The following is a 72,089-nucleotide window of genomic DNA, read 5'->3' as shown; positions in this document are numbered from 1 at the left end:
TGTGGACAATATTGTTCATCATCCTATGATCTTAGATATTCCAAGATATCATCGTATCTTTCATTATAAATATCCTCCATATTTCTGAAGATAGTTTCATAATTATTCTTATCTGAAATTATTAATCTCTTCGTGCTATCAGTGTTACATCATATAGAAACTGTTAGTTTCTATATTCTGTAAACTTTCGAGCTTAAAATATGAATGTTATGGAAGTAATGTTGGGAATTGATGCATGAGTTAGTATAATATAATGACACTTGATCAACGTGATTATATTACAGTAAGTCATGCTGAGTTTCTAAATGGAACATGATGATTCACAGATTATAACGTCATCATATGTCATGTTACATAACTCTTTCATTCTGATTAACTTCTGAACATATCAAGAAAATATATTTTTGATAGTTCTATTCTCAGTGATTCTAGTAATTTGACAAATCAAATCGTGCTATTAAGTTCTTTCTCGTTTAGAACATTAAGTTCATTTGAAACTCCATACTTACAAATTCTGGACCGTTGCTCACTTTACTAGAGGTCGAGAGGATAATAAAAGGGCAAAGAGATCCAAAATATAAGGGAAAATATAAAGCTCAATAACAACACAGAGGTTACGAACCATGGATATTAATATGAATAGCAATATAAGGATATAGTAGAATTAAGAATAGTATCACCCCAAAGTAGTAATAGAAGTAAACAGATTTTTCTGTTGGAAAGATTGAAAGGAGGGATGACAGAAATGATAGTTAGAAAAATATCGAGGATTAGAAATGGATTAAGCATTTTCACAATCTTTTGAATGTATGAACTAAGAAAGAAAGTATAGGAATGGTGAGAATAATGGAACGGAAGAGCTTAATTTATAATGGAAACATCAGACAGAGTAATCAAGGCAGATCATCGTATTTAATTATGAAGATCTTAATTTTCTTATTCGCCGAAGAATCAAATCTTTTAGATCTCAAAGATTTTCTTTAAATCCCTTGAATTCCGGAATTCAATCATGACTACGTCATCGGTTAAGTCGAATCTTCATTTACTCATTTCACTCTTTTGCGATAGCTTCACTCGTATTCTTAGAATAATCGAATTATTTTATTATTATTATTCAATGATGATAAACCTCTAATTATCAACTCATATTGGTCATGAAAACATTTTTATTGTAAGCCATGACCACCTCACTCAAATTTCGGGATGAAATTTCTTTAACGGGTAGGTACTGTGATGACCCGGAAAATTCCGACCAAATTTAAACCTAATCTTATTATGATTTCGACACGATAAGAAAAGTTTGTAATATTGAGTCTCAAAAGTTTTGGAAACCATATTCATGTAATCAATAACCCTTGGCTATTCCCGAAGATTCACGAACAATTGTTTGTAAATGAATATATATATATATATATATATATATATATATATATATATATATATATATATATATATATATATATAAATGTAAATACATACAATGATTTGAAATTATAAATTATAATCATTAGAATTAAATATGGAAAATAATGTATAAGATAAAAATTTTGTAACTTAAAATGAATCTATAAATATATATATAAATATATATATATATATATATATATATATATATATATATATATATATATATATATATATATATATATATATATATATATATATATATATATATATATATATATATATATTTATATATATATTTATATATTCAAAAACATAAATATTATTATTATTATATATATATATATTGTAATAAATAAGTATTAAAGAATTCAATATATTATAATCAGTAAATATGATATAATTAATAAATTGTATTATATCAAATTTAATTACAAGATTGAACGTAATTTTTATAATAATATTATTATCAATACTTTCATTATTATTATTTGTAAAATTTGATATGTATAACTTGTAATTTTGAATATATATAATATATCAAATATAAAGAATTTCGAACATAATTGTCAACATTAATAAAGTATTAAATGTATAAGGTTAAACTTTGAGTTTAACTATTTTAATATATATACATTCATCTAAGTAATAAAACTTGACATTTAAAAACATAATTATATATATAGCAATTGAATATATGTATGATTTCTATACATAAACATTATTATATGTATATGGTGTATATATATATATATATATATATATAATGTATAAATATTAAGTATTCAATATATGATATCATAGAATATATATAATATATATAATATAAATAGTAAACACGATATAATTAACAAAATATAATATTACTATAGTAAATTTAATTACATGTTTTAAATATAAGTGTTATATTGTTATTATTATTATTATTACTTTTATTATTATTATTATTAATATTTACATTAATAATAATATTAGAATAAGTATTATTAAATATATAAACATAAAATTTGATACGTGTAATTTATTATATTACTATCAGTATTACTAACAATATTAATATTATTAATATCATTATTTTTATTACTGAGATTATTAAAATTATTATAAGTATTATTATTGTTATTAAGATACAAACTTATTATTAGTATCATTAAGGTTATTATAATTATTAATATTAATATTAACATTATTATTAATAAATATCATTATTTTTATTATTTATATAACTATTAGTATTCTGTTTATAATAAAATATTATTAATATTAATTTTTTTCTTTATAATAATTATATATGATTAAAAGAGTACCACAGATTTCGATTTTTGTTTCTTGTATCTATCCATCTGTTCTAATTTTGTTTCCTATCTGATCTCCAATCTAAATCGAATCTCAAATACGACCAAATTCAGTTAGGAACCTTTATCTGGTTTTATATATTTTATACTTTTATTTTTTTTCTTCTGTATATGATTGAGTCAACCTGTCGACTTCAATTCAGCTACAAAACAATTTTGAACGAATCTGGTTACAGTAAATGAGCTCCATTATACTCAATAAAAATCAGTGTATCAATTAAACGAGAGAAATCAAATTAAAAATCACAGAAAAAGGAACACGCTCTCTGTTCTTGAGTCAAATTAGCAATACCTCAATTTCTAACGAAAAATTAAAATGTGTAAATGCAATCTCGTTAGGAATTGTTTACTTAATCAAACTGCAAATTCCTAAACTCCAACTCTTCCTAACGAATCCAAATTTTCAAGTCAAAGTTCTGATTTTAAAAAGTCAAATTACGTTCTTCAATTAAATTCGAGTTATCTGTTTTAATTCAGATCCAATTGAGGATTTGGGAAGTTTACATGAATGAATCCTAACCTATTTCATGTTATAAGTACAGTCTAAAACACTCACGATTTTGAAATCAATTTTTTTTTTAAAAACCGTAACAGCAGTACGCTGTTCTTCTTCTTAATATTTTATTTATTTATTTTAATTGCTTAATTTAATAAAAGTGAACATCACTGATTATTGTTAAGTCCTAATTTGAAATTATAAAACACGTTCAAGTTGGAATTGAAGCTCTAGTCGACTGAATTATATGAAGAAGAAGGGGCACTATAAGAAAAGAGTTATAAAAAATTCGGGGTATATAAAAACAGAAAAATTGGGATGGTTCAATGGTCTTGGATGTTGTCAGGTTAGCTAGAGGTCTCGGGTTCGAGTCCTGGCTTGGACGAATTATTATCTTTTTGAGACTCCAAGGTAGTAATCAATTTTATTATTACTTTTATTATTATTATTATTATTATTATTATTATTATTATTATTATTATTATTATTATTATTATTATTATTATTATTATTATTATTATTATTATTATTATTATTATTATTATTATTATTATTATTATTATTAATATTATTATTATTATTATTGTTATTATTATTATTATTATTATTATTATTATTATTATTATTATTATTATTATTATTATTATTATTATTATTATTATTATTATTATTATTATTATTATTATGATTGTTATTCTTATTGTTATGTTGTATTAATTATGGTTATTAATTCAAGTATTAGTGTTATTATTATTATTAGCATTATTAGTTAGAAATTATTAGTATTAACATTATTATTATTATTATTGTTAATATCATTGTTAATATTAGTTATTATTATTATTATCATTATTACCAATAAGAGTTATCATTTAATATTACTAACACAATTAAAAATTACAATTTATGAATACTATTATTATCATTATCACTAGTATTATTATTAAGTAATAATATTATTAATATTATCATTTGTATTGTTATAAGTAATATTAATATTATTAGTCGTACGATTTTAGTATTATTATAAATATTACGATTATGATTAACATTAGAAATATTATTATAAAAATAATACGATTTATTAGTACTTTTATAAATATTAGTATTATTATCATTTTATATAGTAGAACTATTATAATTAACATAAGTATATTATTAACGTCATTATCTTTATTTTTATCTTTACTAATATTAACTTAGTATAATTAGAACGACGGTTTTGATAAACAAATGAAATATATATACATAAATATATTTAACACATACAACATAACAAAGTATTTTTTACATATATAAAACGAATATATGAAACCTAAATATTTTATTAATATAAAAATGATATAATTAATAAGTTATGTATATATAAACTTATTCGATTACGATTATGAGTATTGATAAATATACCAATGCTATAGGTTCGTAAATCCGAGGCCAACCCTACACTTGTTCAATGTCGTCATATGTATTTTTACTACAAAATACAGTATTGTGAGTTTTCATTTGCTCCCTTTTTAAATGCTTTTGCAATATTTATTTTTGGGACTGAGAATACATGCGCTTTTATAAATGTTTGACGAAATAGACACAAGTAATTGAAACTACATTCTATGGTTGAATGATCGAAGCTGAATATGCCCCTTTTGCTTGGTAACCTAAGAATTAGTAAACCGATCTACTAATTGACGCGAATCCTAAAGATAGATCTATGGGCCCGACGAACCCCATCCAAAGTACCGGATACTTTAGTACTTCGATGTTGTTTTATATCATGTTCGAAGGATTTCCCGGAATGATAGGGGATATTCTTATATGCATCTTGTTAATGTCGGTTACCAGGTGTTCAATCCATATGAATGATTTTTGTCTCTATGCATGGGACGTATATTATGAAATTCTTGTGGTCTATTAAAATTATGAAATGATTGTTTATGATAAACTAATGAACTCACTAACCTTTTGGTTGACACTTTAAAGCATGTTTTTTCTCAGGTATGAAAGAAATCTTTCGCTGCGCATTTGCTCCTCTTAGAGATATTACTTGGAGTCATTCATGACATATTTCAAAAGACGTTGCATTCGAGTCATTGAATTCATCAAGATTATTATTAAATCAATTATGGTTAGATATATTATGAAATGGTATGCATTTCGTTAATTTTCGATGTAATGAAAGATTGTCTTTTCAAAAACGAATGCAATGTTTGTAAAATGTATCATATAGAGGTCAAGTACCGCGCGATGTAATCAACTGTTGTAAATCGTTTATAATCGATATGGACTTCGTCCGGATGGATTAGGACGGGTCGCTTCAAAAAACACCTACAAACACTTTCATTCTTCAATTTTCTTCATCTAAGTGATCTCTCTCAAGTTCTATCTTCAAGTTCTAAGTGTTCTTCATAAATTCTACAAGTTCTAGTTTCATAAAATCTAGAATACTTCCAAGTTTACTAGCTCACTTCCAATCTTGTAAAATGATCATCCAACCTCAAGAAATCCTTATTGTTTACAGTGAGATATCATTCTAAATCAAGGTAATACTCATATACCAACTTTGATTCAATTCCTATAACTATAACTATCTTAATTCGAGTGATAATCTTACTTGAACTTGTTTTCGTGTCATGATTCCGCTTCAAGAACTTTCAGGCCATCCAAAATCCTTTGAAGCTAGATCATTTCTTGTCACTTCCAGTAGGTTTATCTACTAAACTTGAGGTATTAATGATGTTCATAGCATCATTCGATTCATATATATAAAACTGCCTTATTCGAAGGTTTAAACTTGAAATCACTAGAACATAGTTTAGTTAATTCTAAACTTGTTCGCAAACAAAAGTTAATCCTTCTAACTTGACTTTTAAAATCAAATAAACACATGTTCTATATCTATATTATATTCTAACTTAATGTTTTAAAACCGGGAAAAACGAAAAACACCGTAAAACCGGATATACAGCGTCGTAGTAACACCGCGGGCTGTTTTGGGTTAGTTAATTAAAAACTATGATAAACTTTGATTTAAAAGTTGTTCTTATGGGAAAATTATTTTTCTTATGAACATGAAACTATATCCAAAAATCATGGTTAAACTCAAAGTAGAAGTATGTTTTCCAAAATGGTCATCTAGACGTCGTTCTTTCGACTGAAAATGACTATCTTTACAAAAACGACTTGTAACCTGTATTTCTGACTATAAACTTATACTTTTTCTGTTTATATTCATAAACTTAAGTTCAATATGAAACCATAGCAACTTGAAACACTCAAAACCGATTTAAAACGAAGAAGTTATGGGTAAAACAAGATTGGATAATTTTTCTTGTTGTAGCTACGTGAAAATTGGTAACAAATCTATATTAATCACATCCTAGCTAACTTATATTGTATTACATGTATTCTAATATATTATGTAATCTTGGGATACCATAGACACGTATGCAAATGTTTTGACATATCATATCGACCCATGTATATATATTATTTGGAACAACCATAGACACTCTATATGCAGTAATGTTGGAGTTAGCTATACAGGGTTGAGGTTGATTCCAAAAATATATATACTTTGAGTTGTGATCTAGCCTGAGATGTGTATACATTGGGTCGTGGATTGATCCAAGATAATATATCGATTTATTTCTGTACATCTAACTATGGACAACTAGTTGTAGGTTACTAACGAGGACAACTGACTTAATAAACTTAAAACATTAAAACGTATTAAAAATGTTGTAAATATATTTTGAACATACTTTGATATATATTTGTACATATTTGTTATAGGTTCGTGAATCGACCAGTGGCCAAGTCTTACTTCCCGACGAAGTAAAAATATGTGAAAATGAGTTATAGTCCCACTTTTAAAATCTATTATTTTTTTTGGGATAAGAATACATGCGATTTTATAAATGTTTTACAAAATAGACACAAGTAATCGAAAATACTTTCTATGTTGGATTATCGAACTGAATATGCCCCTTTTTAGCTTGGTAGCCTAAGAATTAGGGAAATGGCCCCTAATTGACGCGAATCCTAAAGATAGATCTATTTGGCCCAACAAGCCTCATCCGAGTTACGGATGCTTTAGTACTTCGATTTATCATATCCGATGAGAGTCCCGGAATGATGGGGATATTCTATATGCATCTTGTTAAGGTCGGTTACCAGGTGTTCAACATATGAATGATTTTTATCTCTATGCAGTTTGCAAAATTCCTGATATGAGATGTGTTATAAAAATGAAATCTTGTGGTCTATTATTATGATTTGATAATATGTAGGATAAACCTATAACTCACCAACATTTTTGTTGACGTTTTAAGCATGTTTATTCTCAGGTGATTATTAAGAGCTTCCGCTGTTGCATACTAAATTAAGGACAAGATTTGGAGTCCATGCTTGTATAATATTGTTTAAAAACTACATTCGAAGACTTATGTTGATGTGTAATATTATTGTAAACCATTATGTAATGGTCGTGTGAAAAATACTATATTTTAGATTATCATTATTTGATAATCGTCATAATATTTTAAAGGTTATGGTTTGTTCTAAAATCGAATGCAGTCTTTGAAAAATGTCTCATATAGAGGTCAAAACCTCGTAACGAAATCAATTAATATGGAACGTTTATAATCAATATGAACGGGACATTTCACTTGAACTAATGACGAATTCCATTTCGTACGATTGAATAAAAGATTTTTCGATTGAAATGATTTCTGGCTATCGGATAGTATTCTAATTACATAGAATATCTAAATATATAGAGCAAAAGATTTCGTAGATTACGGAGGAATTTACGGAATATGTCAAGCAAAGTTTACAGTGATAGATACGTTAAGATATGATTTAGCAGATACGATAAGATATGAATTTTGTCCATACACTATTCATGCAATTAATGCAGTAAGATGTGTCTAGACTTAAGAATGATAAACAGGTAATTTCCTACAGATGATAAGTTGATGATTTTTGACACAAAATGATAAGCAAAACTTTTGACATGCAGACACGGTCGAAGTCTAGACTCACTAATGCATCCTAACGACTTATCAGTTAGACACACTAATGCAGACCTGGTTCGCTAAGACCACCGCTCTGATACCAACTGAAAGGACCCGTTCATGTACATTATAAACGATTCTCAATAGTTGATTACATCGCGAGATATTTGACCTCTATACGATAAAATTTTCAGACATTGCATTCGTTTTTAAAAGATAAACTTTCTTTACATCGAAAATTGACAGGCATGCATACCATTTCATAATATCCAACTATAAATGACCTAATCTGTCATTTACTTAATAATAATCTCTATTGAACTCAACGACTTGAATGCAATGTCTTTTGAAATATGCCATGAATGACTCCAAGTAATATCTTTAAAATGAGCAAATGCACAGCGAAAGATTTCTTTAACACCTGAGAATAAACATGCTTTAAAGTGTCAACCAAAAGGTTGGTGAGTTCATTAGTTTATCATAAACAATTCATTTTTATCATTTTAATAAACCACAAGAATTTCATTTCCAGTTCTCATAAATATACGTCTCATGCATAGAGACAAAAATCATTCATATGGATTGAACACTTGGTAACCGACATTAACAAGATACATATAAGAATATCCCCTATCATTCCGGGAAATCCTTCGGACATGATAAAACAACATCGAAGTACTAAAGCATCCGGTACTTTGGATGGGGTTCGTTAGGCCTAATCAAGGTTGGAAAACTCAGATCTCGGGGAGATCTCGTTTGGACATTTTTTAGGAGATCTCGGTATCTCGGAAAAATCTCGGGGAGATCTCGAAAGTTGACTTACGTTGACTTTTTAGTTTTTTAATATAAATATAAATATATTGATAAATATATGTATATTTATATAAACTTTTACGTGATTTTAAAAGAAAATTCGATAAAATCGGAGAAATTACTAGATTATGCGAGAAAATCCGAAAAATGAGCGAGAAAATTCGAAAAATGAGCGAGAAAATCGGAGAAATCATGGCTTTGACCAAGTTTGACCCCGTTGACCAAGAAATCTCGGGAGATGGACATCTCGTCTCGGCCACCTTTCAAAAATGAGATCTCGGGGAGATCTCGAGGTGAAATAAGGAGATTTACAACACTGGGCCCAATAGATCTATCTTTAGGATTCACGTCAATTAGGCGTGCACTAATTCTCAAAATTAGTGATGTTCCCTAATTCTTAGGCTACCAAGCAAAAAAGGGCATATTCGGCTTCGATCATTCAACCATATAATGTAGTTTCGATTACTTGTGTCTATTTCGTAAAACATTGATAAAAATTGCGCATGTATTCTCAGCCCAAAAATATAAAGGGTAAAAAGGCAAATGAAACTCATCATACTGTATTTTGTAGTAAAAATACATATAACGTCATTGAACAAGTGCAAGGTTGGCCTCGGATTCACAAACCTAAATTAAGTATATATATTTATATGTTGGTCAATATTGGTCTAACAATTTAAGTCAGGTCATAGTGTACCACAATCCTAATGCTCGAAACTAATACTCAATAGTCAATAAAAGTCAATTTGACCCAAAATGATTTCCAAAATCCATACATGATTAACATATAACTTGAATATCGTCGTTTTATATTTTTAAATATTTTTAAATATTTTTAAAAGATTTTAATAGAGTAAATAATATAATTCATTTATTATTAAAATTTATATATAAAAATATGCTTTTATAAATCTTAAGTAATAAAATTTATAAAGTTCATTTAATATAATATGATAGGTAGTATTAACGTAATTATGTTACACGTAGTAAAATATCTTTGTATTACATATTTATTTGATAAAATAACATTGATAATAATAATAAGCAAAACTGGTATTATTTTGAAATAATAATTTTTATTATTCTATTAATAAAAATATCAATATTTATATTTACTAAAAGTGATATTATGAATAAACGATAATTCTAATTATGATAACTTTAATATTTACGATACTTTTTAATATTATCTTTAAAACAATAATTCTATTTAAAATGGTAATAATAATGATATTTTATAATAACAATGACATTTCTATTAAAATGATAATTTTTGTTAAAATGATAGTTTTAATACTAACGATACTTTTAATAATAATAGTAATGATAAAATAATAATAACGATAATTTTATCTAAATCAATATCTTATAATATTTTAATTTTATCATGATACTCTTACTTATTATTTCATAATCATTTCGTTTAATAGTTTTTAATCATCTTTTATACCGTGTTCATAATAATGATAATAATATAATCAAAATAATTAGGTGTTACAAATATTTGTTTTAATTACACTAATATTAATAATGATAGTTACTATAACATTATTAACGATAATACAAATAATTATCTTAATGATAATATAATAATAATAATAATAATAATAACAATAACAATAACCATTTTTAAATAATGATATATATATATATATATATATATATATATATATATATATATTAATAATGATAATAATAATAATAATAATACTAATAATAATAATAATAATAATTGGATAATAATAATAATACTAATTATAACTTTAACGATAATAACGATAGTAATAATAGAAAATAACAATTTTAATGATAAATCCCTTTTATTGATAAAGATAATAATAATGATAATAATAAGATAAAACTAGAACGACGATAAAAACGACGATAGTAATACTAATCATTTTAACAATAATACTAAAATTCAGTTGACTATAATTTCTAATCTATTCATCGAAACCATTCGACATCTAAAGGAAAAGTTCTTAATTTTTCGCTAGCTTTCCAACGACATGCATATCTTATACCTTATCTCAATCGCAGGTGTAACTAATTCGAGATTCAACATAACCTAACTAAGGGCAATATCAAAAGTACAAGCATGCATAATCCTAAATACTCGAGCACTAGTCAGGGATACACTATTGATATGTAAAAATTAATTTACGAGTACTCACGTATCAATATCGAGATTCAATATTGCAGGAAAGGTACGTAGACGCAACGGAGATGACAAACACTAAGTTGACCTTACGAGTATACCCATGATCCATACCAATCACCACCACAGCTATAATCCATAATTTCCTTAACCCTATCCCGCTCATAAAACCCATGTTGCAATAGCTCGCGCGTACCCCTTGTCGTAGTATTTTATGTATATAATACATAATATTAACAATAATAATACTACTAATATGATTAATAATAATAATCTTAATAATAATAATAATAATAATAATAATAATAATAATAATAATAATAATAATAATAATAATAATAATAATAATAATAATAAGTATATAGATAGAGATAGAGTACGAGATAGATAGATAGAGAAATGGAATGAAAATGGAACCAGTCGATGAGCTTTATGCATTTCACCTCACCAAACCCCCCATGCGATCGCATGGGGGTTGTGTGTGTATTTCATGCGACCGTATGGTCACTTTTTACAGCTCATATGCACTCAAAAATGTTGCGGACACTCGTTTATAATTATTTAATATATATTAATTATAAATAATTATTTAATCTATAATTAATTATATATTATATTATATTTATGCTCATGGTAAAAATATAATTTTTACTAAAATGACTCGTATGTTGTCACTCGACTCATGTACCTCTTTCGGTTTTTCGAGCGCACTTTCGTACGTTTAGGAAATTAGTCTTTGACGTTACGTGACGTGTACCCTTAATAACAATTTGACTTATTCATCAATAAATTACCTTATGAAAATGTAACTTTGTAAAATTGAGTGTTGTGGTCATTTGCTTCTATAAATCAGGGACTCGTTGTTTGTCAAAATATTTTATTTTAAATCAGGACGTTTTATGACTAAGTTAATATATATATATATATATATATATATATATATATATATATATATATATATATATATATATATATATATATATATATATATATATATATATATATATTATTTAAAATTTGTAAATTTGTACATAATATATATGTTCGAATTATTTATCTAATGATATAATATTTAGTCTTTCAAAACCACTTATATTTCAAAGTTCGTTTTATATAAATTAACTCCTTTTAAATATTAGTAGTTATTCTACCAAACAATGTTTTTAATATGAAAAACTATATGGTTGATTTATCAAGGGACACTAGATAATCAAAGTAAAGTACACTTTTGAAATTTAAACGGAAATGATTACTAACTTTTGACTAAATCTCGTTAATGACATTTTTGTAAATCACTTTTACCAAATATTCCGGATGCCGTTAAAAAGAAAAGGTTTTCTAATTCAAAGTGGACCTCTTAACAGAGACTCGTAATCGTAATTTAATGTATCTAATAATTCAATCATTTAATATTATCTTTTAATTCCATCGATAATTATTTTAAATATATTTTAAAATAACAACGTTCATGTAAAATATTATACGTCTAATACTTGTTAATGTTTTCAAGTTATAATATATGCACATATACATATATAATCAGATTTGCTCATATAATGGTTCGTGAATCATAGAAACTTGGTCGAGGTTTAAATGAATGTATGAACACAGTTTAAAAAAAAAATCTTTGAGATTCAACTTACAACTTTGCTTATCGTGACTGGAATATATAAAGATTAAAGTTTAAATTTGGTCAGAAATTTCCGGGTTATCACAGGATCTGTTAGGATGGTGGTTGTGGTGTTGTTTGTGTTGAACCCCGTTGATTCTAGATGCCTGGCGGCTGCTGGCGACTTCCTAGGATAATTGGCGAATGATGGCAGCCTGAGATGGTTACTCGCGATCGCTGGTGGTCCTTGGTAGTTGTAGGTGGCTGCACTTGGTGGTTGATGGCTGTTGCTAGTGTTGGTACCAGTGATGGCTGTTTGCCGCTAAAAGGCTACTAGAGGTTGCGGGGTTGTAAATGTCCTAGAAAATCTGGTGAAAATGGCCTGGTTTCTTTACGGTTTGAACCTGCTTTGGTTATAGATCGGTTGCTACTTGTTTGGTTCTTTCATTCCATTTAACTTGTCGTCGAGTCTTTAGTAGGCTTGGTGTTGTTGCCGGCGTAGTTGACTTGGTTGACTTAAGAAAATAGGCCTCGGGTTAGGTGTTCTTGGGTTTCCACGTGAATGATTTGAATTTGGGGTTTCTGAGAAGTGAAGTTGCGGGTCGGATACGGAGTCATGGTTATGTATATGTTTTAGGCTTTAGGTTTGGTGGATTGGTTGTTTGCATTTTCAGTTGGAATTTTAATAGCGCTCGCTCGGTATTTCAATGTTATCGTTCATACTGTTTAGGACGAATTGAGCGAGTGTCAATGAGTTTGGCCGTTTGTGACCAACTATTTTCAGATCGGCATAATCTGTTCAATGTTGTTCCACATTCTAAGGATCGAGTTTCTAAATCTTGGCAGAGTGTGGTGGAGTCTGCATGACATTACGTCAGGTGCCCCCTTATACCTGCTAGTGTAAGGTTCAACTCCGGTGATGGTGTGATCACTTTGTGCTTAGGGTGCCCGTGAGATACCCTTGGAAGCAGCGAAGATTACAATAGTGATCGACGGGCGATAGTAATTCGATGATTGCGAAGGCGAAGTTTAAGAGCATTGCGGTAAATACTTCTCATTAAGTGACGGATGAGCGAATCTTGTTGCTCTTAAGTGATAGATGGGTAAAGATGACCTGTGAGCCGGTGACGGACTTAATGTTCGGTTAGACCGAAGGTTCTGATGAGGTGTTGATATTGCGGTCGATGCAATTATTGTGCCGGATTGGTCACTCTCCTCCATGAGAGTGAGCAATTGTTGATAAAGGTTCGTTGAGTGGAAGGTCAGGTGATCTCGACTGAGAAGCACGACTGGTTAAGCATAGTGGCATATGTCTAGGCTTAGAGGCGTATGTAAAACTTGGGTGGAGTTCGCTTTGCGAACGATGAAGGGCGGTTAGTTGTAATTTGTGGTATGAAGGTGCGATGTCGTCGCGTGTACGACATCTCTAGTGATTATGTATGACGGCTCTGAGAGCCTAACGTGAATTTGCGGTGATATGGTATTTATGATCAATGGTGAGAATGATCATGTGTGTTGTGAAAGGGTAATTCCGCGGGATGTTATCATCTTGGCGGTGAGAAAGTGGAGCTGAATTCCGAGTGGGGGAGTTTTTACTGCCGCCCGAGGAAGCTCCGGTGGTGTTATGTATAGAGGAGTGTCGGAGTGTACTGTGTTAGGCCTCAATATGGGTTCTGTTTCCCTGTCGAGGTAGAGTGACGGGTTGTTGAGGTCGACTCAAGATCGTGCGTTACAATTGTGAGTTACGATTTCGGAATGTTATGTGTAGAGTTTGTGATGATGGGATCGAATGTATTGTAAGACTTCTTATGTAAGGTGGTCGTGTAGTACCAAAGTGCAGTATGAGACCAAGTGTGAAGTTTGAGATCACGGATGTGAGAGGATGAAGCTGTCATTGCGGGTGCTCTCATAGTGAAAATTTGGGTTATCGTGAAACTCGGATAATATTATTGAAGGGGTACGAGTTCGATATCGCGAAGGATACTGTATTTTCCCTGTCGGAAAACGTGATCGTGGAAATTGTCAGTGGATTATTCCACTTTATGGACGATTATGAGGCGGAGAGTATCGGTTCCAATTGTCTCACATCGAGACACGCGGAAGTTGTTTGTTTGTGAGAGTGTGTTCCCTAGTAAGGCGACCCGTTAGCTGAATTGAAATGTCGAGGCCATCCTTAACGGACGATCTAGGCAAGAGGATTCGCCAGGCGTTGGTGGATATTTTTGTGGGTCGCTTGACGATTTGCGAATTATTGTGGTGATAATTCATTATTGGCGGGATTCTTGTACACGAATAGTTTCCATGCTAGTACTAGGAAGTCGTATTGTATGGATGTGTTGTAGGGTTTACAGGAGAAACCCTGTGTCGAGTGTTGATGTTTCATCTAACTCGTGGTATATAATTGTCGTCCTGGATTAATCCAGAGACTGATGGTATCGATTGATTGGAAAGTTTGTGTCCCTAGTGTGATTATTTGTTGTTACCGAAATTTCTTCGTCGAAGGAATAACCAGGAGGTGAAGACGGGGGAAGTTGGTCTTGATTCAGAGAACATTCATGATTGGCTTGTTTACGAGTTGTTGAAGTACGGAGTTTTGACGCGGCGTGAATCCTTCTCGATTTGGATTAATGCAAGACTTGGTTCACGACGTAGTGAATTTAGTAGATCGCGTTGGGTGATATAGTTTTGGATGTAGTTTGTTGCGAGTTGTATCCGAGAGAATTTGAAGGGATATATGGTGTTTTCCATATTTCCTAAGTGGGCATTTTGGACGTTGAGCGTATGAAATACCGCTGGTTGCGGTAATGCACTCTAGTGTTTATTAGCGTGTGGTGAGATATTCGGGTTAATGAAAATCGTTATGGACATCGAGTTTGGATGTGTGTCAGAGGACCATAGAGTGTCGGTCTGGTTGCTTAAGTGACGTAGATCACGGGGATGTGATCCAGTCTAAGTGGGGGAGAGTTGTAAGATCTTGAATTTTGTGCATCAGAAAATGTTCCTGAAAGTGTCAGTAAATGTGTGCATCAGAAACTGCCACTAAAAGTCAACCTAACACTTATGCATTTTCAGAATTTACATCAGAATCAGGATCAGTCAAATTCATTCCCTGAACTTCTGAATCAGAAAAAGCTGGTTGATTTCCTTTTCAGTTATAGTGCGCGTCGCGTACTTATATGCGCGGCGCGCAAAATGAGCTGACAGCATGCCTTCGTTATTTTAAGGGTTTTAAGAGGGTGTTTTGGTCTTTTCACTTTAAGGTCGGGTTTTATACCCCAAAACTGTTCCCAACCTCATTGTTATCCTCTTTTCTACCAACCAAACCCTGGAGAGAAAGAGATGAGTTTCTAGAGAGAGGAAGCTTGAGTTGGTGATGAAGATAGTGATTTTTGCCCAAATTGGAAGCAAGTTTTGGTTCTCCTTGGTGTTTCTTGTTACTAGCTCGGTTTTGGAGTTGAGGTAAACCCTAGATTCGATTTAATTACTTTGATTTTGATTTGGGGTTAGGGTTTGTGCTAGTTAGGGTTATAAACCCCATTTCTCATGAAATTGAGGGTTTTATTGTATGTATTGTGTAAGTAAACCCGATTATTGTGGGTTTAGGGTTTGATGACGAATTTGGAAGTATTTGTCATGGATTTGGGTGTTAGTCACTAATTTGTAAGTGTATTGGTGGTTTTAATGTTCTTAAGAACAAGTTTGCTAGTCAAAATGGGTGTTGACTTAGTTTAGTGTCAAAATGAGTTTTGAGTCAAGTTTTGGTGAATCGAGTATGTAAATACTTGATTTAGGTGTTAATTGGTGTTTTGGAAATATAATCACTTGACGTTAGTGATTATGGGCATTTTTGTGACTTTTGTCAAAATGGGTAAATTGAATTGGGTCAAATTTGATGATGACACTAGTTTTGGTCAAATGAATATTTAAACACTTGTGTTAAGTATTCAATGGCGTTTTAAAAGTAATCGCTCATGGAAAGTGATTTGAGTCAAAGTGGTATTTTAACATAAGTCAAATGTGGTCAAGTGCAATATGGGTCAATATTGCACATGTTGTAGTTTTGGTGTAAATGGCATTTGAAATGATTACGACCTAAGTAGTAATTTAGTGTTAAGACCTAGGTTGGTCTAATTGGTGTCAAGTATAATTTAGGTAAAATTGTACTTTGTAGTGTGAGTTTGAATTACCACCCGAAGTGGTAATTGGTTTGGTCCATTAGGTGTCAAATGGGCGGGTTTTGGTGAGCAAGGTGTGATCCCTCAACTAAGGGATGTTTGTGTTGGATTCTCTTTTAGAGAATGTATATTTATGTGTATATTGTGCCTATGTGTGATATAGGTAGTTACTTGCTCGAAATTGAGGACGGAGATCATGTTGTACATGACTTGTGCGGGCATTCTAAGGTGAGTGGAATAATTATACGTGTATGTATATAATGTATTTATTTGTGTAGGATGCGATGTGGGATTAAAGTTCGGGCGTGCGATACCACATTGTGTTGGCATGGGATGAGGGTTTAAAGTTTGGGCATTCGATACCTCATTATCATGCGTGGCATGTGATATGGGTTTAAAGTTCGGGCGTGCGATACCATATAATTATGTGTGTGGGCGTGAAATGTGGGTTTAAAGTTCGAGCGTTCGATACCACATTTTACGTGACGGGTGGGTTTAAAGTTCGGGCATTCGATACCACCCAGGGGTTAGTGATACAGTGCGTATGTACACTAATGGATGTTGTGAACACCGATGGTCATTCGCGAGTACCATTCCCTTATGCTATTGGTTAACCACGGTTGTGTGAGTTTTGTATTTAGCATATTAAATCGTGAGCTATATGCTATTGGCTATGCTAGCTTATTGTGGATTGTGGATATCTAGTTTATGCATTGTGATTGCATGGTTGTTGAATTGCTAGCACGTATGCGGTATTTGTGTAAGTGTTTGCAAGTAAGTAGATTATATATGTATATGTATAATTATTGCATTCACTAAGCTTTATGCTTACTCCTCTCGTTGTTTACCTTTTTACAGATATTGTGATTATGAAGCTAGCTAGTTGTTAGACTAGATGCGTAGTAGCGCTTGGGCTTGATGGGCTAGCTTTTGGATATTGGACGTGGATTGGGGATTTGGTGGTCCTCGGGATTATGCTCTTGGCATCAGGTTGGGTTATAGAGTCCTAACTCATCTAAATGTGTAATTGGGTCAAATTAGTCACGTCTTGTATTCTTGGGTCATTGGAAACCTGAGGGTCGAATACTCTTTTGTCATATAAAGCCCATTTGCGTATTGTTTGAAATAGTTAAACTTGGGTTGGATTGAAAATGGTATGTCATGTTTAAAATGGGATGAATATGTTTTCCAGCTTTAAAGCACGTCGCGCTTTGGCCTGCACGCCGCGCAAATGGCTTGTTGCTGGTGATCTGCTTAGTTGTCAACATCTAAAATTGTTTTAAACTTTAGCGCGCGCCGCACAACAATATGTGCGCCGCGCATATGGTCAGACAGGAAACAATTTATTAAAAAATGTATGTTTTCTCGTGTTACGTTTTGGGGTCGTTACAAGTGGTATCAGAGCATAGTATAAGGGAATTAGGTGACCTTGGAATAGGTGCCTAGTCTTAGACTTATTGACGGTTGTGCATTATTTGCAGGACTTGTAGGAATACGGGTCAGATTGACATTTGTTAGTGTCTTAGAGTAGATGACTAACTAGGACTTGTGTTTGTCCAATGTGGGATTATGTGGGGCCTTATTTCGTGTGTAAATTAGTGCCTTAGATAGCTAGTGCCTAATAAAGTAGGCGAACCTGGACGTTGCTTTAGTGATAGTCACCTAGGTTGTAGGTTAACTTGTTGTTGTAGTCCACATGTATATATATATTATTATACTATATATAGTGTACGATGTGTTAGTGATGAGTCCAGTGGTGGGGCTTGGGTACTCGGGGGTTTTGTGTGGTTCATTCTAACGACGGGACTTCGCTTGTTCGAAGGTACTGGTAGTATTGTGTTCTGTATTGTGTGAATGTTGCGTCAGTCCGAGTAAAGTACTTTGCGTGACCATGTGGATATGGTAAGGTACGCAATTGTAATAGTGACTGATCACCATTATTACAACTGTGTATCTTGACACCAAGCATGACATGACGAGTACCTAACGGAGGAAACGTGGCATGGTTGGGGTAGATTCGGGACGAATTAGGAATCTTGTATTGGTTCCTAGGATATAGTGGTCTCGGGTGATGTGCTTGTTGTCACATCGGGTTCATTGTGAGTCGGGAAGTGTTACGGTGGTTTCGATTAGCTAAGGTGAGTGAGCAAACTCACGAGTTTGGTGCTTGCTTAGTCACCCTAAGTAGTGGGTGCACTATTGAGATTGTCATTGGTTGTAGTTACATATCGTAACTAGGATGACCAACTTATGTGTGCATGCATGTGTGATGAGGAATTATTTTCTGTAATGGGATTCAATAAGTCTAATGATTGTAGATTGGGTTTACACTCATTAGAGTGTGTGGTTAGAGAACCGTGTAACGATTCTAGTTGTGAGTCGCCTTAAAATTTGTGAATCGGGGAGTCTTCGGGTCGTTAAACTCATGGGAGTGGGACCCTATGACGATGATTGCGTTAGTGTGTTAGCGTGTTGTGGATTACAGGGTAACATTCCTAACGGAATATCCCTTGTAGTAATGGTTGTGTCGATGTGCGGAAGGGTGTAAGACTTGTTGTTTCCAAGCATCTCTTTAGTGTTAGATGAAAGGTTTGTCGGGTAGGTATGACTTCGGGTCATTAATGTGGAGAGATGGGTAACATCGGGCGTATGGAACTCAAGGACCGAGTTTCTAAATCTCGGCAGAGTGCGGTGGAAGTCTGCATAACACTGCGTCAGGTGCCCCCTTATACCTGCTACTGTAAGGTTCAACTCTGGTGATGGTGTGATCACTTTGTGCTTAGGGTGCCCGTGAGATACCCTTGGAAACAGCGGAGATTACAATAGTGATCGACGAGCTATAGTAATTCGACGATTGCAAAAGTTGAAGTTTAAGAGCATTGCGGTAAATACTTCTCATGAAGTGACGGATGAGCGAATCTTGTTACTCTTAAGTGATAAATGGGTAAAGATGACCTGTGAGCCGGTGACGGACTTAATATTCGGTTAGACCGAAGGTTATGATGAGGTGTTGATATTGCGGTTGACAAAATTATTGTGTTGGATTGGTCACTCTCCTCCATGAGAGTTAGAAATTGTTGATAAAGGTTCGTTGGGTAGAAGGTCAAGTGATCTCGACTGAGAAGCACGACTGGTTAAGCAGAGTGGCATATGTCTAGGCTTAGAGGCGTATGTAAGACTTGGGTGGAGTTCGCTTTGCAAACGATGAAGGGCAGTTAGTTGTAATTTGTGGTATGAAGGTGCGATGCCATCGCGTGTACGACATCTCTAGTGATTGTGTATGACGGCTTTGAGAGCCTAACCTGAATTTGCGGTGATATGGTGTTTGTGATCAATGGTGAGAATGATCATGTGTGTTGTGAAAGGGTAATTTCGCGGGATGTTATCATCTTGGCGGTGAGAATGTGGAGCTGAATTCCGAGTGGGGGAGTTTTTACTGCCGCTCGAGGAAGCTCCGGTGGTGTTACGTATAGACTAGTGTCAGAGTGTAATGTGTTAGGCCTCATTATAGGTTCGGATTCCCTGACGAGGTAGAGTGACGGGTTGTTGAGGTCGACTCGAGATCGTGCGTTACAATTGTGAGTTAAGATTTCAGAATGTTATGTGTAGAGTTTGTGATGATGGGATTGAATGTAGTGTAAGAATTCTTATGTAAGGTGGGCGTGTAGTACCAAAGTGCGGTATGAAACCAAGTGTGAAGTTTGAGATCACGAAAGTGAGAGGATGAAGCTGTCATTGCGGGTGCTCTGATAGTGTGAAAGGACTCGTTCATATACATTATAAACGATTCATAATAGTTGATTACATCGCGAGGTACTTAACCTCTATATGATACGTTTTACAAACATTGCATTCGTTTTTAAAAGACAAACTTTCTTTACATCAAAAATTGACGGCATGCATACCATTTCATATTACATCCAACTATAATTGACTTAATATTAATCTTGATGAACTCAACGACTCGAATGCAACATCTTTCAAAGTATGTCATGAATGACTCCAAGTAATATCCTTAAAATGAGCTAATGCACAGCGGAAAATTTCTTTAATACCTGAGAATAAACATGCTTTAAAGTGTCAACCAAAAGGTTGGTGAGTTCATTAGTTTATCATAATCAATCATTTCCGTAATAGTAATAGACCACAAGATTTCATATACATAAACGTTTTAATAAAAATATTCTAAGTGGTTGAGCACTTGGTAACCATACTTAACATTTAATCAACGTCGCATATTCCCTTTATTATGAAATCTCACTACACTGTACCAAGTGTAGTCACTGAAAACGAAGTACTATGAAACCGTTGAATACTAGTCGTCCAGTCCGGTTGGGGTTGTCAGGCCCGATAGATCTATCAACAGGATTCGCGTTTACAATACCGCATGTAAATGGTAGTTACCAAGCTATTAGGGAAAAATATGCAAAGTGGTACAACTCAACGTAGAATATGTTTTTAGTACTTGTGTCCATTTCGTAAAACAGTTATAAAACAGTGCATGTATTCTCAGCCCAAAAATATATATAAAAAGGAAACTCACTTTTGCCTTGAAGGTATTTAACACGACTTGGTCTTCGATAGATATCACGAACCTAACCATATATATAATATATCAATATATTTTCTTTTCAAGTAATCGTTATATATATATATATATATATATATATATATATATATATATATATATATATATATATATATATATATATATATATATATATATATATATATATATATATATATATATATATATATATATATATATATATATATATATATATATATATATGTACTTATAATACTTTTAATGTTTTCTTAGTCCATAGTTAGCAGTCCGATGTTAGTGGTCCACAATTAGTTGCTCAATAAAATAAATAAAGACCCCATCGTATTCGTATTGATCAGAATTAATCTCGACCCATGGTACCATGTTGTCAAATGACGTGTTGCGTACATAAAGTACCGTGTTGTCAAATGACGGGTTGCGTACAATCATGAGGTCTTATGATTAATCTTCTCGTGTTGTTTACGGGTGGTCCTGAAGTATATAAAATCAAATCATAAGTAATTATATATATAAAATATTATATTAATTAGAAAAGATATGATTAATTTACTTTTTCTCCAAATATTTTCGTAGCTAAACTAGCTTCGGATACCCAATCTTGTTTTAGTCGTAGTTTCTTCATTACAACTCTGTTTTTGTTGGTTCAACTTGCCACTTCCTTGGATCGAGTCAAATTTTAAGAATATGAACTGAAAATACCTTAGTTTGTATTCGAAATCACAGGTTATAGGTCAAACTTTGATGAAACTTATGAAAGTGATCATTTTCCATCATAAAAACAACATTTAATGATCATTTTTCTAAAAATACTTACACTTTGAGTTAAACCATGAAATTTTTATGTGTTAACATATTCATAAGAAATATCATTTTTCCAGAACATGAACTTCCAATTCAAAGTTCAAGAAGGTTTTTAATTATCCAACCCAAAACAGCCCCCGGTTGCACTCCGACGATGTAGATTCAGTTTTTAAGATGTTCTTTGTAAAACCAAGTTATATCTTGTTAAGTTAGCATATCATTATGATATATTACAGGTCTTGAAGTGTTTTAAAAGTTAAGTTAGAAGGATCTATTTAGTTTGCAAACAAGTTTGAAATCATTCAAACTATGTTCTTGTTGTTAAAATTTTACAACATAAAATAAGATAGCTATATAAATATGAATCGAATAAAATTATGAACAAGGTTACTACCTCAAGTTACTTGGACAAAGTTACTGTAAGAGATAAGAAAAATCTTGGAATCAAAGAGTGGTAGAGTTAGATCAAAAGGTTGGAAGTATACTTCTTCAAATGGGTGGTTATTTTGATATGTTCTTGAAAGAGTTTTCTTAGGGTGTTTAAGGCTTGTAATTGAAGCTAAATGATGGGGAAAATGCTTGGAGATGATCAAGTATGAAGTTAGGAGTATTTTGAGAGAGAAATGAGGGTGTAGGTATGAGAAAATGGAGTGAAGAAATGGTGTTCATTCATAAAAACTTTTTTAGTTTATAAAGAAAGAAAAGGATTCCTAATTTTGTTTTCTTACTAATAATTCATGCTACTTGACAAATCCTAGTTACCTCATATCTAGGGCAGTAATAATGTTGATTAGGATGTTGATTTGATGTGTATATACCAATAGTAAATACGTATAGAAGCTGGGTATGATACGGGTACATATACCCTAGATATACGTATAGAAATCTTGAGGAAACGGAACGAGGATTCAAATATAGCTATCTTTTGTAAATATACTTATATTATTTTATGTATAAAAGCCCTTTAAAAGTGATTAAATACATATCTATACGATACATGTATAAACATTATAAGTTTTAAGTCATAGAACGTTACGTATAGTTATCGTTTTGAAAACTTAAGTTAGTAGTTTCAAAATATACTTATAACTCATTATCATTAGTACACAATGAGATGTTAAACCATCCTTAAATCATGTTAAATATATATAAATACATATATATACATAAACGTATAATTATCGTATGTTATATAGTTCGTGATATCATCGGTCAAATTGGACGGTCAAACGTTGTGTAAAACTCTTTTCAAAAACACAAGTCTCAATAATTTGGATTGCTTATCATGTTGGTAAGGTTTAATTTATGTAAATATTAATCTCATAGGTATAAAATGATCGGAAAAATCCGGGTCGTTACAGTACCTACCCGTTAAATAAATTTCGTCCCGAAATCTGATCGAGATCGTCATGGCTAACCATAAAAATGTTTTCATGATGAATATGAGTTGATAAATAGAGTTTTATAATCATTGAGTAATATAGATAAAACAATTTGATTACGCGAAGAGTATAAGTGAAACTATCACAAAAGAGTGAAATGAATAAATGCATATTCGTTTTAACCAGTGACGTAGTCACGGTTGATTTTCAGATTTAGAGGAAATCTTCGTCATAAGATTTGGGTTCTTCGATAATTAAGGAAATTAGAATCCTCTTTGGTTAAATGCGATGATATGTCCTGATTGTTCTGTCTGGTACTTCACTATAAATCCACCATCTTCGTTTCCTTACAACTCACACCTTCTATTCTTTCTCCCTCAACTCATATTTTAAAGTATTTGTCAATATGCTCCATCCAGTGCTGATTCTTGATATACTCCTTAGTTTCATATCTGTCGTTCTTCTTTTTCATCTGCCACCGGAAGAATCTATTTACTTCTACTATAGTCTTAGTTTTATAGTGTTTTTAGTTCTCCCGTGTCTTTATATTGCTATATGCATCGATATATATGGTTTATAATTTTTGGGTTGTCATTGGGCTTTATATCTTCCCTTATATTTCCAAGTCCCTGCTTCTGTCTTCTATAATCATTGTCATCTACAGTTAATGCTCCATTCTATTTGCTACGATTTATACTCCCATTTCTATTTCAGAGCTTCATTCTTTCATTTCCTCTTCTTGCAATTAAGCACCGTATATAATGGTCCAGATTTTGTAGATATGAATTTTGGAATGAACATAGTTAATGTTCTAAGAGTAAAATTGAAATGGCACGATCTTGATTTGTCAAATTACCATTCAAGAGAAAAGATAGAATTATCAGAAAGAATATGTTCTCGATATGTTTGGAGATTAGGTAGAATGTAAGAGTCGTGTAACATGGCACATGATGATGTTATAATCTGTGAATCATCACGTTCCATTAGAAACTCAGCATGACTTACTGTAATATAATCACGTTGATCAAGTGTCATTATATTATACCAACTCATGCATCAGTTCCCAACACTACCTTAAAACCATTCATATTTTAAGCTCGAAAGTTTACAGAATATAGAAACTAACAGTTTCTATATGATGTAACACTGATAGCACGAAGAGATTAATGATTTCAGATAAGAATAGTTATAAAAGTATCTTCAGAAATATGGAGGATATTTATAATGAAAGATATGATGATATCTTTGAATTTATAATATCAAAGGATGATGAAGAATATCGTCCACCAGGGTTTAGAGTAAGGAGCAAGATATTCGCTAAAGACTTCAGCAGGCATTGAATTATTTGGATTCTTTGAAGTCAAACTTATTCTTTGTGATTTGTCACGGCTTCCTTCATAGTTTCGCATAATCCGCTTTTCGATACTAAATTTTCTATTGAGTGTTTCTAACTTTCCATTCTTTATCATCAAACTTTTGGCCATCAAGACCATCTAAAACATGCTACTTCGTCAGCATTTTCAAAGTTAACGGATCTAGTTCATCGGTTATCAATAAATGAGCACGTAGATATATCAAGATTTTGATAAGGTTGTTTCGAACGAAAAGTCGAAGTTGACTTGCTGGAGCTGTGACAAAATTGGCTACTTTGGAAAGGGATTGCAAAGTGATTTTCGGTAGTAACATCGCCAAAGGAGCTAGCGCATATACGTGTTAAACTTTCACTCAGGTTCCAAGAGTTTTTCAGGTGCATAACTATATGCATAGATCTTTTCTTCTGTAGATGAAGTGCGGCTGGTTCATCCTCTCGATCGAGGTGTTTTCAAGAATCATGAAAGATTTGAACATGGATTGGAATCGTCAAGATTCAAATGAGGTTTAAGATGAAATCAAGTGGCAAACTTGAAGAATTGTTTAGTTTCATATGTTATAATCAATATTTTAATCCATTTTAATTGTCCAACATTATTAGTTCACAGTTGATAGTCCACAGTTAACAATTCAATAATTCATATATAATATTCGAATTAATTAATACGTATCGTGACCCGTCTACATGTCTCAGACTCGATCACAACTCAAATTACATATATTATTGTAGAATCAACCTCAACCCTGTATAGAGAACTCGATCATTACTGCATATAGAGTGTCTATGGTTATTTCAAATAATATATATAAATGCGTCAATATGATATGTCAAAACCTTGTATACGTGTCCCGATATTTAAAGTGCGTAAAATAAATAACAGAAATTAAATGACGATAAATAAAATTACGAGAATGTAAATTGTGATAATTAAATTGCGATAAATAAAATGTAATCAGTTAGCTAGGAACAATTAGCTAGGAACAGTTAGCGTGGATTCTTAACAAAATTTTTCATAGTTAATTTGTTTGTTTCTAACAAATTTTATTTTGTTCAATGTTTTCTTCATTATGCCACTTGTTAGATTCTGGGAAGTCAAAATCCAAATATGAAATTGAATGAAAATGGTTATTCTAAGGTGAACGGATACGTATATCGGTGGTTGTAAGTAGGATAGTAAATAACTGTTGAATCGGCTTCGACGAATGTACAATGTAACTTATTAAGATGAAATCTAATTATTCCTCGGGTATTACCTACCCGTAAAAAAAAAATTTCACCATTAATATTTTGTACAAAAGGACTTTTAATTACAATCTTTATGAAAACATATATACATATATATTTTCTTAAGATGAAATCATGAATTTAATGAGTTAATATGATATTAATCTCATTTGCTTTTCGGTTTGAGCTAGAATAAGAAATCTCTAAAACTTTTTGAAACCACATATTCTTCGCAAAATATCAATGAAGTTATGGATCAATACTTCATCGTTCATTATTGTTGGTACTCCTTGGTATCTATGGTGCGTATGATGTTGATGTTTGTGGGACAGATTATGATGTCGAGACGTGTGATGCGGATGTTGTTTGTTAGTGGTGATGATGGTATTGTTGTTGATGGTGGTACTGGTTATGCTGCTGGTGCTGCTGCTGGTGTTTGTATCCTTCACACCAGGTTCTCTAAAGCTACTACCCGAGCGCGAAGCTCGTTGACTTCTTTTATTACACCGGGGTGACTGTCGGTTCGGACAAGTGGATAAATAAGATCTAGAATTTGGTATAGTATATGATCGTGATGAGATACTCGGGAAATGAGAGAGAAAATGGCGTTCCGAACAGGTTCACCGGTAAGTGCCTCAGGTTCTTCGCCAAGAGGGAAATGTGGTGGATGAAAAGGATCACCTTCTTCTTGTCTCCAATGATTGAGTAGGCTACGAACCCATCCCCAATTCATCCAAAATTGGTGATGACTAATTGGTTGATCTATTCCAGTTACACTATCTTCGGAGCTTGAATCGAAATCCATATCGGAATAGCTGTCGGAATCTATAGAATTTGAACTAGTTGTGAATTCCGTCTTGTACGGTTAAATAAGGGATTTTCGATATGAGATGATTTTTGGATATCAGATGATATTCTAACTGTATAGAATACCTAAATATAGTACAGAAGATCCCGTATATTATGGAGAGAATTAAGGAAACGTGTCAGACAAGACTTAATGTGATGGGATGTGAATTCGTCTGTACACTATCTATGCAATAATTGTAATAAGACGTGCCGAGACTGAAAGTAGATATTTTTCGACAAATGGTGGTAAGCGAAAACTTTTAACATGCAGACCAGGTTCAAGTCTAAACTCACTAATATATCCTAACAACTACTAGGTCGAAGTCCAAACTCATTAATGCATCCTAACAACTCCTAGTTAGACACACTAATGTAAGACCTGGTTCGCTACGACCACCGCTCTGATACCAACTGAAAGTACTCGTTCATATACATTATAAATGATTCATAATAGTTGATTACATCGCGAGGTACTTGACCTCTATATGATACGTTTTACAAACATTGCATTCGTTTTTAAAAGACAAACTTTCTTTACATCAAAAATTGACGGCATGCATACCATTTCATATTACATCCAAATATAATTGACTTAATATTAATCTTGATGAACTCAATGACTCGAATGCAACGTCTTTCAAAGTATGTCATGAATGACTCCAAGTAATATCCTTAAAATGAGCTAATGCACAGCGGAAGATTTCTTTAATACCTGAGAATAAACATGCTTTAAAGTGTCAACTAAAAGGTTGGTGAGTTCATTAGTTTATCATAATCAATCATTTCCGTAATAGTAATAGACCACAAGATTTCATATACATAAATGTTTTAATAAAAATATTCTAAGTGGTTGAGCACTTGGTAACCATACTTAACATTTAATCAACGTCGCATATTCCCTTTATTATAAAATCTCACTACACTGTACCAAGTGTAGTCACTGAAAACGAAGTACTGTGCAACCGTTGAATACTGGTCGTCCAGTCCGGTTGGGGTTGTCAGGCCCGATAGATCTACCAACAGGATTCGCGTTTACAATACCGCATGTAAATGGTAGTTACCAAGCTATTAGGGAAAAATATGCAAAGTGGTACAACTCAACGTAGAATATGTTTTTAGTACTTGTGTCCATTTCGTAAAACAGTTATAAAACAGTGCATGTATTCTTAGCCCAAAAATATATATAAAAAGGGAGTAATGAAACTCACTTTTGCCTTGAAGGTATTTAACACGACTTGGTCTTCGATAGATATCACGAACCTAACCATATATATAATATATCAACATATTTTCTTTTAAAGTAATCGTTATATATATATATATATATATATATATATATATATATATATATATATATATATATATATATATATATATATATATATATATATATATATATATATATATATATATATATATATATATATATATATATATGTACTTATAATACTTTTAATGTTTTCTTAGTCCGTAGTTAGCAGTCCGATGTTAGTGGTCCACAATTAGTTACTCAATAAAATAAATAAAGACCCCATCATATTCGTATTGATCAGAATTAATCTCGACCCATGGTACCATGTTATCAAATGACGTGTTGTGTACATAAAGTACCGTGTTGTCAAATGACGTGTTGCGTACAATCATGAGGTCTTATGATTAATCTTCTCGTGTTGTTTACGGGTGGTCCTGAAATATATAAAATCAAATCATAAGTAATTATAAATATAAAATATTATATTAATTAGAAAAGATATGATTAATTTACTTTTTCTCCGAATATTTTCGTAGCTAAACTAGCTTCGGATACCCAATCTTGTTTTAGTCGTAGTTTCTTCATTACAACTCTGTTTTTGTTGGTTCAACTTGCCACTTCCTTGGATCGAGTCAAATTTTAAGAATATGAACTGAAAATACCTTAGTTTGTATTCAAAATCACAGGTTATAGGTCAAACTTTGATGAAACTTATGAAAGTGATCATTTTCCATCATAAAAACAACATTTAATGATCATTTTTCTAAAAATACTTACACTTTGAGTTAAACCATGAAATTTTTATGTGTTAACATATTCATAAGAAATATAATTTTTCCAGAACATGAATTTCCAATTCAAAGTTCAAGATGGTTTTTAATTATCCAACCCAAAATAGCCCCCGGCTGCACTCCGACGATGTAGATTCAGTTTTTAAGATGTTCTTTGTAAAACCAAGTTATATCTTGTTAAGTTAGCAATCATTATGATATATTATAGGTCTTGAAGTGTTTTAAAAGTTAAGTTAGAAGGATCTATTTAGTTTGCAAACAAGTTTGAAATCATTCAAACTATGTTCTTGTTGTTAAAATTTTACAACATAAAATAAGATAGCTATATAAATATGAATCGAATAAAATTATGAACAAGGTTACTACCTCAAGTTACTTGGACAAAGTTACTGTAAGAGATAAGAAAAAATCTTGGAATCAAAGAGTGGTGGAGTTAGATAATAAGTTTGGAAGTATACTTCTTCAAATGGGTGGTTATTTTGATATGTTCTTGAAAGAGTTTTCTTATGATGTTTAAGGCTTGTAATTGAAGCTAAATGATGGGAAAAATGCTTGGAGATGATCAAGTATGAAGTTAGGAGTATTTTGAGAGAGAAATGAGGGTGTAGGTATGAGAAAATGGACTGAAGAAATGGTGTTCATTCATAAAAACGTTTTTAGTTTATAAAGAAAGAAAAGGATTCCTAATTTTGTTTTCTTACTAATAATTCATGCTACTTGACAAATCCTAGTTACCTCATATCTAGGGCAGTAATAATGTTGATTAGGATGTTGATTTGATGTATATATACCAATAGTAAATACGTATAGAAGCTGGGTATGATACGGGTACATATACCCTAGATATACGTATAGAAATCTTGAGGAAACGGAACGAGGATTCAAATATAGTTATCTTTTGTAAATATACTTATATTATTTTATGTATAAAAGCCCTTTAAAAGTGATTAAATACATATCTATACGATACATGTATAAACATTATAAGTTTTAAGTCAAAGAACGGTACGTATAGTTATCGTTTTGAAAACTTAAGTTAGTAGTTTCAAAATATACTTATAACTCATTGTCATTAGTACATAATGAGATGTTAAACCATCCTTAAATCATGTTAAATATATATAAATACATATATATATACAAACGTATAATTATCGTATGTTATATAGTTCGTGATATCATCGGTCAAATTGGACGGTCAAACGTTGTGTAAAACTCTTTTCAAAAACACAAGTCTCAACAATTTGGATTTCTTATCATGTTGGTAAGGTTTAATTTATGTAAATATTAATCTCATAGGTATAAAATGATCGGAAAAATCCGGGTCGTTACATAGTGAAAATTTGGGTTGTCGTGAAACTCGGATAATATTATTGAAGGGGTACGAGTTCGATATCGCGAAGGATACTGTATTTTCCCTGTCGGGAAACGTGATCGTGGAAATTGTCAGTGGATTATTCCACTTTACGGACGATTATGATTGTAGTACGTTATCGTTATGATTGTAGTTTCCACATGTTGCATGTGTATAGGAATACAACACGTTTAATATTATATCAAATGTGTTACTATACTTAATGTTTATTTGTGTTATTAATATATTACTAATTAGTAAAACATTATATAATAAATAATAACTTAATTAAATTAGAATGTTATAATATAATATAGTATGAAACATAGCATGACAACATAGTTATCACTTTTATAAAAGTGATAAAAGTGATGGCATCATAGTACTCTAAAAGTGAAACAGAGCATGGAAGCATAGTTATCACTTTTATAATTTTATAACTTTTATTAGAGTCAAGTTTTAGTGAATCAAGTATATAAATATTTAGTTTAGGTGTTAATTGGGGTTTTGGAAATATAATCACTAGCCGTTAGTGATTTTGGGCGTTTTTGGGACTTATATCAAAATGGGTAAGTTGATTGGGTAAAATTTGATGATGACACTAGTTTTGGTCAAATGGATGTTTAAACACTTGTGTTAAGTGTTAAATGGTGTTTTTGGAAGTAATCACACATGAGAAGTGATTTTGAGTCAAATTGGTGTTTTTAATATAAGTCAAATGTGCTCAAGTTCAATATGGGTCAATATTGCACTTGTTGTAATTTTGGTGTAAATGGCATTTGAAATGATCACTACCTAAGTAGTAATCTAGTGTTGGGACCTAGGTTGGTCTAGTTAGTGTAAAGTGCAAATTGGGTTAACTTGTACTTATTAGTATGGGTTTGAATTACCACCTGAAGTGGTAATTGAGTTGAGCTCATTAGGAGATAAATGGGCGGGTCAAACTAGCAAGGTGAGATCCCTCGACTAAGGGATGTGAGTGTCAGGTTCTCTTTAAGAGAATTGTTATTTATGCGTATTGTACCTATATGTGTATTATAGTTAAAGGCTTGCTCGGTTGCGTCGGAGGCGATTTACATACAAGACTTGTGCGGGCATTTCAAGGCCACGACCCGAAAATTTCGGTCAAATTTAAACTCTGATAACTCCGGCAAGATAAGCAAATTGATGTGTTGCATTAAAATGTTTTTCATACCTTTAATTAACCATTGGACTTTACCCTACGATTCACGAACAACCTATAATTTAAAACTCGAACCCGTCATGATTTATATATGATTTTACTTTCTTAAACGAAGACGTTTTATGATATAATAATTTCTATTATTATAACCTTTTAATAAAGTGATTTTAAATATAATTAGTTTTGGAAAACTAAATTTTATAACATTTATATACAAAATGATAAAAATTTACTATTGAATGATGCAATTTCAAATTAAATTTTTTACGTATATAATCGTTTTATTTTTATGATATAATTTTTGTGTTTTTTTTTAAGAAACGAAGTTAAATTAAAAATGTACAATTTGTAAAGCACAACATACAACAACGTGTAGCTTAAATAGTTGAATTTAAATTAATTCATTTACTATTCATTGAATAGTAAATGAGACGAAATTAATTCATTTACTATTCACATTAAAGCGACATGATTGAAATTATTAATTATAAGTTACATAAAATACCCTTGAAGTATTTTAAAAATATGACTTTTAAAATCTTATTCGATTCGATTTTATTATTATATTATTATATTTTACTTTATTATATTATTATATTATTATTATATTATTATATTATTACTTTATTATATTATTATATTATTATAATTATAAACGTACGATTCCTTTTATTATTATATTATTATTTTATTACTTTATTATATTATTATATTATTATAATTAAACACGTTTGATTCCTTTTATTATTATAATATTATTTTCTAACTATATATATGAACGTCGATCGATCGATAACACACACATTCATAATTTCATATTACTCCGTACTATTTTCTCAGTCTCACAATCAAATATAAATATTACTCTGTCCAATTTCTATTTAAAATTTTAAATTAGTAGTATGATATTGTAACAAGTTTTATACGCATGATTTCAAAATGGGTTTTCAAATGGTTTAAAGCTAAGGAATTAATGGGTTAAAGTTAAAGGAATATATGGGTATTGCTCGTGAATCCGAGGCCAACCTTGCATTTATCATTTCCGTTGCGTCTGCATACTTTTCCTACAATATTGAATCACAATATTGATATGTGAGTTTTCATAGCTCCCTTTTTAAATGCTTTTGGATTATATATTTTTGGGCTGAGAATACATGCGTATTTTATAACTGTTTTACAAAATAGGCACAAGTACTAAAACTAATTCTACGTGGGTTTAAACCAGAAATATCCCCTTAGCTTGGTAACTATAACTACTGGTGTATGACTGGTAGGCGCGAATCCTAAAGATAGATCTATTGGGCCTGACAAACCCCATCCTGACTATGGGATGCTTTAGTACTTCGAGGTTATTTTAAACGCACCTGACCCGGTGTACTTCAGAGGGTAAAACATGAACGTTAAGGCTTGTTACCGGGTGCCTACAACTTATAGAATGCTTTTGTATACTACAGTGTATGATTATTTATGAAACTGAAATCTTGTGGTCTATTACAACTATTGAAAATCATTATTTATGATAAAACTATGAACTCACCAACCTTTTTGGTTGACACTTTTAAGCATGTTTATTCTCAGGTATTAGAGAAGCTTTCGCTGTTTAACTGCTATGTGCATGGAGTCTTACATGACATATTTTTCAAGGAAACGTTGCATTCAAACATTAATATGTATTATATTTTGACTGCTTAGTCAATTGATGTATTATTATGAACTATCATTTATTGGGATTGTCTATATGTAGAAATCACCACAGGTTGAAAACATTTATGTACATGCGTTAAAAATGTATAGAGATTTAAAAACTTTCTTATATAGAAAGCGTGTCTTTTGAAATGAAGGCAATGTTTGTAAAACGTATCATATAGAGGGCAAACCTCGCAATGGGACCGATGAATGATGTGCTGCGTCAATAGGGATTTTGGTGGTCCATCACAGTTTGTATCAGAGCATTGGTCTTAGCGAACTAGAATTTGCATTAGTGTGTCTAACCAGTAGTTTTTAGGATGCATTAGTGAGTCTGGACTTCGACCGTATCTGCATATTATAAATTTTGCTTATCATTTTTTGTCAAAAATTACATACTTATTATTCTTAAGTCTAGACATGTTTTCCTGCATTTATTTCATAGATAATGTACAGATGAATTCATATCTTAGCATATCTGTTACTGTAAACTTTGTCTGACATCTTTCGAAGATTCCTCCGTAATTTATGGGATTTTGGTATTATATATACATATGTAAATTATGTATTGAAGAATACCAATCTAAGTCCTATAATCTATTTCACATCAAAAATCATTTCCTTGATTGTACAAGATGGTTCCTGCATCTAGTTCGAGTTCATCAGAATCCGATAGCTCTTTCGATATAGATTTCTACCTGAGCTCCGAAACCAGTGTGACCGGAATGGATTAACCAATTAGCCATCATAAATTCTAGATGAATTGGGGATGGGTTTGTAGTCGACTTAACCAATGGAGACAAGAATAAGGTGATCCTTTCCAGGAGCCAAATCCGCCTCTCGGTGGAGAACCTGAAGCACTCACCGGCGAACCCGTTCGAAATACCATTTTATCTCTCCTTTCCAGGATATGTAACCATAAATATAATATTACTAATATTATAGAGGCTATCCGACCTTTGCTCTATTTAAACAATTAACCGAACCTGGTAAATGAAGTGAATCAACTTCGTGCTCGAATGGTCGCACCAGAGAATACGGTGCACAATTTGCAAGCACCGCATGCACCACCGCAGATATCACCAGTGCCACTACCACCAGTAGTACCTGTACCAGCAATAACGATACCACCAACAACAACGTCAGCAGCATCACAAGTCTGGACATCACAATCTGCGCCACGAACATGAACATCATACGCACCATAGATACCAAGGAGTACCAACAACAATAAACGATGAAGTATTGATTCATAACTTCATTGGAGAAATATTTCGCGGAGAATATGTAATTTCTAAAAAGTTTTAGAGATTATTCATTCTCGTTCTAACTGTAAACCAAATGAATTAATATTATATTAATTCATTAAATCTATGTTACATCTGAAGAAAATATACATGTACGTATATTTTCATAAAGATTGTAATAAAAATTCTGTGTACAAACTATTAATTATGAAAATATTTTAACGGGTAGGTAATACCCTAGAAATATTCAAATTTCACATTGATATGTTACACTGTACATTCTTCAATTTTGATTCAACAATCATTACTACATTACTTACGTTCATAGATAAATATCTCTTCGCAAAAATCAAGACTACCATTTTCATACAAATTCAATTACATATTCTGATTTTTACATATCTGAATCCAAGTCAAGATTTAACAGGTATCATCACTCTTAAATTTTTACATCTTTCAAAACCCTACTTTGAACCCCAACTGTACTTGAAAACCACCTTTATTCATAAAACCCAGGAGAATATTATTCGTATCTTTCATAATTCGCGATGATTTCACCTCCACCATCATATACTAACGGATACAACCTGCATTCAAACACTTCAATTCAAACTTCTTGAAAACACCTCGGATTGCTAATTAATAATTCGGATTCGTTGACCTTGAATATACCGTTGAAGCAACAAAAATTGTAGATGGTCTTAATGGCAAAAAGTTTGATGATAAAGAATGATATGTTGGAAAAGCTCAAGAAGAAATTTGGAAATGAAAAACGGATTGAACAAAATATGAAGGAGGCTGTTGACAAATCACAAGGACTAAATCTAAGAATCTAGATGATTCAATTTCTGATGAAAATTCCAGAAGAGATGTAATCTCTTTACGCTTTCTAAATCCTTATAGAAGAATTTTCCTCATTATCCTTCAATTTTAATTATTTTTAGAAATTCTAAGATATCATCGTATCTTTCATTATAAATATCCTCAATAATTCTAAAAATACCTCCACAACTATTCTTGTCCGAAATTAATTATCTCTTCGCGCTACCTGTGTAAAATCATAAAGGAAACTGTTTTAGTTTCTAAATTTCGGTAACATTCGATTTTAAATTCATTGATATTTTAGAGTAGTGTTGGAATGAAAGCATGAGTTAGTGTAATATAATGACGCCCGATCAACGTGATTATATTACAGTAAGTCATGTGGAAGTTCTAATGGCACATGAGGAAGGTAGTACTTGATCAACATTACCCTCACCATGTACCATGTTATGTGACTCTTTTATTTTACTTAGCATCTGAACATACCAAGAATGTATTTTCTTGATAGTTCTATACTTTCCGTGATTCCAGCAGTTTGCTAATATAATCGTGCTATTACATTTTTCTTTCTACTTATAACACTAGTTATGCTTATTTGAAATTCAAAGAATAACTACGAATTATAGATTTCTTTATCAATTTATTTCAAGTCAGGAAGAAAAATAAAAGCTTGGAGCTTCGGAACATAAGCAAGAATATAAATGACAGCAAACAAGAAATTACAAACCGTGTATATTTATGCTAATCGCAATATAAAGACACGGGAGAATGACAAATACAACAATCCCTAGAGCATAGTAAAAGTAGACAGATTCCTCCGGCGGGAGTTGAAAAAGTAGGACGATTGTTGCAATGGTCAGGATAAGATCAAGGACCAAGGCTGGATTGAGCATCTTCAAGATTTATTTTTAAAGGAATAAGAATTAAGAAAGAGAAGATGGGAGTTGAGAAAATAATGATACAAAGGTGGTAAATTTATAGTAAAAGAATCAGACAAAACAATTTAGGCAGATCACCATATTGCAGAAGATCTTAATCTCTCCTTATTCTCCGTAATGCAAATCTTACCAATTCAAAGAGATCATAATTTCCTTGATTATCGTAGAATCCAATTCTATATTAATTATGAAGATTTCCTTTAAAATCTTCAAATTCAGAAATTCAATATGTTTGAAATAAAAGGCGTGGCAATTAATTATTACTTCCTACACTCTTTTGAAATATTATCTCTCGTAAATTAATCATTTCATTCATAGTTCTCAATGGTGAGAAATTCTATAATTATTGAACTCGTGCTTATCATAAAACTGAACTCGGCCATTTAGGGTATTCAAAATGCTCTATCCATCGATTTTTATCATTTCTTTAATGATGATTATATGAACAATCGAATTGATTTTAGGAATTCAAGTTATATCATATTTCGTGATACAAAAATATCCTCGTTTTTGTAATCAACTTTCCTTAGCCAAATTTCGAGACGAAATTTCTTTTAATGGGTAGGTACTGTCACGACCCTAAAATTTCGGTCAAATTTAAACTCTGATAACTCTGGCAAGATAACCAAATTGATGTGTTGCATTAAAATGTTTTTCATACCTTTAATTAACCATTGGACTTTACCCTACGATTCACGAACAACCTATAATTTAAAACTCGAACCCGTCATGATTTATATATGATTTTACTTTCTTATACGAAGACGTTTTATGATATAATAATTTCTATTATTATAACCTTTTAATAAAGTGATTTTAAATATAATTAGTTTTGGAAAACTAAATTTTATAACATTTATATACGAAATGATAAAAAATTTACTATTGAATGATGCAATTTCAAATTAAAAATTTTACGTATATAATCGTTTTATTTTTATGATATAATTTTTGTGTTTTTTTTAAGAAACAAAATTAAATTAAAAATGTATAATTTGTAAAGCACAACGTACAATAACGTGTAGCTTAAATAGTTGAATTTAAATTAATTCATTTACTATTCATTGAATAGTAAATGAAACGAAATTAATTTATTTACTATTCACATGAAAGCGACATGATTAAAATTATTAATTATAAGTTACATAAAATACCCCTGAAGTATTTTAAAAATACGACTTTTAAAATCTTATTCGATTCGATTTTATTATTATATTATTATATTTTACTTTATTATATTATTATATTATTATATTATTATTACTTTATTATATTATTATAATTATAAACGTACGATTCCTTTTATTATTATATTATTATTTTATTACTTTATTATATTATTATATTATTATAATTAAACACGTTTGATTCCTTTTATTATTATAATATTATTTTCTAACTATATATATGAACGTCGATCGATCGATAACACACACATTCATAATTTCATATTACTCTGTATTATTTTCTCTGTCTCACACTCAAACATAAATATTACTCTGTCCAAGTTCTAGTTAAAATTTTAAATTAGTAGTACGATATTGTAACAAGTTATATACGCATGATTTCAAAATGGGTTTTCAAATGGTTTAAAGCTAAGGAATTAATGGGTTAAAGTTAAAGGAATATATGGGTATTGTTCGTGAATCTGAGGCCAACCTTGCATTTATCATTTTCGTTGCGTCTGCATACTTTTCCTACAATATTGAATCACAATATTGATATGTGAGTTTTCATAGCTCACTTTTTAAATGCTTTTGCATTATATATTTTTGGGCTGAGAATACATGCGTATTTTATAATTGTTTTACGAAATAGGCACAAGTACTAAAACTAATTCTACGTGGGTTTAAACCAGAAATATCCCCTTAGCTTGGTAACTATAACTACTGGTGTATGACTGGTAGGTGCGAATCCTAAGGATAGATCTATTGGGTCTGACAAACCCCATCCTGACTATGGGATGCTTTAGTACTTCGAGGTTATTTTAAACGCACCTGAATCAGTGTACTTCAAAGGGTAAAACATGATCTTTAAGGCTTGTTACCGGGTGCCTACAACTTATAGAATGCTTTTGTATACTGCGGTGTATGATTATTTTTGAAACTGAAATCTTGTGGTCTATTACAACTATTGAAAATCATTATTTATGATAAAACTATGAACTCACCAACCTTTTTCGTTGACACTTTTAAGCATGTTTATTCTCAGGTATTAGAGAAGTTTCCGCTGTTTAACTGCTATGTGCATGGACTCTTACATGGCATATTTTTCAAGGAAACATTGCATTCAAACATTAATATGTATTATATTTTGACTGCTTAGTCAACTGATGTATTATTATAAACTATCATTTATTGGGATTGCCTATATATAGAAATCACCACAGGTTGAAAGCAATTATGTACATGCGTTAAAAATGTATACAGATTTAAAAACTTTCTTATATAGAAAGCGTGTCTTTTGAAATGAAGGCAATGTTTGTAAAACGTATCATATAGAGAGCAAACCTCGCAATGGGACCGATGCATGATGTGCTGCGTCAATAGGGATTTTGGCGGGCCATCACATTATACGTGTATGTATATGATGTATTTATTTATGTAGCATGAGATTGTAGTGTCGACGTGTTAAGACACCACATTTCACGTGACGAGTGAAGTGTCGACGAGTTAAGACGCCACTCCGGTCGTATGAGGGGTAAAGTGTCGAAGTGTTAAGACACCACTCCGGGAAGTATGATGGGTAAAGTGTCGACGTGTTAAGACACCACCCGAGGGGTTAGTAATACGACGTGTTAAGTACACTAACGGATGTTGTGAACACCGATGGTCTTTCGCGATTACCATTCCCTTGTACGATTGGTTAACCATGGTTATTGTGATTTGTGGATATTTAGTTTTGCATTGTGATTGCATGGTTGTTGAATTGCTAGCTCGTATGCGGTATTTGTATAAGTGTTTGCAAGTAAGTAGATTATATATGTATATGTATAATTATTGCATTCACTAAGCTTTATGCTTACCCCTCTCGTTGTTTACCTTTTTACAGGTATTGTGATGTGAAGCTAGCTAGTTATTAGACTAGATGCGTAGGAGCGCTTGGGATCGATGGGGGTAGCTTTTGGATATTGGACGTGGATTGGGGATTTTGTGGTTCCCGGGATTATGCTCTTGGTATCGGGTTGGGTTATAGAGTCCTTACTCATCCTGTGTAATTGGGTCGAATTAGTCACGTCTTGTATTCATGATGTAGAGACCCGCCCTAATCCATCTGAACGAAGTCCATATCGATCATAAATGATTCCCAACAGTTGATTACATCGCGAGGTACTTGACCTCTATATGATACATTTTACAAACATTGCATTCGTTTTTAAAAGACAAACTTTCATTTACATCGACAGTTGACAGACATGCATACCATTTCATAATATAACCAAATATAATTGACTTAATAATAATCTTGATGAATTCAACGACTCGAATGCAACATCTTTTGAAATATATCATGAATGACTCCAATTAATATCTCTAATATGAGCAAATTCACAGCGGAAGATTTCTTTCGTACCTGAGAATAAACATGCTTTAAAGTGTTAACCAAAAGGTTGATGAGTTCATTAGTTTAACATAAATAATCATTTCATAATTTTAATAGACCACAAGATTTCATATTTCCATTTCTCATAAACATACGTCCCATGCATAGAGATAAAAATATCATTCATATGGATTGAACACCTGGTAACCAACATTCACAATTATGCATATAAGAATATCCCCATCATTCCGGGATCCTCCTTCGGACATGATATAAAATTCGAAGTACTAAAGCATCCGGTACTTTGAATGGGGCTTGTTGGGCCGATAGATCTATCTTTAGAGTTCGCGTAAATTAGGGTGTCTGTTCCCTAATTCTTAGATTACCAGACTTAATAAAAAGGGGCATATTCGGTTTAATAATTCAACCACAGAATATAGTTTCGATTACTTGTGTCTATTTCGTAAAACAGTTATAAAAGCAACGCATGTATTCTCAGTCCCAAAAATATATATTGTAAAAGCATTTAAAAAGGGAGCAAATGAAACTCACAATACTGTATCTTGTAGCAAAAATACATATGATGGAACTGAACAATGCAGGGTTGGCCTCGGATTCACGAACCTATATCATTTGTATATTTATATTATTGTTAGTGATAATTTTTATATTATTAACTTATATATTTTATTATATATTTATTTTTATATACATAATCTTTTGTTACAGAATAATAGTTATAGTAATACTAGAGTAATATTAATAATAAAAATGATAATAATTATAATACTTAATATATTTAACTAAGATAATAATGGTTATGATTTCATTAGTGATAAAAGTAATATATTAATACTAATAATATACTTATATTAACAGTAATGGTTCTAATATTTATAAAGTGATAATAAAAATGTTAATAAAAATAATGATATTAATAATGATAATAATACTAAATTGTATCATAAATATAATAAATGTGATAAGAATAGTTATAATAATTTTACTAATTCCATGAAATCATATTTTGATTAAAATTCTAGTCATTTTCATAATAATAATGTCTATATTGTTATAAAATATCTAGATTGGATGTTAATTTTATTATTATTATATTTCTTGCATAGTAATATTTTATACTATAAATAGACATGTATGGTAGCCATTTAAGGTGCACCATTTCTCTTGAAATATCAATATCAATATTTATTCTCTCCTTCTTCTCTCTTTTTCTCTCTTTGTTCTTATAACCATTAAAGGTAGTTATAAGCCTACTGAATTATAACACGTTATCAGCACGAATAGCTTAGTGTAATCAAAGGATATCTCAAACGATCACGAGTCACTAATCAAGGTATGAAATTATTAATAATTTTCAGACTCGGACATATCAAATTTTGGACTACTAACATTTTGAACTACTAATTTTTATTAAGTTCTTAGTGCATTTGTATTGTTCTTATTATATGGTTGGCTCTGCCACCTAAATTATATATAGTCGACACTGTCGCCTAACTATCATTTATGTTTACTAACTTTTATTAACTTCACTAACATTTATATTTATGTTATTTAAGTTATATATAGTCGGTTATACCACCTGAATTATATTTCTGTAATCTAACTTTTATTAACTTCACTAACATTTATATTTATGTTATTTAAGTTATATATGGTCGGTTATACCACCTGAATTATATTTCTGTAATCTAACTTTTACTAACTTCACTAACATTTATATTTATGTTATTTAAGTTATATATGGTCGGTTATACCACCTGAATTATATTTTCTGTAATCTAACTCTTATTAACTTCACTAACATTTATATTTATGTTAATAAGACCTCATGATTGTACGCAACACGTCATTTGACAACACGGTACTTTATGTACGCAACACGTCATTTGACAACACGGTACCATGGGTCGAGATTAATTCCGATCAATACGAATACGACGGGGTCTTTATATGTTATCTAACATTTATGATTACTTATGCAATTAATCATTATTTATTTCATGCATACTAATGTTTATTCTTAAATTTATAATTTTAAAAGTTAAAATAAAAAATAGTTTGTATTTTTATTAAAAGTAAATCTTAAAAGTTAAAATAAGAAAAAGTAGTTTGTACTTTTATTAAAAGTAAATCTTAAAAGTTAAAATACAAAAAGTAGTTTGTATTTTTATTAAAAGTAAATCTTAAAAGTTAAAATAAGAAAAAGTAGTTTGTATTTTTATTAAAAGTATATCTTAAAAGTTAAAGTAAGAAAAAAAAGGGGATGGTAAAATGGAATAGTTTTTTTGTCAAAAATGAAGTATTGAAAATGAAGTGGTCTCCTTCTATAACTAAAAAAAAAATATATACTTTTATCCAATGAATTTTTTTGTGGCCGACAATTTCAAACACGAGTCCGTGTTTAGTTTATCAAGAATATCTCTTGCTTTGGTGAAAGGTCACGATCACGATATCAGGTGTTGTGAAAGAATTAAAAAAATTGGTCAAGTGGCCTTTTAAAAACTAGAAAAAAAAATTTAAACAAAAAGTTTTTTTTATATATTTATAATTTACGGGTAACGTAAAAAAAGGAAGTTTTTTTTATAAAAAAAAAAAACAAAGAAAGTGTTTAAATGAGTTTTACAGAAAGGGGGAAAGCAAAGTAAAAAAAAAAAAAACTTTTTTCCAAACAAAGGTAAATGAAAGTAGGACTTAATACAAGAAAAAAGTAAACATCTCCTAGACGTGATAAAATCTATCAATGATAAGTATTAGACTTGATGAGCTAAATGTGACAAAAATGTTTCAACATGTCTTATGTTAATTTTCTAAAATAAGTTATTATTATTCCGAGTTTAACACATATACATATGTTAATTAAAAATAACCTTTTTATTCTTATGTAGTGTTGGGTTGCAATTTTGGTTGTATGCCATAATTCCATCCAGTAGAGTGACAATAGAAAACTTTTGATGATAATCAATAAAAATTTTTTTTTTTCCAAACTTGTCAAATGTTTTGTTAAAAACGTGACCGTTGAAAAAAGGAGGTTGAATAATAAAACTTAAAAAACAAATTATTTTTTTAAGAGTGTGCATCAAAATGGCCCGTTTAATAATGGGGAGTAAAAATATAGTCAAATTGTTTCAACGAACAAGGGTTCAATTGGATGTCTCTTAAAAAAAATCCGCGGGTACGGGTGATGGATCCAATGGATCCGCATCCACGACCCGCGGGTGCTATCCCTAATTGTGACAAGTACAAATCAACTAAAAGTCTAAAAATAAATGCTCTTATAGGGACCAAATGTTCACAATAATTGCCTAAGCTAGATATGAAACAAATAGTTCATAAAAAAAAAAAATGGTCGTTGTGCGTTTTCGGGATGATAGCCGAAATACACTTACAAAAGTAGGTCAGCTGTCAATTCTTTATGGCCATATCAACGTAGATCAATAAAATCATTTATGGTTTTGATAAAATATTAATTAAAAATTAATTGTTTTTTGGTCTTGGATTCTCGGTAACAAAAGCAAAGGTTGTTTTTGGTTGCCACAACAAACAAGACAGAGGTTGTTGACTTTTGTTGTTAAACATGGCACAAGTGAACAATAACAATAGATTATTGTTTTTGAAAAGAATAATGATGCGTTAATTTTATTGTATAAAATAAAATTAAAGAAAATGATTTTCATTGATGACTATGAACAAACGCAAACAAAGTGTTTGTGGTATTTGGTGATTAAAAAAAAGTGCATCTAAAGCTTCTACTGAAAATAATATGCATCTAAAGCTTCTACTGAAAATTAATGTGCAAGGTACAACGTATAACTATATGGTCAAATTCATTTGAGCCTTCGGAGTCACAAGTATATGATGTATATATATATTACTCAATTAACAAAATAGTAAATCTAAATTAATTCATATGAATAGTAAAACGAAATTAATTAATTTACTATTCACATAAAAAAGTGCATATGATAAAAAGCGCATCGCATATGATAAGCGCATATGATAAAAAGCGAATATGATGAAAAGCACAACGCATATGATGAAAATCGCATATGATTAAAAGCGCATATGGTGAAAAACACATCGCATATGATTAAAAGCGTATATGGTGAAAAGGATATATGATAAAAAAAAGCACATATGGTGATTTATGAAAAAAAAAAAACACATATGTTGATTAATGGAAAGCACATATGATTATTAATGAAAAGTATATTGTGAAAAAGAATCACAAATGTTTCTTGAAAGAATTCAAGGTAAGATATATGAACCAATTCATCCATCATGTGAACCATTTTGATATTTCATGGTTCTAATAGACGCATCTAGCGGATGGTCTCATATTTGTATGTTATCAAGCCGTAATATGGCATTTGCAAAGTTTCTTGCACAGATTATTAAATTGAGAACACATTATTCTGATTACACCATTAAAAGGATGAGACTTGATAATGCTGGTGAGTTAACATCTCAAGCATTTAATGATCATTATATATCTACAGGGATTGTTGTTGAACATCCAGTTGCTCATGTGCATACACAAAATTGGTTTAGCTGAATCAATAGATAAACGCTTACAGCTAATAACTAGACAATTGATAATGAGTACAAATCTCTCAATATTTATATGTGGACATGTAAATTTACATGTTGCGACATTAATTCGCATTATACCATGTGGAAGTCGTAAATATTTTCACTTAATACTTGATTTTGGCCAAGAGCCAAATATTTTCTACCTTAAAACATTGGTTGTGCAGTGTATGTTCCAATTGTATCACCACAACACAATAAAATGGTTCTTCAAAGAAAGATGATAATATATTTTGGATATAAAACATCTTCAATCATAAGATATATTGAACCCATGATGGGTTATGTTTTTACAGCACGTTTTGCTGATTGTCATTTTAATAAAACATTGTTCCCTAGATTAGGGGGAGAAATAAAAATAAAAAATAAAATGATGCTTCATGATGTGAACATCAATTAAGGTATATTGAACTCGCACAAAAGAATGTGAAACGAAAGTTCAAAAATAATGCATATGCAAGAACTTGCAAATTAATTACTTTATGCATTTACAGATATAAAAAAGTGACTAAATCATATATACCAGTGATAAATGCTCCAGCTCGAACTGAAATTCCAAAAGCTGGCAATAATGTCACTGTTGAGTCTTTGCCACGCATCAAACGTGGAAGATCAATTGGTTCCGAAGATAAAAATCCTCGAAAAAGAAAATCAGCTGATAATGAGGTAAGAGAAAGTGTTCAAGAAGAACCACAAATCAATATTCCTTCTGCAGAGGATATTGATAAATGTAAATACTAAAATTGCGATAAATTATGCAATATTATGGAACCGAAATGAAACTAAAATCTCTATGAGATATTTTCATATAATGTTACAATGACATCATGAATAAAGATGATGATCTGGAACTAAAATCTGTCATTGAATATACAAAATGGACATGATTGAGCTCAATGGAAAGGAGCAATAAGAGCTGAATTAGAATCGCTCGATAAAAGAAAAGTTTTCGGATCAATCGTTATCACTTTTAAAGATGTGAAACGTATGGGATACAAATGAATTTTTATCCGAAAAGAAATGTGCAAATGAAGTTACAAGGCAAAACTAGACTTGTAACTCAATATTTCCCACAAAGACCAGAAATGAATTAGGAGGAAAAATTATCCTCCTGTAATGGATACAATTACTTATTAGATACTTAATCAACCTGGTAGTTATTTAAATGCATCTCATGAATGTTGTTACTACTTATCTGTATGGATCACTTAATAGTGATATATATGAATATACCTAAAGGGTTAAGGTATCATAAGCATCTAATGTAAAACCCAAGGGAATATATTCCATTAAATCACAAAGATTTCTAAGTGGGTTTATACAAACGGGACGTATGTGGTATAACCGATTAAATGACTACTTGATAAAAAAAGGGTATAAATATAAACTTATTTTGCACGTATGTTTTATAAAAACAATGTTCGGATATGAGATCGTAGTTGTTTATGTCAATGTTCTTAACATCATATGAACAAATAAAGAGATCTATGAAATCATTCAACTTCTAAAGAATTATTTTGAAATGAAAGATCTTGAAAAAACCAAGTATTACCTTGGATTGCAAATTGAGCATATGCCTAATGGTTTACTTGTACATCAAACAACTTATACCGAAAAGATTTTAAAACATTTTTTTTAAAGACAAACTCATTGTTGTTAGATCACTCAATATTGACACTGATCTATTTCATCCCTGCGAAGATCATGAAAATTTTAACAGATCGGAAGTTCTATATTTTAGTGCAATTGAGGTTCTTATGTATCTTATAGATTATACAAGATCTGACATTTCTTTTGCAGTTAATTTGTTGACAAGGTTCAGCTCAGCTCCTACCAAAAGACATTGGAATGGGATCAAACAAATAGTTTGATACCTTCGGGGAACTACTGATTTATAATTATTTTATTCTAACAACTCGAAACAAGATTTGTTTGGTTATACAGATGCAGATTATTTATCCGATCTACATAAAGCTAAATCTCAAACTGGATATGTATTCCTAAATGGAGGCACCGCAATATCATGACGTTCTCAAAACAAACACTTGTTGCAACATCATCAAATCATGCCGAAGTGATTGCATTACATGAAGCTACTCGGGAATGATTTTAGTTAAGATCAATGATACAAATCATTATTGATTCTTGTGGACTAGAACGCTATAAAAGCGTAACAACTATCTATGAAGATAATACAGCTTACATAATACAAATGAAAGAAGAGTATCAAAAATGACAGAACAAAACATAAATGCTGACGAGGCGCTAAAGCTATAAACGGTCTTAACGGTCATAAGTTTGATGGAAAAGAATGGTATATTGGTAAGGCTCATAAAAGACTACAAGGGAATATGAATTGAAACAAGGGTTTGAGCAAACCATGAAGGAGATTGTAGACAAATCACAGGGGCTAAACTTCTACATAAAAGATTTAGATGATACAGTTTCAGATGAAAACCTCAGATTCTTCTCATATACTCAAGATCTCGTAAAAGACAACCATATTAAAATGAGATACGTTCAATCAACAACTCTGCTGATCTTTATACCAAAGCACTGCCAACTGCTATTTTCAGAACACACGTTCATAATATTGGCATGAGGCATGTTCAGAAGATGTAACAACTCAGGCGTTGCCTACTTGAGGGGGAGTCAACTCTACGCTGCACTCTTTTTCCCTTAGCTAAAGTTTTATCCCAATGGATTTTCTTTAGCAAGGTTTTTAACGAGGCAGTACTAGTTATTCTCTAATAAAATTGTCATCCAAGGGGGAGTGTTATAAAAAATCTAGATTGGATGTTAATTTTATTATTATTATATTTCTTGCATAGTAATATTTTATACTATAAATAGACATGTATGGTAGCCATTTAAGGTGCACCATTTCTCTTGAAATATCAATATCAATATTTATTCTCTCCTTCTTCTCTCTTTTTCTCTCTTTGTTCTTATAACCATTAAAGGTAGTTATAAGCCTACTGAATTATAACATATATCAAAATTTCTATATTTAATTTTAATAATAATATGAAAACCTTTATCTTCATAGTCATGATAATTATAATCTTTGTAGTTATTAACTATGGCTTCTCATAACCTTAATTTGTATAAAAATTATAATTTACGTGTATTCATATAATTATAACAATTCTCTATAATTTTTAATATAACAACTTTTATTATATACTTGTTTTATTAACCTGATTACTAACCCTGAAATCATATTAATAACACTAACAATAATAATATAATGATAATAATACTAATAATAACAATCATAATCATAACAATAATAATAATTAATAATGATACTAATATTAGTTAATAATAATAATAATAATAATAATAATAATAATAATAATAATAATAATAATAATAATAATAATAATAATAATAATAATAATAATAATAATAATAATAATAATTAAAAGAGTTGTACCCTTAAAGAAAAGCTCAAAAAAAGATTGTCACCGCCGGGATCGAACCCGCGACCTCCCGCACCCCCAACACGCACCTTAACCGTTGAACCATCCTTTTCATTCTGATTTAAAGCTCCAATGTTATTTATTTAACCCGATTATTATTTTCTATTCTATCTTCTTCCTTTCTTCAATATTCAGTCGACTCAAATTCGATTCCAATCGTTTTTCCACGTTTAAAATTAATTAAATATTTAGTATTAACATCTAAAATATATACAGAACCATTATAAGATGAATTAAATTAGTAAAAACAAAAAATAAATAAAAAAGAATACGCTGTACCAGTTTTTGAAGAACACAAATAAACTCAAAATCAAATTCGATAATGTAGAAAGTTTTAGACTAGAATTACAACACGAACTGTACTTCAAATCACACCCAGAAAATTTCTAAATTATTAATTTCAACAGAATCGATCTTCAAAACTTTAATTTGATCAAAGAATAAAAGTTGACTTTTATTTTCAAAACTTTGACTCGATTAATTCGAACTCAATATGAAAAATTGAAAGATGAAACTCTACAGAAAGTTTGTTTGGATGATTTATAACGAGACTGCATTAATAGATTTTAAAAATCAATAAAACATCGAGCCTTTGCTCCTTTGAGTTCATAACAAAGGTTAACGGTAGTTTAAAAAAAATAATTTTAATTACACAGACCTTAAGGATTGAAGACTGTTATAGTTGATAGTGTTGATAGAAAGTCGAGTGTTTTTATTCATAATAGAGAATAATTCGAATGTTATATCCTGATAGCTGGTCGACAGGAATTTTTAACAGGAAAAAAATATATAATAAAGAAAAAATAAATAAAAAAAAAGTCTGATATTGATTTGCAATGGGTTTTGTCTTCAATTGAGATTGAATTTGTTAATGTAATCAAATCAGAGACACAAAACAAAAGTCCTTACAGTAGGATCGAGACTTGAAACAGAATTGGATTCTATGTGATTTTATCTAATTAATAATAATAATTACTATATGTAGATAATAATATCTTTAATAATAATAAATAATAATACTGATAATAATATAATATAAATATATAAAAGATAACTGATTTTTATTAGTACAGATAATAATAAGAATAATAATAGTTATAATAATCAAAATAATTCTTAAGAATAATCCTAATGATAATGATATTTAATAATAATAATAGTAATAATTACTAATAATAATACTATTAATAAAAATTAGTAATGATAATATTTATGGTAATATTAAATGATATTAACAATATTGAAAATGTTGTTAAAAATACTAAAAATTGAAATACTAATATTGATATTTGTCAAAAATTATTAATTATTAATAATACTAATATTAACATTAAAGATAACACTGATAATAATAAAAAAATGATAATTGCTATTAATCATGTTAATAATGATAATAATAATAACAATATTGATAACTACATTATTAATAATAATGATATAACTTTCATATAACAAATTTCACATTATAACTTTAGTACTATTAATACTACTAATATAACAATGAATATAGTAACAATATAACAACTATAATTAAACTTGTAATTTACATTTAATATATAACTTAATAATTTAATTTTATTATATGATGATATTTATTGCATATTTAATATTTATATGTTATATATATATATATATGTTTCAACATAATAATTGCTAATAGAATCATTTATATATATTTATCTTATATAGGTTCATTATAATATTATATATACATATTTATATATTCACTTTAATAATAATCTAATTACTCTGTTCATTATTTTTACATTTTAAATTTCAAATTGATTAAGATGTATTTTATTAATCCAAAATATTATATATTTTCTTATTTTTATAAATATATATATATTTACATATTTATTCACACATAATTGTTCGTGAATCAACCGGCATGGTCAAAGGGTATTTGATTACATGAATGTAGTTTCAAACTTTTCGAGACTCAACATTACAAACTTTGTTTATCGTGTCGAAATCAAATAAGATTCAAGTTTAAATTTGGTCGGAAATTCCCAGGTCATCACAGTACCTACCCGTTAAAGAAATTTCATCCCGAAATTTGAGTGAGGTTGTCATGGCTAACAATAAATATGTTTTCCTGACGAATTTGAGCTGATAAATAGAGTTTTATCATTATTAAATAATACAGATAAAATAATTCGATTATTCGAAGAGCACGAGTGAAGTTATCTTAAAATAGTGAAATGAGATAATAATGTTTCATCATTTTCTTTGACGTAGGTATGGTGGATTTCCGGAGTTTAAGGGATTTAAAGAAAATCTTCGAAATCTAAAAGATTTGATTCTTCGGCGGGTAAGGAAATTAAGATCTCTATAATTAAATACGGTGATCTGCCTCGATTACTCTATCTGATATTTCCATTATAAATTAAACTCTTCCGTTCCATTATATCTCACCATTCCCATACTTTCTTTCTTAGTTCATACATCCAAAAGATTGTGAAAATGCTTATTCCCGTTCTAATCCTTGTTATTTTCCTAATTATCATTTCTGTCATCCTTCTTTTCAATCTTCCACCAGAAGAATCTGTTCACTTCTACTATTACCTTGGGGTGATACTATTCTTAATTATACCGTGTTTTTATATTGCTAATCGTATTAATATCCACGGTTTGTAATCTCCGTGTTGTTATTGGGCTTTATATTTTCTCTTATATTTCGAAGTCCCTGCTTCCGTTTTCTATAATCATTGTCATCCACAGTTAATGCTCTCTCCTATTTTGCTGCAATTTATACTCCAATTTTCTATTTCTTCTGGAGTTTGTCCCTTCGTTTCTTCTTTTTACGATTGGACATCTCTGGTAATGGTCCAGAATTCGTAGATATGGAGTTTCGAATGAATTTAATGTTCTAAACAAGAAAGAACATTATAGCACGATTTGATTGGTCAAATTATCAGAATCATTGAGAATAGAACTCTCAAGAATATATTTTCTTGATATGTTCAGAATTTATTCAGAATGAAAGAGTTATGTAACATGGCAGAAGATGACGTTATGATCTGTGAATCATCATGTCCCAATAGAAACTCAGCATGACTTACTGTAATATAATCATGTTGATCAAGTGTCATTATATTATACAAACTCATGCATCAGTTCCCAACATTACTTCAATAACATTCATATTTTAAGCTCGAAAGTTTATAGAATATAGAAACTAACAGTTTCTATATGATATAACACTGATAGCACTAATAAATTAATGATTCAGATAAGAATAGTTATGAAAATATCTTCAGAAATATGGAGGATATTTATAATGAAAGATATGATGATATCTTGGAATCTCTAATATCGATGGATGATGAAGAAGATTTATCCGTAAGGGTTTAGATTTGAAAGCAAGGTTTTCGCTAAATATTTCATCAGAAACAGAATCATCAGATTCTCTAAATACAGAGTGTGGTCCTTGTATTTGTCCTTGGTCTCCTTCGTGGTTAGCTCAATCCGTTTTCCAGTTTCAAATTTTTCTGAGCTTTTCCAACATACTATTCTTTATCATTAAACTTCCGACGATTAAGGTCGTTTACGGTTGTCTACAGTTTCTGCTACTTCATTCAGCTTTTTCCACATTCAGAGTATTGATTTGTAGATTGAGTGCTGTTCAGAATTTCAGAATAAAAGATCATAATTCTAACAGATGAATGTTATACATATAACTGTTGATATAGATATGCTGTGAGTTTTTAAATTACTGATTGCTGATATCCATAATAGGTATGGCAGTTCTCGTTATCAGATGCGAATAAGTACATGATAGAGTTTAACGAACAAATATAATAGTTCTTTGGAGAGACTTAGGCCAATGAGTAATGAAGTTGCTGGTAAGTTTACTGCCAATGTGGTGGAACATAAACGGTTCCCCAATAACAATGACGAAAGGCAACTTATATATCAAAGTTATAATAAGGCTAATCCGAATGAAAGTCGAAGTTGATTTGTTGGAGCTGTGACAAAATTTACTAATTTGAAAAAGAATTGTAAAGTTATTTTCGGTAATAATAACGCTAAAGGAATTAGCACAGTTACGCGTTAAACATTTACTCAGGTTCCGATTGTTTTCAGGTGCATAACTATATGCATCAATCTTTCTTCTCGTAGATAACGTTCGGTTGAATCATCCTCTTGGTTAAGGTGTTTTCAAGAATCATGTAGGGTTTGAACGCAGATTGTAATCGTCAAGATACAAATGAGGTTTAAGATGAAATCAAGTGGCAAACTTGAAGAATTGTTTAGTTTCATATGTTATTATCAATATTTTAATTCATTTTAATTGTCCAATGTCGACGGTCCACGGTTAGCAATTCAATAATTCATATATAGTTTAATATATAATATTCGAATTAATTAATATGTATCGTGACCCGTATTCGTCTTAGACTCGATCACAACTCAAAGTATATATATTATTATAGAATCAACCTCAACCCAGTATAGAGAACTCGATCATTACTGCATATAGAGTGTCTATGGTGATTCCAAATAATATATATAGATGCGTCGATATGATATGTCAAAACCTTGTATACGTGTCCCGATATTTAAAGTGCGTAAAATAAATAATAGAAAATAAATAATGATAAATAAAGTGCGTAAAGTAAATGACAGAAATTAAATGACGATAAATAAAATTGCGAGAATTTAAATTACGATAACTAAATTGCGATAAATAAAATGTAATCAGTTAGCTAGGAACAGTTAGCGTGGATTCTTAACAAAATTTCCTATTGTTAATTAGTCTGTTTTTAATCAATTTTTATTGTGTCCTTTATTTCTTCATTATGCCACTTGTTGGATTCTGGTAAATCAAAATTCAAATATGAAATTGAATTTGAATGAAAATAGTTATTCTTTGGTGAACGGATACGTATATCTTGTGAATGTAAGTAGGATAGTAAATGACTGTTGAATCAGATTCGAAGAATGTACCATGTAACTTATTAACGTGAAATCTAAATATTCCTCGGGTATTACATACCCGTTAAAATATTTTCACCATTAATAGTTTGTACAAAAGAATTTTTAATTACAATTCTTATGAAAATATACTTACATATATATTTTCTTCAAATGTAATCATAGATTTAATGAGTTAATATAATATTAATCTCATTTGATTTACCGTTAGAACTAGAATACATAATCTCTAAGACATTAGAGATTACATAATCGTCATGTCGAACGAAGATAATTGATGTAGAACGATATGTAGAACGATGATTATACTCAAGGTATAGAATGAGATGTTGAGACATGGATTGTTGATGGTACTGTTGGTGCCAATGATATTGCTGAAGCTGGTACATTATGCACCATATTTTCCAAGGCTATAACTAGGGCGCGAAGCTCGTGGACTTCTTCCATTATTCCGGGTTGATTGTCGGTTAGAACGAGCGGGTGAATAAGGTTTTAAAATTGAAATAGTATATAATCATGACGAGATATTCAGAAAATGAGAGTGAAAATGGTGTTGCGGATACGTTCGCCGGTAAGTGCTTCAGGTTCTTCACCAAGAGGTGAATTTGGTTGATGGAAAGGATTGCCTTCATCTCGTCTCCATTAATTAAGTCGACTACGAACTCATCATATGAATTGGGGATGGTTGGTTGGTTGATTCATTCTGGTAGCTGTTTTCAGAGTTCAGGTGAACGTCCACGTCAGAATAGCTGTCAGAATAACTATCGGAATAGCTATCGGAATTCGAGGGACTCGAACTGGTTGAAGGATTCATCCCGTACAATCAGATGAAGAATTTTCAATAAGAAATAGATTATAGGATGTAGATTAGTACCTTGCAATACATAATTTACATATGCATATATAATACTAAAATCCCATAAATTACGGAGGAATCTACGGAAGCTGTCAGGCAAAGGTAACAACAACAGATATGCTAAGATATGAATTTATCTATACACTGTCTATGAAATAGCGGTAGTAAGACGTGTCTAGACTTTAAGGATGATAAACAAGTAATTTTCGACACGAAATGATAAGCAAAACTTTTGACATGCAGACACGGTCGAAGTCCAGACTCACTAATGCATCCTAACGACTTATCAGTTAGACACACTAATGCAAGACCTGGTTCGCTAAGACCACCGCTCTGATACCAACTGTAGAGACCCGTCCTAATCCATCCGGACGAAGTCCATATCGATCATAAACGATTCCCAACAGTTGATTACATCGCGAGGTACTTGACCTCTATATGATACATTTTACAAACATTGCATTCGTTTTTAAAAGACAAACTTTCATTTACATCGACAGTTGACAGACATGCATACCATTTCATAATATAACCAAATATAATTGACTTAATAATAATCTTGATGAATTCAACGACTCGAATGCAACATCTTTTGAAATATATCATGAATGACTCCAATTAATGTCTTTAATATGAGCAAATTCACAGCGAAAGATTTCTTTCGTACCTGAGAATAAACATGCTTTAAAGTGTCAACCAAAAGGTTGGTGAGTTTATTAGTTTAACATAAATAATCATTTCATAATTTTAATAGACTACAAGATTTCATATTTCCATTTCTCATAAACATACGTCCCATGCATAGAGACAAAAATATCATTCATATGGATTGAACACCTGGTAACCAACATTCACAATTATGCATATAAGAATATCTCCATCATTCCAGGATCCTCCTTCGAACATGATATAAATTTCGAAGTACTAAAGCATCCGGTACTTTGGATGGGGCTTGTTGGGCCCGATAGATCTATCTTTAGAGTTCGCGTCAATTAGGGTGTCTGCTCCCTAATTCTTAGATTACCAGACTTAATAAAAAGGGGCATATTCGGTTTAATAATTCAACCACAGAATGTAGTTTCGATTACTTGTGTCTATTTCATAAAACAGTTATAAAAGCAACGCATGTATTCTCAGTCCCAAAAATATATATTGTAAAAGCATTTAAAAAGGGAGCAAATGAAACTCACAATACTTTATTTTGTAGCAAAAATACATATGACGGAACTGGACAATGCAGGGTTGGCCTCGGATTCACGAACCTATATCATTTGTATATTTATATTATTGTTAGTGATAATTTTTATATTATTAACTTATATATTTTATTATATATTTATTTTTATATACATAATATTTTGTTTACAGAATAATAGTTATAGTAATACTAGAGTAATATTAATAATAAAAATGATAATAATTATAATACTTAATATATTTAACTAAGATAATAATGGTTATGATTTCATTAGTGATAAAAGTAATATATTAATACTAATAATATACTTATATTAATAGTAATGGTTCTAATATTTATAAAGTGATAATAATAATGTTAATAAAAATAATGATATTAATAATGATAATAATACTAAATTGTATCATAAATATAATAAATGTGATAAGAATAATTATAATAATTTTACTAATTCCATTAAATCATATTTTGATTAAAATTCTAGTCATTTTCATAATAATAATGTCTATATCAAAATTTCTATATTTAATTTTAATAATAATATGAAAACCTTTATCTTCATAGTCATGATAATTATAATCTTTGTAGTCATTAACTATGGCTTCTCATAACCTTAATTTGTATAAAAATTATAATTTACGTGTATTCATATAATTATAACAATTTTCTATAATTTTTAATATAACAACTTTTATTATATACTTGTTTTATTAACCTGATTACTAACCCTGAAATCATATTAATAACACTAACAATAATAATATAATGATAATAATACTAATAATAACAATCATAATCATAACAATAATAATAATTAATAATGATACTAATATTAGTTAGTAATAATAATAATAATAATAATAATAATAATAATAATAATAATAATAATAATAATCATAATAATAATAATAATAATAATAATAATAATAATAATAATAATAATAATAATAATAATAATAATAATAATAATAATAATAATAATTATAATAATAATAATTAAAAGAGTTGTACCCTTAAAGAAAAGCTCAAAAAAAGATTGTCACCGCCGGGACTCGAACCCGCGACCTCCCGCACCCCCAACACGCACCTTAACCGTTGAACCATCCGTTTCATTCTGATTTAAAGCTCCAATGTTATTTATTTAACCCGATTATTATTTTCTGTTCTATCTTCTTCCTTTCTTCAATATTCAGTCGACTCAAATTCGATTCCAATCGTTTTTCCACGTTTAAAATTAATTAAATATTTAGTATTAGCATCTAAAATATATACAGAACCATTATAAGATGAATTAAATTAGTAAAAACAAAAAATAAATAAAAAAGAATACGCTGTACCAGTTTTTGAAGAACACAAATAAACTCAAAATCAAATTCGATAATCTAGAAAGTTTTAGACTAGAATTACAACATGAACTGTACTTCAAATCACACCCAGAAACTTTCTAAATTATTAATTTCAACAGAATCGATCTTCAAAACTTTAATTTGATCAAAGAATAAAAGTTGACTTTTATTTTCAAAACGTTGACTCGATTAATTCGAACTCAATATGAAAAATTGAAAGATGAAACTCTACAGAAAGTTTGTTTGGATGATTTATAATGAGACTGCATTAATAGATTTTTAAAATCAATACAACATCTAGCCTTTGCTCCTTTGAGTTCATAACAGAGGTTAACGGTAGTTTAAAAAAAAAATTAATTACACAGACCTTAAGGATTGTAGACTGTTATAGTTGATAGTGTTGATAGAAGGTCGAGTGTTTTTATTCATAACAGAGAATAATTCGAATGTTATATCCTGATAGCTGGTCGACAGGAATTTTTAACAGGAAACAAATATATAATAAAGAAAAAATAAATAAAAAAAAGTCTGATATTGATTTGCAACGGGTTTTGTCTTCAATTGAGATTGAATCTGTTAATGTAATCAAATCAGAGACACAAAACAAAAGTCCTTACAGTAGGACTGAGACTTGAAACAGAATTGGATTCTATGTGATTTTATCTAATTAATAATAATAATTACTATATGTAAATAATAATATCTTTAATAATAATAAATAATAATACTGATAATAATATAATATAAATATATAAAAGATAACTGATTTTTATTAGTACAGATAACAATAAGAATAATAATAGTTATAATTATAATAATCAAAATAATTCTTAAGAATAATCCTAATGATAATGATATTTAATAATAATAATAATAGTAATAATTACTAATAATAATACTATTAATAAAAATTAGTAATGATAATATTTATGGTAATATTAAATGATATTAACAATATTGAAGATGTTATTAAAAATACTAAAAATAGAAATACTAATATTGATATTTGTCAAAAATTATTAATTATTAATAATACTAATATTAACATTAAAGATAACACTGATAATAATAAAAAAATGATAATTGCTATTAATCATGTTAATAATGATAATAATAATAACAATATTGATAACTACATTATTACCAATAATAATGATATAACTTTCATATAACAAATTTCATATTATAACTTTAGTACTATTAATACTACTAATATAACAATGAATATAGTAACAATATAACAACTATAATTAAACTTGTAATTTCCATTTAATATATAACTTAATAATTTTATTTTATTATATGATGATATTTATTGCATATTTAATATTTATATGTTATATATATATGTTTCAACATAATAATTGCTAATAGAATCATTTATATATATTTATCTTATATAGGTCATCATAATATTATATATACATATTTATATATTCACTTTAATAATAATCGAATTACTCTGTTCATTATTTAACATTTTAAATTTCAAATTGATTAAGATGTATTTTATTAATCCAAAATATTATATATTTTCTTATTTTTATAAATATATATATATTTACATATTTATTCACACAAAATTGTTCGTGAATCAACCGGCATGGTAAAAGGGTATTTGATTACATGAATGTAGTTTCAAACTTTTCGAGACTCAACATTACAAACTTTGCTTATCGTGTCGAAATCAAATAAGATTCAAGTTTAAATTTGGTCGGAAATTCCCAGGTCATCACACATGAGTCGTTGGAGACCCGAGGGTCGAATACTAATTTATCGTATAAAACCCGTTTGCGTATTGTTTGAAATAGTTCAACTTGGGTTAGATTAAAATTGGGTTGTCTTGTGTTAAAATTGGGCTGACCCTGTTTTGTGTTATAAGGCACGCCGCGCGGTTATATGCGTACTGCACATATGTGTCTAGATAAACTTCCTTAAAAAAATGTGTGGTTTCTCATGTTACATTTTGGGGTCGTTACATCATATTTGGTGTTATATCGATTATTTGTCAATTGAAGTTAAAATGATTCCAACAGACAGACTCATAATCTATGCGTTAGTATTCAATACTAATGTTTTTGATCAAATGTTATCAGTAATAAAAGATTTTCTTATTGTAATTTTATTATACATTTGATAAATATCAATAACGTTATCGATTACTAATTTATACAAATGTCGTGCAATGCACGGGCTCATAAAAGCTAGTATATATATATATATATATACATACATACATACATACATACATACATACATACATACATACATACATACATACATACATACATATATAGTCATCATCAAGAGGGAAGTACTTTTTAGGGGGAAGTAAATTTTTTTCGTTTTTTTGAATTTATTTTTTCAAACATCAGGATCTCATGAAAATATGAACATATAAAAAAGACACTTTGTGAAAAATGTTATTAGTTTGACAAAAAACGCTCGAAGAAATAGATGATAAAATGCATTATGAGTATTGTTTTAATTAGAGTTTCTTTTCATCATTTTTTTCCTTCTAAATTTAATCCGATTTAGAGTTTAGGGTTTAGGGTTTAGGGTTTAGTGTTTTTTGGGTTTAGTCCCTAAACCCAAAACCCTAAACCATAAACTCTAAACCGTTCAATCTAAAATCTAATTTCTAAACTCTAATCTCTAAACCATAATTTCTAACCCCTTAAAAAAGACTTCAATAAGTACATTATATATGATGCATGTTATCATTTATTTTTTTCGAGCATTTTCTCGCCAAAACAATAACATTTATCACAAAGTGTCTATTTTAGATGTTCACATTTTCATGAGATTTTAATGTTTGGAAAAAAAAAATGAAGAAAATTTATTCCCCCCCCTCCCCCCCCCTCAAAAGTGCTTCCCTCTTGATTAAAACACTATATATATATATATATATATATATATATATATATATATATATATATATATATATATATATATATATATATATATATATATATATATATATATATATATATATATATATATAATATTTAGTGAAAGGATCCAGAGAGAACTAAGGGTGATAGAGAACTCACATATTAATGCACATTAACCTACCATATGCACCTATTATTTAAAAAAAAATCGAAAAAAATTTCAAAAAAAAAAATCTTGGGAAATTTTTTTTCGAAAAAAAACTTGAAATCATTTGAAAAAAAATTTATTTTTTTAAATATTTTTATTTTTTTTAAATCCATGTCAGCAGACTGACTGCCACATCGCCAGACTGTCTGCCACATCAGCCAGACTGACTGCCACGTCAACCAAACTGACTGCCACGTCAGTAGAATGACTGTCAGTCTGCTAACATGGCAGTCAGTCTGGCTGACGTGAAATTTATTTCAAATATATATTGCATAAAAAGGAAATGTAAAGTCTATGGTAGAGGTTGAGCTATATAAACCATGTGATATTGTTATATGAATGATAAGAGCTGAAATTACGGATTACACGTTAGAATCTATAAATCAAATTGAAATTTAAATAGGGAGAGGATTAAAACTGATTTGAATAGTGCTAAAATTATAGGATAAAATTGAGTTTCTTGTTAATTTATTGTAACGACCCAAAACATTATACGAGAAAACGCCCTTTTTTTTAATTTTAACGAACAACAGTTCCTGACCTAGCCATTTGCGCAGCGCATATAGGCCCGCGTAGCCCGTGTAACAACGTGTTATAAATTCAAGACTCGAAAGCTGGGCTGTCCACCAAAATTTGGCCATTTGCGTGGCGCGCAGAGCCAAGCGCAGCGCGCTCTTCAACTGAAAAGTAACTGCAACCCGTTTTTAACATGAAAAGCCAAATTCACTCAACCCAAGTTTCATTAACCCCAAACCAAACCCAACGATTCACAAACATTAATTATCCGGGTTTAAAACGACAAAGTACATTACAATCTTTGGGACTCTAACGACCCGTTAGGTACATTAAAGTAGCGATTTCGACCCAAATGAGTTTAATTTCCAAATAAACTACGAGCATGATGTTTGGGGATAAACTACTCAATCCTAGGTCGAATCCAAAAAGTAATCCAAGCAAGCAACAAAAGGGGAAATCATCTAAATCCCAAGCATACCCTTGCCACGTCCACTTCCGAACCTAAAAATGTAAACAACGAGAGGGTTAGCTAATTGCTTAGTGAATGAAATACTTATACATATACATATATAATTTACCTACACGCATCCACTTACAAATACCATGCAAACAATGCCTAAACGAGCTAGCATTACCAAACATGCAACTAGCAACAACGTTAGTATATAAATCACCACGAATATAAGCTATACATAACAAGACATAAACATGCTTAACCATTCCCCGACTATGGTACTACCGACTTGTAGTCAACCAAAAACGTCGAGTCCAAATCACAAATATGTCACCGTCTTGTGAATCATTATAAGGTGTCACCGACTTGTGAGTCACCATAGGGTGTCACCGACTTGTAAATCCCCCGCCAATACATACGAGGTCACCGACTTGTGAATCTCCATGAAGTGTCACCGACTTGTGAATCGCCTACCACGACATAAGGGGGGTCACCGGCTTGTGAACCTCCATGAGGTGCCACCGATTTGTGAATCACCATAGGGTGTCACCGACTTGTGAATCACCCGCCAACATATAAGGGGTCACCGACTTGTGAATCACCATGAGGTGTCACCAACTTGTGAATCACCTACTAAGACACTACCGACTCGTAGTTCTCATCACACATAACACCAATAAGTCACCGGCTTGTGACATAACACCAATACTCACGATGCGGCCCGAAGACCCACATCGCATATGAGTAAATAAACTACATACATGTATAAAATATTCCACTCACCTTAGCACCTCGATGAATGCAACCGAATAATCCGCAATTCACCAATGGAATGTACATATTCCATTTATCACATAACACACAACACAATTAGGGTGGATTACAAATCAACCCAAATTGACACTTAGTGCAATTTTGACCCAAATGCACTTCCAACCACAAAACGCGCTCAAACTAACCAATAATCACTAAAACAAGTGAAAATGGTCCTAATACACCAATTAAACCAAATCATAAGTGTTAAACACTTGTCTTATCCAATTTGACACATAAACCCTAATTTTGACCCATTTCAAAATTAGTCAACCAAATACACCCAAATGGGTTTCAATACTTCCATAATCACTAAACCTAGTGATTTAACCCATTTTGCAAGCCTTAGACTTGACCAAAACATCAACCAACCCAAAATCCACCAACGACACTATAAAACCCGAAGCATCACTAAACTCACTTCATTAGTTTAAATGGGTTTCTTAACAAATCAAGTTCAAACCCTAACTTTGAATATCAAATCAAATAATGAAATTCAGAGTTAGAACTTACCACAACAACCAAAACATAGTTAGGAGTGAGATGAACAACTTTAACACTCGGACCTTTGATCGATTCTGGCTTATTCTTCCGCAAATCTCCAAATCTCTCTCTAGAAATCTCCTTCTCTCTCTAAGATGAGATGAGAGGGTTGTATGGATGTGAAAATGATCCAAAATTGGATCCCAATATGATATTATGGCTATAAATCCGTCTCCAAGTGAAATGACAAAAATACTCCTCTTAAAAAATTAAAAATCACGAAGCTGTCTGCCAGCACCTTTTGCGCGGTGCGTAACCAAGTGTGCGGCTCGCGATTCTACTAAAACCGAAGGCAACACAGTTTTGAAAGTTCAGGGACTGAGGCTGACTGATTATGATGTAAATTCTGAAAATGCATAAGTGTTAGGTTCATTTTTAGTGGCACTTCTGAGAACACTCTCTGGTGACACTTTCCGATTTATAAATTTCAGGGTCTTACAACTCTCCCCCACTTAAATTGGATCGTATCCTCGCGATCTAAGCCTAATCTCGAACAATGAGGATATGCCTTCCTCAAATTTTCGAGTTCTCACATGACCCTGGACCCTTTGACGCCGCCAATGCATCCTATCGGTCAACCTTTCTCGCCACGCAACGCTCCATCCATGCAACAATCCTCCATGTTTCCTTGGTACACTCCAACTCACGACTTAGAGTTCTACCGCCTGATATGGCCGAAACGAACGGTTTTGTTTATGCGATGTCGTTAGGCCGCAAGGCGTCAGAATCAACTACCAAGTGAGGGAGCAATAGTTTTAAATTTATATTTAGTGGGGCCTAAATCTTATGACTCCTTGTTATGAGTAAGGGAAGTATGACCTAGGGTCATATTTTTAAGATATCAGTAGAATCGAACCTATATTTAAAGCTTAAGATAATTCTAAGGTGCAGGAGTAGTGATTCATTACCTAATTTTTGGGTTTTTTAGTTTATAAGATAAAGTAAAGTAAATACGATAAAATTTGTAATTCGGATAAGGTTAAAACAAGTGCATGCTATGGTTTCGTCAGTTACTTTGCCAAATTTATGGAATGCTGGCTCATGAATATGCAGTGACCTTGTATACATTACACTAGTCCTAAACACCCCTATCATAACACATATCACTGGGTAATGCGATAGGCTTGAAGATTCTGAATAGACAGCAATGTCCCTTACCCCCGACGCCCGTGCAGTCTAACTACATGCATACCCGTTCAGACGGCTCATCCAATTGAGCGACTCGGTGGGGTGACGTATTAACATTCCACAAAGCTCTAAACTTTATTAAGCATAATAGAATACAGGGTTTTCCATATCTAAGAGACGTGATGTGCTTCGATGCTTTTGTTAATGATTGGGTTTAAAAGATAGTTACACCCTTAAAAAAAGTTCAACCATAAAGAACACCATGGCCAAGTCGGGTTTGACTTCCATGAACACGTTCGGTTATCCTAACGGTCCAATCCTTTATGTGTTTAAACTAACAGTTCCTTAATTAACCAAGAATCCCTCAAGCTGGGTGCAATGCTTGAGACCGCATTATGGTGAAGTGTACTAATCAGCACTGACCAGGTTCCATGGCCTTACTTAGCAGAGGTACAACTTACAACAACCGCTGTGCTTCAGCGTGCATATACGAAGTTTATATGCTTAGTGACTACACTAGCATGGTATATGACCGACAATGTACTAGGGGTCTAGTTAGATCTTTCACTATAAAAGAGTCCTCAGTCAGAATCGAAGGCTCGGTGGACCTACTACAACTGGTGTGCCTCAGTCAAACTTATGTTGTATCCGATAGACTTCTCTTACCAAGGGGTGACACAGATAGTGTACTCTGAATCGGGGTTCGCGACTTCCCAATAACAGAGCCAATAACTACGTTCTATTAGTTGGAAAAGCGATTGAGTTTAAAGCATAATCAGAAAGCATCTCCACAACATACATAAGCCATAATATTATTTCAGCATTATAATTGATTGAATCATAACATACACTAAAGATAACTACTCGCTAATCATGGCAACAATATCACAAGGCATAATAATGGAAAGTATTATAAAAAGACAAAGGATAGAAGTACCAGTAGATTAAACGACTTCCGAATACAAAAGTGACAACTTCAAACTCTAGACCGCTCCTAATACAATCTTCGGCGTTCTTCTCCGGGTATTAGGTTTCCCGCACGGAGTTGAAGACCTTGAAAGTATGACTAATATTGTATAAAGAGAGAGAAAGAAGTGAATTGAAGTGTGTGTTGAAATGGATGACAAAGACCCTTTAAATAAGCTTAAATTTTGCCTGCAAATGGCTGGCAGGCTGTTTGGAAAGCCGTTTGCAGGTCTCGTTTGTCTTGGTCGCCCGTTTGCTAAGCCCGTTTGCCTTGGGCATGTGGCAGACCGTTTGCCATACTGGCAGGCCTTTTGGTAGCCCGTTTGGCAAGCCATTTGGCTTGCTGATTCGCTGGATCGTAACTTGATTTTTTGTCTTTTACCGTTTTCTCTTTAGAATCTTTTTTTTTTTCTCCGATTCTCTTGATTCTTTTTGCACCGTCTTCGTAATCACTTGTTCTTCAATTTTAACCTACAAAGCGGGTATTTTGACGATAAAGTTTGGAACTTTATTATTTTTGGGCCTTATTCCCGAGGTGAAAACGTGACTTTTTAGCCGATATCAAATATCCCACACTTAGACTTTGCTTGTCCTCAAGCAAAGTTCTCATTTTTACTTTAAGAAATATTTCTGGAGTTTCTTTTCTAATAGCCTAAGCGGTTTGCTTTTTATTATAAGAGCGAAAGATAAGGTGAGTCATCTGTGTTAGGGTTGAAACTATCTCTGCAAGCATGTGAGGAGGTTACATGACTTAGGCTAGCTTTCACGGGTCACTCAAATCACTCAAATGTTTAGGGTTCCTTATAGATCTAAGAAATGAATTCACTCATAGCCAGTCATGTTGCACCCATCGTCATAGGCTTGATAAAGACTCAAATCTTTGCTACTAATGTGAAAACTATAGTAACCATAGCTTCTAGGTCATTTGCCAATGATGGAAAGGAATTTTGGAGTGGTGGTGAAGTTATTTTAAGGGTTGAGAAAGAAAAAAGAAGGGTAATATAGTCTCAGCAGACTTTTATTCGGAATTTAAGATAGATAGGAGTGCTGATATTTTCGAGAAGCACTTTTGAACTATTTTCCCTTTTTGGAGTGATAGGCATTTGTGGTCAAGTTCTTCTTCGACGTTTCTCTTTACAAGTTCTGCTCCTTTGTTCAGAACTTTAAAAATATTTTTTTTTGGAGATTTTATCTCGAGAAAATTTTTGCCGGTAAACTTTTTCAAGACCTTTGCCATGATACTTGAGAGGTTTATAACATCGAATTTTCGGAAGGAATCTCATTTTCTGGATTTTTCAAGTGATAGTAAAGATGATGTAGATGGATTGGTGGGGTAGAAGAAATGGAGGTGTGAAAGGTTTATTTTGACAAATGGCTAGCTCTTCTGATTATAACCGGATCACATTTCGCTACTTGGAAATGCAGATCTAGAGCAAGTTCTGATTCTGAGTACAGACATCGGCACTCTCAACGAAAAATAGCGAAGCATTAAAGATGAATGCTGGTCTTATTTGGGTGCCTCACCAGAATCAATTTAGGTCGATAATGCCTAGTCATGCGATGCTCTATTAGAGATTTGGTTCGTCCTAACAAGATTTTCACCTTACTTAAGCCTTAATTTTATTTACAAACGTTTCAGGTTTTCAAAAATACTTTTTCGGAAAGGTTTTCTCTTGTTAAATTTTTTTGAAATTTGGCTTAAGTACTTGGAATCTTCATAATGGTTTATTTTAATATAGCATAAAAAGTTTATAACAACATCCCACACTTAGACGAACATTGTCCTCAATGTTCCTAGTGTATCCTACAATTAGGAGTTTTAGTTGAAGATTTGGGAATATTTGTCTAGTGTTTATTTGGGTTGAGATCCCACACTTAGTGATAAGCTAGGATGTGGCATAATTTATAATTTGAGCTAGTAACAGGAAGAAAGGAGTACCCCCAGTAGGTGTGGTTGCTTTGAAGAAACTAGCTGGCTTGCAATCTTGGAAGTTACGTCCTTTATTTATCGGCTCATTCGTCATCCTTTATTCTTCTACTCTACTTTATTACACGCTGATGTGCAGCGAGGTGTACGTGAAATAGTTATTATTTTTACTACGGAAAACGTTACAAATTTACACAAGTTTTATTATTTATTTATAGAATGGATATACCTAAACCTTGCTATAACACTTATAGGCAGTGTACCTAATCGTAGAGTAGTGTAGTTTTTAGTAAGTCCGGTTCGTTCCACAGGGAGCTGGTGATTGCATACAATATTTTTAACAACTATATTTATATAAAATATATATAATTATAAGTAGTAATATTATAAAAGGGGATTTTTACCGTTTAATGACCGGTTTGTCAATTTTAAGTTTTAAGCGTAAATATAAATGATAATAATTAAAATGCGATAATTAAAATGACAGTAAATAAAATTGCGAGTAAATGAAAGTACGATGAGAAATATAATAAAACAATTATGCTTATTTAAACTTCCGTAATCATGATGTTTGACGTTTTGATTTTAATTAATTATCCTAGGTTAATTGTCCTTTGTCCTGGATTATTTGAAACCTATCTGGTTTTTTCCCATAATAGTCCATCGGTCATAATTATAAAATGCTCGGCACATTTAACCTTATACCCGAAGTCAAATATTCTAACTAATTAGGGATTCAAACTGTAACAAGGTCTTAATAATTTGTTTAATGAATACACCAGGTTATCGACTGTGTGTAATCCAAGGTTTTAATACTTTGTTAACAATTACACCAATTACCCTTGAATGTAATCCACCCCTGTTTTAATGAGTCCATTGACTATTAATCCATCCCCGTGTCCGGTCAAATGAACAATTATTAATATTTATAAATATCCCGCTCATCGTATCCGATCGAACGTAAGTGGATATTTATAGCTACGTCAAATTGTAAATCTCTATATTAATTTAATGAGGTATCATTTAGTTAATATAAAGCCCATTAATAGCCCATAGTCTAATTTCCACAAGTGTCGGTCTTTTGTCCAAACTCCAATTATGGTACAAAGTCCAATAACCCCGTCTTTAATATTTAGTCTAACATCACGATTACTTCGGCTCAAATAAGCATAATAATAACTTAGTTACGAGACATTAATTTAAAAAGGAGAACATAACTTACATTGAGTATTTATCGCGTAGCTTTATACAGACAGAACTTTGACTTTAAAACCCGTAACATAACCTTTACATAACCCAAACTAACTAATATAAAACTACCCTATACTATATATATATATATATATATATATATTATATATATATATATATATATATATATATATATATATATATATATATATATATATATATATATATATATATATAAATTAAACAGAGGGAGTAATATATATTGTGGTGTAATTATTCTGGCCAAACTCGTTGCTTATTTATAGATGTGGCCAGGATTTTAGCCCCATGCGATCGCATGGATTTTTGCCATCCAGGCCATGCGATCGCATGGCCAGCTGGATCCAGCCACATTTGATTTGTTTCCTTGCTTGTCGACGTTTTATTTAAATATATATAATATATAAATAATTTATATAATTATTTAAATATTATATTATATTCTTGTGCATAGTTGACTTGTAATTTTTGGTCTGTTGCGTCGGGCGTTGATAGTTGGCTCAGGTCCCGGTTCCGGATTTTCGAACGTCCTTTCGTATAATTTAATATCTTGTACTTTGCGTTCCGCAACTTGTACTTTTGTCATTTTTAGACGTTTCTCATCAATAAATTGAACCACTTGGATTGTATCTTGTACATTTGAGCTTTTTGGTCATTTGCGTCTTCAAATCGTCGTTTTCGCCTTTTGTCTTCGCACTTATTTAATATAAATGATTACAACTTAAAATAGGACAATTACAACTAAATAATTTACATATTGGGAGGATATTGCTACTAAATATATGTTCATTTGGAGCACTATCACACGCGTTGCCTCCCGAGAAGTGCTTTTGTTTAAGGTCGTTGGCTCGAACGTAATGATGCCTAAAAAGCAGACATTCCCCTCTGGTATTTGTGATCTTGGTCTTCTTGAGGGAATGTGAGTCTTGGTGGATAAATCCTGAGAAAGTGTCGGACCAAAAGTGGTAGTAGATTCGGTACTTCTCTTGAAGATCTTCTAAAAGATAGGTAGTGTGCGGTTTTGGCTCGTGACAGATCTTGAAGTCCGATAAGAATATGATCCACCGCTCTGCTAATTGATCCATGAATGTCAATCATTGAGGTGGTGCTGGTGGTGATTACTTCTCTGATAGGATGTTCATTTCGGAGATCTTCAAATAGTGTCAGAAATTGTAACTTCAGTATCTCAAAATCTTCTGAATGGTGGTCTCCATAGTAGGAGTCTGTAACCTTGCACAGATTTACTAAGAGGCGAAGCTGGAAAGAAGTGAAAAGCATCCCTGACCCAAGCATTAATGTCACCATCTTTGAGTATATCTCCTGGCATTCAGCTTTGAATGTGAAACTAGGATCAGTGAATTCTTGGAAGATACGTGCTATCTGCTTCGTAACGTAGGTGGAAATGTTGACTCGGTCTGGTTCAAGATGAGAAAATGGATTATTGCGTCTTACTTCTTCTGTGACTGCGTCTCGTAACTCTTTGATAATCAGATCAGCGTGGTGATCAATTTTTACGTAAATCACTAGCCTCTCTGGTGTGCTTTCGAAATTATCTCTTTCTAAGAGAGCGAAAAAACTGTGAATATCCTCGATCATTTGTAAATCAGAATGATAAGTCGGGCGTTCGGTGGAAAGATCCATATGGTTCTGGATAAGAGTCAGTAGTGCTCGTTGATTTGCTGAGAACGGAATTGCATATCTGGCTAAGGCATTGTAAACCTTAGAGTAAATGATCTTCTGATCCCGACGGAATCTTGTTTCCAGAATAGTGTGAATCACTGAATTGTGCTCTCGTTGCCTTTCTTCGCGGTAGATATAATCGTGAAGGGTATTGATGAAGTCTTGAATGCGCTCTTCTAGGATTTCAACATTATTATCTTCTCTCTCTAGATAGAGGTTGTATTCTTCTCGGATAGCCATGATTCATTCTATTTAGCGTAGCGTGAAATCAATTGTTGATTTACAGATGGCTTCGAGAATATCTTCAAATTCATCGGTGTCATTGATGAAGGTTATGATGTCGGCGTGAATGGATATGATCGGAATTCAATCTGAAGAAGAGTCCAGCTCCTCCTGATCTGGTTCGGATGGAGAATATGATTTATCCAGAATATCTTCATATTGCTCTTCCTCGTCATCGTCAGTATAATAGTCATCTGAAGATTCATTTGATGAACATGATTCTTCAGTATTCTGGTTCTTCACTTCGACACTTACAGGGTCAATTTCTATATCCTTAACCTCAACCTTATCAGTATTCTTCTTGAAACGAATGATTAAACTGTGATTTTTTGTCTTAAGCCTCATTAATTCTTCGTGACATTCCAGACTTGGAGAGGGTATCATCGCAGTTTCTTTTACGTCTCCCATTTCCTCTTCCTCTTCAGGTTCTTTTTCTTCCTCTATTTCTTCACTGGGATCCTCTTCTTCCATTTCTGGGTCGTCAGCAGACTGTGATTCGACACCCATCTCGATATCATCGGCTGGTGGTGGTGACTCATCATTAGAAGTGATCCGTCTTGTGGAAATAGCAAACATCTCTGCCTGTCCAGAAAGATCGGTAGATCGGTCAATTTTGAAGGTAACGCTCTCCCCATGTGATCGTAAGATCATGGTTTGATTGTACACATCAATGACAGTCTTAGCCGTATTCATGAAAGGTGTTCCTAATACTATTGGTATGTGTAGGTCTTCCTGAATGTCCATCACTACGAAACCCGTAGGGTACAAGAACTTGTCGACTTTCACCAAGATGTTCTCAACTATGCCCTTAGGATATTGAATTGTGTGATCGGCAAGTTGGATTATCATTTTAGTTGGTGATAAGTCTCCTAACTCTAATCTCTTGTAGAGAGAGTAGGGGATTAGGTTGATACTTGCTCCTAAATCTGCTAGCGCATGAATGGTTCCAGATTGGTAGATTGAACACGGGAAAATGAATCGGCCCGTATCTCCTAGCTTTTGCGGTAGAGAATTTCTGAGTAATCTGAGCATTCTTCACTTAGTGGAATTTTGTTAGAATCTGGTATCCTTTCCTTCGTAGAGAGAAGCCTTCGGATGTATCTCTTCTGGTTGGGAACTTTGGATATGGTGTCCAGGAATCTTTCATCAAGTTTGAAGGAATCAAGCTTGGATGGTTCCTCCTGTAGCCTTCCAGGGTAAGGTATACGAAGTGGAGTTGCAGTGGACAGCTTCTGAGTATATGTCGATTTGTTCTTAAGCCTAGCTGACCTTCTCTGTGGTTCTTCCTCTGGGATTACGGAATCCATTTGCTTAGCTTCTTCTATGTGGGGATTTTGGATAGTATTACTAGCTAATCTCCCATGTGGTCGGATTTTAAGGCGTTGTGATAACTGTCCAAGCTGCAATTCTAGAATTTTGAGCAGAGCTAATTGATTTCTCATTAGTATCTCTGTCTGGTCTTTTCTAGATGTAGTTCTCTAATTTAGCTATTGTTATCCTTGAATGAACTGAGTCAACTGATCATCAGCTTCGACAGTAGGGTTTGTTACTTTTGTAATTTGGGTGGTTGGGGAATTTTCATCAGCTGGTGGACCAGTGAGTAGAAGTGGTTGATCGTAGGTCAATTGAGATTGTTGGGGTGGATAAGGTGGGTAACGATAGCGAAAAGGCTGGTTGTTTCTTTGGAATTGATTAACTCTAGGTTGTTGATTGAATCCGGGATTTAGTTGGCGAGCTAGGTATTGAACGTAACAGAATGAATCGTCAGGGTTATCATACTCAACTTGATATTCTTCAGTGGGTTGCTGGTAGGTACAATTAACACAGGCCTGAGCCTAGTTAACTTGCTGCGGTTGCGTCTTCAATTTTCCGAGTTGTTTGCCAAGGGATTCCATCTTGTCTGTGAGAGATTTGATGGCCTCCGTTTGATTATTAAATGTGGAGAGTGGTGGAGATGATGAAATTGTTTCACCACTGTTCCAGTCATGATGATGCATTGTCATGTTCTCGAGCAACTCCCGTGCTTCGTCTGCGGTTTGGTTCATCAGATTTCCTTGAGCTGCGGCATCAATCGTCGTCCTATGATTTACCGTAAGACGAATGTAGAAGATACAGATTTGGGTTGACCGTTTGAACTGGTGATTAGGGCACTTCTTTAGCATTTTGAATTGCTCCCATGCAGTGTAAAGAGATTTATCATAATTTTGTTTGAAGTTAATGATGTCATTCTTGAGTTTGGTTTGTTTAGAAGGAGGGAAATATTTGGTTAAGAATTTAGTATCCATCTCCATCCATGACGTGATGGAATCTTTTTCCAATCCTTCAAACCATATTTGTGCATGATGAGTGAGAGAATGGGGGAACAAGTATAGCCGGACTATATCTTGTTCTATCTCTGGCTGTTTGTAGGAGTTCGAAAGAGATATGAATTTATCAAGGTGAGAATTAGGATCGTCTTTCTGTAGTCCATGAAATTGAGAACCATTTTGGATGAGCTGTATAATGTGATGCTTTAACTAGAACGAGTGTCCTTAGATCTCTGGGAATCTGATCGGTCCTCCTCAACCTTCAATCGAGGGTTTTGTGTTTTCTGCTAAAGTAACGCCATTTGATTTCTGATTCGTTCTTCCTTGCATGCTTTAGAGATTATTGCGTCTGGATCAGGTACGAAAAACAACGGCCCTGATCTAGATCGGGTTTGGGTCATACACTGGATATGCCTTTTTGTTTTTAGATTTTAAACAGATAAGCTAAGTTCCTAATTTAATCTAAAGCAATCTAAGGTAATCTAAAGTAATCTAAGGTAGTCTTAATCTAAAGTAGTCTAAGGTAATATAATCTAATTATAAGGTAATCTAATTATCCTAAGTTTAGATATGTTTTTGGTTCTTGCTACTGATTCCCTGGTATTTCGATTACAGAGCTTCGTATGAACTATTCAACAAACAAAGTGGCCAGGCTGACTACGGAGAGGCAAG

Source organism: Rutidosis leptorrhynchoides, chromosome 7 (assembly GCF_046630445.1).
Source record: "Rutidosis leptorrhynchoides isolate AG116_Rl617_1_P2 chromosome 7, CSIRO_AGI_Rlap_v1, whole genome shotgun sequence".
In the NCBI taxonomy this organism is placed as follows: Eukaryota; Viridiplantae; Streptophyta; class Magnoliopsida; order Asterales; family Asteraceae; genus Rutidosis; species Rutidosis leptorrhynchoides.
Note: the sequence above shows the minus strand (reverse complement) of the source record.